Raw genomic sequence first — 70,388 nt, 5'->3', positions numbered from 1 at the left:
TCTTTTAATTATAGTTTTGTCTGGATATATACTCAGGAGTGGAGTTTCTGGGTCATAGGACAACTCTATCTTTAGTTTTTTAAGGAACCTGAATCCTATTCTCCTAGTGGCTGCATCGATTTACATTCCCACCAGCGGTGCAGGAGGGTTCCCCTTTCTTCATATCCTCCCCAACATTTGTTATTTTTAGGCTTTTTATTGATGGTCATTCTGACCAGTGCGAGCTGGTACCTTTTGTGCCACCTGTAAATTTGATTTGCACTTCTCTAGTAATTAGTGACGTTGAGCTTCTTTTCTTGTGCCCATTGGTCATCTGAACGCATACTATTTTATAAGGACATCATACATAATCTAAGAATATCATTTGCCTCTGTTGAATACTATTTTTGTTTTGCTGTTTATTCAATCTTTTAAAAATTAATTGTAGTAGTCTCATATATATATTTTTTGCATGCAAGTGATGTTTCATTTTAGTCAAGAACCTAAGTGATTCCAGACACAGACACCTTAATTGGCCAAAACTGACCATGTAAAATTTTGTCATAGCGGTAACAAAATATTGCTTTTGGACCGAGGATATAAAAATACATAACAGCTATTTCTAGGATCTCTTTCTCCATCTAAAATAATTTTGCTGTAAAATTAAATACTAAATTTAATTCTGCCATATTGGTGCAATGGAAAATTGTAATCATTAATTTGAATTGGCTCTTGCTAGAAACATATTTACCCTGTCAGAAGGACATGACAGCTATTTTTCAAGATCACTGTCCAATAAGCACAGTAAAGCTCCAGATGTTTTTGGTTTTCACATTCAATTTCAGCTTTTATAAATGCAATTTTCTTCATTTGCTATTATTGGACAGGCCAGAATTGCATTTGGCTTCCTGAGTTATAACTTTATTATCAACAAATCTTTTTGTTGCTGTTGTTGTTCTCATCGTTTTAATCAATAATGAAGCTTTCATTTCCTGGAGACTATGAAGTTGCAGGGATTTCATCTTTCCAAATTTGAGTTGGGAGGTTTCTTTGTTCGTTTTCTTTTGATTGTTAATGAGAACTTTATTGAGCAAAACATTTCTAAAATCCTTTTTCTTTATGTGGGTCATGCTCAGCAGAAGTCCGCTCACTTGCATTGTTTCTAGTTTTTAGAAATTTAAGTAGGATGCTTTTTTAAAAATTGAGGTACAGTTAGTTGATTTACAATGTTCTGTTAATTTCCACTGTACAGCAAAGTGATTGTTATACATGCAATATACACACACACACACATATATATTCTTTTCCGTTATGTTTTATCACAGGATATTGAATCCAGTTCCCTGTGCTGTATAGCAGCGTCTTGCTGCTTCTCCATTCTGTACATAATGGTTGGCATCTGCTGGCCTGAAACTCTCCATTCATCCTTCCCTCCTGCCCTCTCCCCTTTGGCAACCACAAGTCTGTTCTCTGAGTAAGCAGACTGCTTTCTACTTCCTTCCCCTGCAGCTTTTTTCTTCTCTGAGCTCCACTTTTCTTTTGGCGGCACCGTGTGGCATGGGGGATCTTAGTTCCCCATCCAGGCATCCAAGCCGTGGCCCCTGCCGTGGAAGCGCAGAGTCTTAACCCCTGGACTTGCAGCGAAGTCCCTGAGCTCCACCTTTGCATTTTACATCTCTATGAAGATCTTGTGCTCATTTTCAAAATTATTTAAATAAAACTAAAATGTATATCTAAATTTTTGAAAATTTTCCATTTTATTCAAATGTTAATGAAAACATCATTTTGGCATTTGGTTGCATCTAGTTGCCACTGTACTTGTTCACCTGGTTGCCAATTCCTGTTTCCTGAATGTTGCACCTGAGCCTGCATATGTACAAATTTAAGAGTAATATGAATTATTTAATGATATAAAATATCCTTTAGCGTTCACTTGCAGCAGTTGCAAATATCAGAACCAGGCACCTCTGGGGAAATGATACCTTGTTATGCAGGAATCTATGCATTCAAGCTAGCTGAGAGGAAGGATTTGACAAGTTAATCGATCTGTCTTTTTTCCTTAGTGCTTCCTCCACCTTGCACTTGGAGGCAGGGTCTAGCTCTACGTTAGTGGGAGCACAACTGGCACATCTACACGACACTTGGTCTCAGTCCCTTTGTGTTTCAAGGACAAAGGGTCAGAAGTGTAAGGAAGTAACCTCTTGGGATCTGAACAGTGTGCGTCCTGAGAACAAACGTTTAGGGTTTATGAACCCTGCTGCGGCAGCACTGACTGCCAAACTCCAAATGACGGGCATGCTCACGCTCCGTAATACACCTATCGGTTGAGTTTGTGATTTGTAGGGTCCTCTAAAGTTCATGGCTTGGGTCCCTTTTGCCTAGGTTAAGGGCTATGGTGACCCCTTTGGATGTCGTCTTTGGAAGAGTGAGAATCGATAGAGGGTGGGATCCCTGGCAGACCAGCTACTAGGAGAAAGGAGCCTCATCAGATGAGATTTGGGAGAAAGAGAAGCGGCAGATTACCACGAGGCTGCTGCTGCTGCTGCTGCTGCTGCTGCTAAGTCGCTTCAGTCGTGTCCGACTCTGTGCAACCCCATAGACGGCAGCCCACCAGGCTTCCCCGTCCCTGGGATTCTCCAGGCAAGAACACTGGAGTGGGTTGCCATTTCCTTCTCCAATGCATGAAAGTGAAAAGTGAAAGTGAAGTCACTCAGTCGTATCCGACTCCCAGTGACCCCATGGACTGCAGCCCACCAGGCTCCTCTGTCCATGGGATTTTCCAGGCAAGAGTACTGGAGTGGGGTGCCATTGCCTTCTCTGTGCCATGAGGCTAAATGAGGCTAAAGCTTCGGGTCTTTCACTTGCACAGACTTTTCCAAGACCCATACCTATTTTTGTGTTCTTTTTCTTAGCAGTGGCCTCCAGCCTATAAAACATAAGGTAGGTTTAACAGGATTCAAGCCAGGCAGGTTCAGGGCAGTTCAGGATTGGTCCTCCTTCTGGCAGTGACCTGGAGTACTCAGCAGAGATACTGTTGATGCCTGGAGTACTCAGAGGCATTTGAGCTGAAGCAGAGCCCTGGGCCAACCCAGTCCAGTTTCACAGTAACATCAGAAACCCCAGTAGTGAGATTCATCCGAATCCAAAGAACGGAGCTAATCAAGAGAAATATAATGCAAATAACAGGTGCAACTTTGAGTTTTCTAGTTGTTAAATTTAAACAAGTAAAAAAAGAATCAGATGAAAGTAATTCTAATAACATATTTTATTTAATCCACTGTATCTAAAACATAATCACGTACAGATATGAGAACTGGACCATAATGAAGGCTGAACATCAAAGAACTGATGTTTTTGAATTGTGGTGCTGGAGAAGACTCTTGAGAGTCCCGTGAACTGCAAGGAGATCAAACCAGCCAATCCTGAAGGAAATCAACCCTGAATATTCATTGGAAGGACTGATGCTGAAGCTGAAGCTCCACCTGATGGGAGGAGTCGACTCATTGGTAAAGACCCTGATGCTGGGAAAGATTGAAGGCAAAAGGAGAAGGAGGCTACAGAGGATGAGATGGTAAGACAGCATCACCAACTCAACAGACATGAATTTGAGCAAACTCCAGGAGACAGTGGAGGACAGAGGAGCCTGGTGAGCTATAGTTCATGGGGTCACAAAGAGTTGGACATAACTTAGTGACTGAACAACAAGAAAAATGCAAAACATTAATGAAGTCCCTAAAATCTGGTGTGTATTTTATACTTGCCACACATTTAACTCAGACCACCCACATTTCAACTGCTCAATAGCTACGTGTGGCTATGGCTACCATATTGGGCAGCATGGCTCTAGATAAGCCCACTGTCTCTACCTTCTCGTCAATGCTAGCTGGGGCACTGTATTAGTTTCCTATTGCTGCAGTAAGAAGTCATCCCAAACTGAGTGGCATAAGACAACACGAATTTATTCTCTTACAGTTCTGGAAATCAGAAGTTTAAAATGGATCTTATGGAGAAAGTGATGGCACCCCACTCCAGTACTCTTGCCTGGAAAATCCCATAGACAGAGGAGCCTGGTGGGCTGCAGTCCCTGGGGTCGCAAAGAGTCGGACACGACTGAGCGACTTCCCTTTCACTTTTCACTTTCATGCATTGGAGAAGAAAATGGCAACCCACTCCAGTGTTCTTGCCTGGAGAATCCCAGGGACGGGGGAGCCTCATGGGCTGCCGTCTATTGGGTCACACAGAGTCGAACATGACTGAAGTGACTTAGCAGCAGCAGCAGTCTAAGATATTGGTCAGGTTGCCTTCTTTCTGGAGACACTGTTCCCTTGCCTTTTCCAGCTTCTAGAGGCTGTCCACATTCCTTGGCTCCTAGCCCCACATCACTTCAACCTCTGCTTCCATAGTCATAGCTCCTCCTCTAGCTCTAACCCTCTTATAGCTCTGCACCCCTCTTATACAATCCGTGTGATCATGTTGGGTCCACACGGATAATCCAAGATAATCTCCTGATCTCAAGATCCTGCACTTAATGATATCTGCCAAGTCCCCTTTACCATGCAAGATAGCATATTACATGTTTGGGGATTAAGATGTGGACATCCTTGGGAGGTGCTTAGGAGAGGCCAAGGCTTCAGGGAAAAGATGCTAGGGCCTCTAGCCAAAGCAGGGTCAGGGAAAAAAAAAAAAAGAATGGCTCTATTTTGTCCAGAGAAAGAACAAGAATGAGCTGAAAGTCTATGGGAGGAAAACTAAGGGAAGCTGAAGGTCTTGAACCTGTGAAGGAACCTGGCTCAGGATCACCCCAACCAGCAGGCTCCCAACTTTTTCAGTTATTTGGGAAACTTGTCACAGTTATTTGTCCTAGAACAGAACCTCTTCTCCATGGATCATATCCATTCCACACCCCCACCCCACCCCCTCCATCACTATCAGCTACACACACACACACACACAGACACACACACACTCAGCACGAAAATCAGAGGCGGACTGCTCCTAAAGTGCTTGGTAGTAGAATGGATCATTTGAAAATGAACAAATTAATTGAAAAAATAAATATGTACTTTATTTCTTCATAAAGTGAAGTGAAGTCACTCAGTCGTGTCCGACTCTTTGCGACCCCCTGGACTGTAGCTGGAATTTTTCAGGCAAGAATACTGGAGCGGGTTGCCATTTCCTTCTCCAGGGGATCTTCCTGATCTAGGGATCGAACCCAGGCCTCCCGCATTGCAGGCAGACTCTTAACCGTCTGAGCCACCAGGGAAGCCCATTTCTTCATCGGAATACTATTAAAATGGAACAGTGGGCTCCTAACCAAGGACTCAGCACTAAATAAGTCAGGGATATGGTCAAAAATACTTCCTGGAAGAAAAGATTATAAAAATCTGTAATCACCTAGAACAATAAAACTGTGCTGCTCCAACTTCTATAAAACAGACTTAAATATAGCTACAATGATTACACAAGAGCCCAGCGAGCTGTAAGTGCATAAAAGTGCCTTTGGATCATATGTTTGAACTAGAACCCAATCTGACAGCTATAAAGTGGTCAATGAGAATCTTGCTCAACCCGTTGGAGTTTAGATGGCTCCTTAGAGGTGATTTAATGATCTAAGCTCTCTTGCTGCTAAGTCGCTTCAGGCGTGTCCGACTCTGTGCGACCCTATAGACGGCAGCCCACCAGGCTTCCCTGTCCCTGAGGTTCTCCAGGCAAGAACACTGGAGTGGGTTGCCATTTCCTTCTCCAATGCATGAAAGTGAAAAGTGAAAGTGAAGTCACTCAGTCGTGTCTGACTCCCAGCGACCCCAGGGACTGCAGCCTTCCAGGCTCCTCCATCCATGGAATTTTCCAGGCAGGAGTACTGGAGTGGGGTGCCATTGCCTTCTCCAAGATGGCTCCTTAGAGGTGATTTAACGTTCTAAGCTCTCTTAGGGATTCCTTTATTTTCTCTTGATATGCTTCACTGGGGCCAACAGAGGTGTTTAAAGCTCTTTCCATGAGTCATTGTATCAGTATTCAATGCATTATTGGGAATGGCAGCCACCCCAGCCAATCTGGTCCAGAGCTTTGAAGAAACAAGCGCCCTGGAAGGGGCAGGGCCTGGCCCTGACACACCCACCCAGGATACGCTCTGGGAAGGCAGCCCACAGGTGGCGGGTGCGGGGAGGCTCTCGGGTTTGGCAGGTAGAACACGGAATCTGGGGAACAGGGCAATCAATAATAAGCAGGTTCTGCGTAAAATAGGAGGCATCAGGGCCATCTGCTACAAGAGGCAGATAGAGGTAGCAACAGAGGGAGCAATAAATTAACACCCCTGGCGTTCTTGGATGTCACAGTTACCACTTAAAATACATTTGAGTGACCTCAAAGATCCATGACATGCAGCCATTTGTCATTTCGCCAGGACAAGCATCTTAAACACCTTGAGCACGTGGAAACTAATTGAATGAAAACCAGCCTTCCATCTCACCATGACATTGTGGTTCTTTGCTTAGAGTGGAGCATATGGAAACTTTCTTTAGGTAACTGAAAAATAACAATAACCACGATGGTTTTTCCTTTGGAAGAGAAAGTTAGCTGCTGATGCTGTTATTAAACTGAAGAGAAATTTAGATGGAAGAATGAAACATAATTGTCAAAGTCAGCTGCGCTGGGCTGGAAACGATGAATAGGTCCACTTGTATTCTATAAAAAGATTTTGAAGAAGTTCTTTGAGTATGGCACAAAAACTGGTCATCACAGGAGAATTAAATTTTAGGGAATGTTGAAAGGAAGGTGAGTATGTGATAAGAGACCACGCACAACAAACAGGTGACCCTTTGATTCTGGAGAACAAGAGTCACTTGTACAATGCAGGGGTTCAGAATGGCTTGGAAGAATATTGCTCAAGCATGTCATGGGCTTGCTGCAATCGAAAACCAAACTTGCAGGAGCTGGTTTGGGGAAAGTATGTTTGCAGATATCAGCCATTGTTCCCAGCTGGAGTTCAAGGGCAGGTTTTGGGTGGAGCCCAAAGCAGGGCAGGGACTTAGTCCTGGAAGGACCAGGACTAAGTAGATAATCAAAAGAGCCTTGTTGGCCCCAGGGGTAAGGCAGAAATCAGCCAACAGGACCTAGGACAGAGCAAGAAGTCAAAGCTGATCTCAGAGCAAACTTAACTTTGTGTTGTATCCCCAAGGGTTAGACTAAATATCCTTAATCTTCTTTTTCTAAAGTTAGAACTCGGGGACTTCCCTGGTGGTATACAGTCGCTAAGACTCCGAGCTCCCAACGCAGGGAGCCTGGGTTCAATCCCTGGTCAGGGAACTAGATCCCACATGCCACAACTAAGTGTTCACATTCCGCAACTAAAGATTCCACATGCAGCAATTAAAAGGAAAAAAAAGTGATCTTACATACCCAAACTAAAAGCGTTTGCATGCTGCAACTAAAACAAGATCGAAGACCCCGTGTGTCACAGTGAAGACCTGGCATAACCAAATAACTAAATATTTTAAATAATAATATAAAGTTAGAATTGGTCCTAGAAATTGTGACAAGGCTGAGCCTACAGATTTGGGAGAAGGATCAAGGGCTATTAGGTGTGAGAGGAGAGGGCTGCAGAGCTGGGAACCTGGAAAGGGGTGAGAAAAATTGCCCACTGAGAAGTAACTGGAGGGTCAGACTGTTGGAGAGCCAACTAACAGCTAAATCAGGTGTTATAGCATCTGGCTGTCCTCACTGGAGAAACTTTATAGGAAGTTCTTTATCTCTCTGGATAAAGGATAGAATTTGTACTGTGTCTATTTGACTAAGCTGGGGTGTGCAGTTCCCAAGATCCCTTTCTCTGTATGATTCCAGGTAGGAGCTGGCCAAAAGAGGAAATTGCACGAGATTTGGAAGATGGAGGAGAAGCAGCAGCCATCCCCCTCCTTCATTTATCTCTACTGTACCCCATCTGCTGCTGCTGCTGCTAAGTCACTTCAGTCATGTCCCACTCTGTGCGACCCCGTACCCCATCTAGTAAGTTAAATTGGCAATTTTGAACATAAGAAAAGTTCTTTCTAGCTGAGGTATCCAAAGAGATATCTAGTGGTTGGAAGACACAAATAAATTGCCTAGGCCTCTTATAGAATCTGATATTAAATGAATATGCTTTAAGACCTTGTGAATTACATTAGAAACTTTAAAAACAATCACCAGGATACTACTGAGCATCTTTAACTTTTTTTAAAAAAACTTATTTGGCTGTTCTGGGTCTTAGTTGCTGCATGCAGGATCTAGTTTCCTGACCAGGGATTGAACCCTAGGCCCCCTGCATTGGGAGCGTGGAGTCTTAGCTCCTGGACCACCAGAGAAGTCCTCACACTGGGCATCCTTAGATGGAGCCCTGAAACATTTCACTAGAGGCTTGCTAAGATAGGCAGAAGACAGTCTGGCAATGAAAGAGTTGTTACCTTCTTTATTTTTGGACATTATAGAAAACAAGAAAATGAGAGAATGAGAAGCATAAGTCTTCATTTGGGAGCAAAGGAAATGAAAGATGGAGACTATTACAACATATCTTTACCACACTGAGTTTCTCCAGCCACAGACATGGTGTCATCTCTCTGTTTGTTTAGGAATCCTTTTAGGTCTTTGCTGCTCTAAGTCACTTCAGTCGTGTCCGACTCTGTGCGACCCCATAGACGGCAGCCCACCAGGCTCCCCCGTCCCTGGGATTCTCCAGGCAAGAACACTGGAGTGGGTTGCCATTTCCTTCTCCAATGCATGAAAGTGAAAAGTGAAAGTGAAGTCGCTCAGTCGTGTCCGACCCTCAGCGACCCCATGGACTGCAGCCTTCCAGGCTCCTCCGTCCATGGGATTTTCCAGGCAAGAGTACTGGAGTGGGGTGCCATTAAGACTTTAAATTTTTTCATAGACATTTGACCATATATATGAATTAAGACTTATTCCTACATAGCTTTGTAGATTTTGATCCTATTATGAATGGTATTTTTTAAAATCTAATTTTCTAATTGTTTCCTTTCTCTTTTTTTTCAAGTTTGTTTTGTCTGGAAATGGTAGTCAACTTTTTCACCAGTTCTGAGGATTTGTCTGGAGTGGTTCTTGATCAGAAATTTTATCTCTTAATTTTGACACACAAGTTAGTTTTCCTTCTGTAAAACATGCAAATTCCACAATGTAAACCTAGGATTGTGGTACCGTGTATTGACTTAACAATTAACATTTATTTAATTCTTACTGGAAGCCATATGGTCTATGGAAGTGTTTTGCAAAGCATGTCTCATTGACTAAGAGGAGGTTTTCATATTTCATACTATACTTATTTCTCAGAGATTCACAAAGGCCCTGAGAAGTCCTGCAAAGAACCCCCTCTACCTCACTTAAATCCTGCATTCCAAATTTATTTCATCACAGAACTCCTTTTCAGGCAATACCTTTCAGCCTTCTGAGGAACTGTTTTTAACAAAGAGCTCCCTTTGGGAAATGATGGTCTCAGGGAATAGTTATTGTGAAAACTGGTTAACTCCAGGATTGTCGTAAAGAATCTATTGTCTCTGTCACTACATTCTGTGAAAGCTAACCTGGGTAGAACAAGGCTCTATTTGGCATTTTCTGATCCTACTTTTGTATTTAACAATAACACCCTATGGGTTAATGCTATCATGATAAAAAGAAAGAAAAATATGCATATTGGTCTTCATGAGCCTACTTATTACCTCTGTTCCCTGGGAAAGGACCACAGCTGGTCACAGTGGGAGAACGTCCTTGAAATTCTATTGCTATCTTTTGCCTGTTATGGAGATGACATTTTTTCCTGCTGCTATTACTCTTCCTGTTAAACCCCAGGCCCTCAGCTCTTCTGTAATGTTTTTTCCTTACATTGTACAGAACCACATATGTTTACTGAAAGCAGTCCTTTCTGTGTTCTGGATTATGTACAAAGGCTACAGTTTATCAGAGTATAACTAAATAACTGGAAATGGAAAAGGCCCACAAGTAGGAACAACTTTTATCAGGGAAAAAGGGTTCTAGTTATTAATATATAAGTTTTCCTTGTATTGCTATTTCTTATCAGTGTTTATTAGAGCATTTGAAAGGATAATGATGAAGTTCATCCTCGTGTACATTAAAATCATTTGTGAGCTCTGAGAAAATATGTATAAAAAACCGGTCCCTATCTGGGACTTTCTGAATTGGAATCTCCAGGGAGCAGCTTAAGCATTTGCTTTTTTAAAAGCTCTGCAATTTACACCCTGGCTTTTATGATGTGGACTTTCTTTTTTCATAAACCACTTTCCCATATGGCTCTGCCTATGTTCTTCTTCTGATTTTGATGTAAAACAATAAAGAATATTTTTAAAGAAAATAAATCAATTTCAAAATCAGTTCCAACACCCTAACACATTTTTTTTTCCTTGTCTGGCCCTAGTTGCTGTTTATGTAGAGAAATTTTTGAGTTCCAAATTTGTCACTTAGCATTTTGTTTAAAAATGTTTCCAGGCTTTCATATAGTAATAATAATTGTCACTTTAGGAATCATAATATTCCAACAAGTACTTATTTGTGTTGTAATTTAGCTAACCGTTTCCTTACTACTGGACATTTAAGCTGTTTATTTTTAGCTGCTCTAGACAAAATGGCAATGAAGAACTTGGCGTGTATGCATTTTGCTTTTCTTTTGAATCAGTTCCCTTGGGATAATTTTCTTGAAATCTGGTTATTGGGTCAAAGGATATGAACGTTTTTTTATGACTTTTGTTAATGATTACTAAATTGCTTTCCAAAAGGTTGAAGAAATTCATAAAGTCATGCCTCAACTCCACAGCTTAATGGCTGAGGTTTTCAGGGAGTGGCAAGCAGTACTCGAAGTCTGTTGGGTGTTCCCATGACAGGTAGAAGAAATTGTTCTGTTAGCAGTCCTGTTACCCCACTTCTCCCTTCTCCAGCAGATCTTCTCAACCCCGGAATCAAACTGGGGTCTCCTGCACTGCAGATGGACTCTGCCAGCTGAGCTATCAGGGAGTGGGTAAACGCATCTACAGTTCTCTGCCTCTTCCCCCGCCCAGAGGTGGAACCTACTGACACTTCCCTTGGACCCTGGAACCCAGGCTGTCATGTTAACTTCTTTTGACCAATAGAATACAGCACAGTGACGCTGCCTAGGTCTGGACGTTGGTCTTAAGATGCCTGGCAGGTTCAGCTTTCATCCTCTCGGAACCCCAAGCCACTATACAGAGAGGCCCAGCTTCGTTGCTGGAGAGTACATGGAGGGAGAGGGAAATCCCTGGCCAGTCCAGCTGTCCCAGCCATAGCAGTTGAGGCACCAGACAAAGGTGACTCCATCTTGAATTCTTCAACCTCAGTCAAGTCACCCAGCCAACATCTGGAGGAAAAACAAACCTTCCTGATGAGCTGATAATCAAGGGTTGTTTTAAGCCATTTGTTCGGGGGTGAACTGAAGTAATGCATTTTATTTTGCTGAATGTCAAGTGCAGAGGCATACCAGTGATACATTCAAGCTTCCTTAACCCTGTTTCAAGCAGAATGAAACTCACTGACATTCACCACCTCTCATCCCACCTCTGTACTGACCTCTGTCACAGAACTGACCCTGCTGTGCCATCTTCATGTCCATTTGCATCTGCTTTCCCTACCACATTGTGGGTATTCACCTTGGTAACCACAACACTTTTCAGTAGGCCTGGCACAAAACAGTTGTTAACGGGGACTTCCCTGGTGGTCTAGTGGTCTTGAGAATCCACCTTGCAAGATAGTGGGGCCCAGGTTCAATCCCTGGTTGGGGAACTAAAATCCCATATGCCATGGGGCAACTAAGCCTGGGCTCTGCAACCATTGAGCCCTGGCACTCTGGACCCTGTGCACCACACCTAGAAAGCCCCCACACCACAACGAAAGCCCCCACGTAACACAACGAAACTCCTGAGTGCCACAACTAAGACATAATGTAGCCAGATAAACACATACTAAAAAGCAGTTGTTAGAACTTATTTGCTGAGTGAATCTTGACTTGCTCTTGATTAAGTGATAAAAGCACTTGAAACGCAGTGATAGTTTTTATTCCTGGGCTCAGCACTGTGCAAAGTATTTTATGCTGAATACCTCATTCAGCTGTCACAACAATCCCATGAAGCAGGTTTTATTATCTTCATTTTGCACGCGAGGAAACAGAGGCTAGGCAAAGTTACTTGAGGCAACAAGTGGACTTGTGCTGATCAAGGCAATGCTTTAGGCTTTGGCAGCAATAAGATGAAAAGTCACTTCAGTTAGGCGGCCAAAACCTACTGACATCTGGTTAGATGACTGTGTCATAGTGGACAGCACTCTCTCTGAGAGGGCTGCCTTCCAACTGCAGGAATGTCATGGAGGCTTGTGCAGGGCAAGTTCTGCACAAGGGTATCCAGCCCAAGGTCAGGTAGGGGCTAAAATCCAGGCTGTGCTCACCATGGTGCCTGGCATAGAGCTGTCTCTGGGGGAAGGGACACTTGTTGCTTAATCTGTACCGTGTCACTGGGTGGATTAGTGGCAGTCCTGGGTAAAATGTGCTAGTCTATGGGAAACTGAAATGCCTGATTAAACAGAAGACAGAGATGACTAAGAAACATGCCAGGTTTTAGAACGGATAGAGCAAGGAGACGGTTCCAGAGAAATAGCAGAGTAGGTGGAACCTGGGGGCAATGGAAAATCTAGGTGTGGTATCTGAGTGCTGTTCACCATCCTAGAGGTGGGTCACTTTGGCTAAATGTCTCATCCCTGGGAAATTCCTGTCTCTCTGCCATTGTTTGAGATTTCCAGACCTTGCTGTTTCAGTCTATCCCGGCTGCAATGGTGCACAGTAAGTTATGCAAACTAGCGAAAATATTTCATAAAGATTATAAACTTTGCCAGAGAGGGCTTACCGCAATTTTTCTTAGAGAGTCCAAGCAATTCAATGTCCAAACAGCACCCAGCATGTGGGGCCTTATGGATCCCGACAGTTAACCCAAAAGAGATGCCTCTCATGGAATAAAATGAGATAGGTAACAGTCTCTGATTGCTTTTCTATACGCATGAGCGGAGCTAGAGCTGAAGGACCGAAGCTGGTTTGGAGTAGAACTTCACCCTGTCCGAAGTAGCTTGCAGAGTTCCTCACACTCCACGTCAAAACTGGGAAAAACTGGGAAGAGTGGAGAGGGCTCTGGGAAATGGTAACCATACTCCTGTCAGACACCCACTGAACAGAACCAGAATTAAGATCTTCAAAATGTAGCTGGAAAAATTGCCAAGAACGATGTGGCAGTGATGGTGTCTGAGTCTGGCTAGTACTTATCTGAGGCCCTTTCATCATAGCCACTTGGACGAGGCTCTGCCTGGTGAACACATGGCACATGCGTCCAGGCAGGCGGAAGGGGACAGCCCTCTTTTATCACCTGCTGAATGACATCACATTCTCTTGTACCACCTGGCATCTATGGGTTCAAGAAAGAAAGGCACTATTTCAGTTTCCTAAGGCTGCTGTAACAAAGTACCACCAACTGGGCAGCTTAAAAGAATGGAAATGTATTGTCTCACAGTCCAGGGGGGATTAAGTCCCAAATCAAGATGGTAGCAAGGCTCTGTTCCTCTGAAGCCTGCAAGGGAATCCTGCTCCTGGTGGTTTGTGGGCAGTCTTTGGCATTCGCTGGCTTGCAGATGCATAAATCCAATCCACTGTCTTCCCAGGATATTCTCTGTTCCCGTCTTCACAAGGCCATCTTCTTATAAGGACACCAATCATTTTGCGTTAGGGGTCCAATCTACTCCAATACCACCTCAGCACAACTGATTACATCTGCAACAGCTCTATTTCCAAGTGAAGTCACACTCGGAGGTACTGGGGGTTAGGACTTCATCGCTGGGGAGGGGACAGGGTCACACTTCAGTCCATAGCAGACACGCTCCTGTATAAAACTACTTTCTGGACTCCTAGATCTGCCTCTAGTATAGTGAACTGGTTAATCCATGGGTTCTGAGTCAGATTTCTCAAGTTAAAAATTTGGTCTGTCATACAGATGGCCAATAAACACATGAAAAAAATGCTCAACATCACTCATTATTAGAGAAATGGAAATCAAAACTACAATGAGGTATCACCTTACTCTGGTCAGAATGGCCATCCTCAAAAGATCTACAAACAATAAATGCTGGAGAGGATGTGGAGGAAAGGGGACCCTCTTGCACTGTTGGTGGGAATGTAGATGAAGACAGCCACTATAGAAGACAGTATGGAGATTCCTTAAAAAACTAGGAATAAAACTACCATCAGTTCAGTTCAGTTCAGTTCAGTCGCTCAGTCGTATCCGACTCTTTTCGACCCCATGAATCGCAGCACTCCAGGCCTACCTGTCCATCACCAACTGCCGGAGTTCACTCAGACTCACGTCCATCAAGTCGGTGATGCCATCCAGCCATCTTATACTCTGTCATCCCCTTTTCCTCCTGCCCCCAATCCCTCCCAGCATCAGAGTCTTTTCCAATGAGTCAACTCTTCGCATGAGGTGGCCAAAGTACTGGAGTTTCAGCTTTAGCATCATTCCTTCCAAAGAACACCCAGGGCTGATCTCCTTCAGAATGGACTGGTTGGATATCCTTGCAGTCCAAGGGACTCTCAAGAGTCTTCTCCAACACCACAGTTCAAAAGCATCAATTCTTCCGCGGTCAGCTTTCTTACCCAACAATCCAACTACTGGGCAATCCCACTACTACCCTGAGAAAATCATAATTCAAAAAGACACAGTTGCCCCAAAGTTCACTGAAGCACTATTTACAATATCCAGGTCATGGAAGCAACCTAGATGTCCATCAACAGATGAATGGATAAAGAAGTTGTGGTGCATATATACAGTGAAATATCATTCAGCCATAAAAAAGAATGAATTTGAGCCAGTTCTAGTAATGTAGATGAACCTAGAGGTGGTTATATAGAATGAAGTAAGACAAAAAAAGAAAAACACATATCATATATTAACACACATATATATAGAACCTAGAAAAATGGTACTGATGAGCCTGTTTGGAGGGCAGGGATACAGATGCAGACCTAGAGGACAGACTTGGGCACTTAGCAGGGGCAGGAGCGGGCGGGATGAATTGAGTGGGTTGCACTGAAACAAATATATTACCATATGTAAAACAGATAGCGAGTGGAAAGCTGCTGTGTGACACAGGAAGCTGAACCCAGTGCTCTGGGTCAACCTAGAGGGGTGAGAAGGGGTGGGGGGTGGGAGGAAGTTTCCAGAGAGAGGGGACACAGGTATATACTTCTGATTGATTCACTGTTGTTGTATGGCAGAAACCAACACAACATTGTAGAGAAATGACCCTCCAGTTTAAAAAAAAAAAACTACTGTCTCTACTTCTGTGTGAATGAGGGTGGGGGAGGTTAGAATAAGGTGAAGTGCACAGCACTGGGTATTAAGTGCTCATTTAAGTACCAGCCGTCAGTGTTTTTACCTGTCACATCTTTCCACTGACTTCTCCGGAAGGAAATAATTTATTCTTTCCTGCAGACACACACGGTCCAGGGCAGAATCAAATGCTCTGCAGTTACGTGAACAGGGAGCAGAATGGAGAGTCGGAGAGGTTAGTTTCACTTGTTCATTCAGTTAGACTGAAGGAGGAAAGCCACTCCTTCACTGTATTACCCGTAAAGGAGACAGTTCATATTTGTTAGCACTGAAAAAGTTCTCTCTGTAGACGCTTCCAGTAGGAAAGGCAGGCATTTCTCAAACACATGCCCTTGACGTTGGAGAGGTTGCTGGGAGAAGACAACTGACTCATGCTTAAAGAGAGCCTCACAAGATGATGTTTTTGGTTTTTGGTTGTTTGTTTGGCAGAGCTGAGCTGCATATGGGATCTTTTTTTTTTTTTTTGACGAGGGTCAGACTTTATTGTGAGCAGGATGGTAGGGAGTGGGGCTCAGGTGCATGTGGGATCTTAAGTTCCCAACCAGAGACTGAACGCATGTCCCCTGCATTGGAAGTGCGGAGTCTTAAACAAGTCTTAGACCCTGGACTGCTTTTGATGAAAGCACGTTTGAGGATGTTTTGATGAAATTCCCTGTGGTCAGGTATCAAGCCCTCACTCAGTTTTAAGACAGGCTCAGAAACTTCACAACAAAGACCCAGAACTGAAAGCTGAGTCAAACAAAAAACATTCATAAAAATGTACGAGATGTCGAAAACCAGAGGGCCACTTTTATAATTTGCAGTGACAAAAATCTACATCTGTTGGACCAGAACTTTCCATCGGTCCAACCAATGGAAAGTCTAAGTCTAAGTCTCTCCTTAGACTTAATGGGCCCAAAAGGAAACGAATGATTCTCTGCCCCCATCTGGGTCAGTTGCACCCACTTCACACCCATAATCCAGGCCAGAGGAAGCCCGGTTCCCTCTTCTTTACTGTCCATGACATGAGCCAGCCTTGTCGCTACTACTTCTAAAACCTACCTTGAGTCCAAAGCGTCTCTCTTCTGGTTCACTGCCATGGCTCTTGCCTCAGGCCACATAATTTTTCATCTGAACCTCTGTACCGGCCTCCCAACTGGTCTCATTTTTTCTGTGCCAGTCTTCCTCTAGTCCATCGGTCCCCAACTTTTTTGGCACCCAGGGCTGTTTTCATGGAAGAGTGCTTTTCCACAAATCGGTGGGGGTGGGGGGCCATGGGTCCAGGATGATTCAAATGCATTACATTTATTGTGCACTTTATTTCTAATCTAATGCCACCGCTGATCCGAAAGGAGGTACCTCTGTAGCCTGGAGGTTGGGGACACCCTGCTCTAGCCTGTCCTTTCTGCAACAGTTACAGCTCCCATTTCAAAGCAGAAATTACAGTGTCACTCTCTACTTCATCCTCTTTATGGCCTCCCATTCATTCACTAAACATTTTTACTGAGTGCCCTCTCTGTGCTCTACCCTCAACAATGCCTCCATTCAGGAAAAGAAATAGTATGTAGATTGCGGTAAATGCCGTGAAGAAAAATTAAGAAGGTGTGAAGGGGCAGGGAATTGTGTGTGTGTGTGTGTTTACAGTTATTAAACAGGGTCTCTGAGGAAGGTTTCACTGAGACTGAGTAGGAGGTGAAAGAGGTGAGAGAGTTGAATTCTGCAGAATATTCCAGTGGGAGGGAGTAACTAGTGCAAAGGCCCTGGGGTAGAACAGAAGCATGCCCGGGAGCTGAACAGAGTAAAACAAAATCAAAGCTTCACTATGGTTTATAAACTGACCCAGTTCCCTCACCCTCCAAAAAAACCCTTCCCTTGACAGTCCTCCAACCTTCTCCAGCACTCTCCTCACCTCACTGCAGTCCATTCACACTAATCTAGTTCATCAGACGCTGTTTGCTGAAACACAGGCAATGTAGCTGCCTCTGCAGGAATACTTCCCAATCCAACTCTTAAGTACAATTTGCTAGATGGGCTCCTTCTCATCAGGCAGGTTTCAGTTTAAATTTCACCTCAGGCCTTTTTGAACCACAGAAATTAAAATAGGTCTCTTCTTATTACCTCTTTCCTAATTGTTTCCCTCCTGTCCCTAATAACATCATACAATTGGGATTCATATTTACATATATATATATATGAATTTATACTTACAACTCAATAGGCAAATGTTATATCATCATTTAAATTTGTATTTGAAAACTAGGGAGGATTAAGCATGTTCATAAGTAATATGAACTTATATGAACTTTTTTCATTTCCTGTCCCCACTTCCCTGTCCAGCTGGAACCCTACCCTGTCCAGCTGGAACCCTACCCTGTCCACCTGTACCGGGGGTTGGGGGGGCGCAATTTATTTTCCTAAGTTTCCTCTTGGCAAGAATTATTCCAAATCCCAACCGTCTTTAGAGCAAAGTGTGTCACTTCGAAAAGGGGCAAGAGTGACATTTGAGTTGTGACGGGCACTCCCATTATGCAGTTGCTGCTAAGTCACTTCAGTCGTGTCCGACTCTGTGCGACCCCAGAGACGGCAGCCCACCAGGCTCTGCCGTCCCTGGGATTCTCCAGGCAAGAACACTGGAGTGGGTTGCCATTTCCTTCTCCAATGCATGAAAGTGAAAAGTTCAAGTGAAGTCGCTCAGTCGTGTCGACTCTTAGCGACCCCATGGACTGCAGCCTACCAGGCTCCTCCGTCCGTGGGATTTCCCAGGCAAGAGTACTGGAGTGGGGTGCCATTGCCTTCTCCCATTATGCAGTTATTATCGTGCAATTATTAAATATCACCAAATCACGTACAATGCAATGATGAATCACACTGAATATATCTATTTAAGTGAAGGCGAGGGAGGCGCTGCCCACCAGCGGCCCCTCTGCCTGTTTCAGGGGCCTCCCGAGGCAGGCAGACGGTCTCACTAGCCCCGGAGACCGTCCGCGGCCGAGGCGGGCGAAGCGGCACAGAGCTCGGAGCTTCACCGACGGAAACGCGCGAGAAGCGTCCCAGAGCATCCAGCGCGGCCTGTCTCCCGAGCCCCACCGAGACGACACCTCATCTCGCGAGAGCACGGGCAGCGCCCGGCGGCGGCGGCGGGCGGTGGCGAGCGGCGGGCGGCGGCGAAACGCACTAGACCGCGCCCCCTCTGGCGCGGCCGGGAGCGGCGCGCACGCGCAGGGGTGGCGGGCCGGCGTGGGGGCACGAGGGCGGGGGGCGGGGCCTGCGTCGCGCCGCGGGCACGTCGCCGCGCGTCCTCGGTATTTAATGTGTCTGTGTTCCCCTGGCCCGGCCGAGCACGTGGGGGAGCGGTCAGAACGCTGCGCTGAGGGGCCGCGCGGTAGAGGCGGGGGCCGGGGGGCCGGGGGGCGGCGGCGGCGGCGGCGGCGGCGCGAGGACTCTGCACCCTGACGGGGGCCGAGCAGCGGTGAGTGGGAGCCGCCGGTGAAACGGGGAGCACCTGCGGGGGCCCCGGGGGCGGCGCCGTCGGGGCGGTGCTGAGGCGGCCGGGCCGTCGCCGCCTGTCAAGCAGGCCCTCTCCCTCCCGCCGCCCGCGAGCTCCGCCGGGCCCCGCCTGACGCGTCTCTGGTGACCGGCCGCGGCCGCCCTCGGCAGCCTCGCGGGCCCCCGCGCGCGTCCTCGTCCCCGGGGGGCGGGAATCGCGGGCGCGGCGCTCCGTACGCCTCTCCGCGGCTTAACTTTCCGCGAGCTGCGGCTCACACCCTCCCGGGGCGCGGACGCCAATGCGTCCCACCCAAGGTCGCCCGGCCTCGCGCGCGTTTCCCTTTCAAAGGTCGCGTGCGCCCGGCCTGCGCCGGGAGAGGCGGCGGCGGCGGGCAGGGCCAGGTGCTCACAAGGGCGCGGGAGTGTCCGAAGGCCCGCGGGCGCCCTTCCCCCGCCCCCTCCGGGGTTGGAGCTGAGCTGGTCACTTCAGAGAGCTCCCCCCAACTTCTGGGCTCTCCCGTCGTGCCCCGGGTTTCGCCGCACCGAGGCTCGGCGGTGGCACACCCGAGCGGGCAGCCCAGCCCCTGGGAGCGGCACGCGGCGAACTCAGGGCACGGGGTCTCGGTCTGCGGGACCGCGAGGCTGAGCTCGGAGATCGGCTGTGCTTGGAACCCTGTTGCGGGAGGAGGGAGGTTTAGGGTCCTGGTATCGAAGGCTTGGTGTCTCTCGAGGACAAGCTCTCCCAGCCCCTTTACAGGGAGTCCGGGGAGACGGAGGCGTGCCGCCCCGGGCGCCGGCTGACCTGGCTCCCCGGGGTGGCCCGGGGGGAGCACGCTGGTTTCGGGGTCACAGGTCCCAGTGTGCGTGGGCAGGCTTTGGTCTGGATGCCTCGGGGGCGAGCTTTCACCAGCTCTCCTGTATTATGCCACTTTGGGTACGGTCGCTCCTATTTCCCACCCCTGGAGGAGGCCCAGAGAAGGACCGGAGCTGAGGGTGGCAGGTGGTGCCCAGTCGACTGGCTGGGAAAACTGCGCGTTTCGCGGTCCCCCTTTCCCGCGGAGATGACGAGGTTGGCGGGCGCCTTCTTGCCCCCTCGTCCTCCGCTAACACCAGCCGGGTGTACAGAACTCCAGGTGTCAGAGGAGGCCTCTCAAGCCGTGTCGGGTGTATGGGCAGAGCCCTGAGGTTGAACTAGCTGTCTTTCCCCTGGGGAAGTACAGGCTGTCTGGTGTTTAAATGTATCTCCTATAGGTTAATCTGGGTTGCTGGACACTAGGTACAGTCATATCTTGTTGGTTGGTTTGTTCTCCAATACCCCCACCTCCTTTGTCGACATTATTGATAAAGAAATCCCATTCACAAAAAGCTGTCAATTCTGGGAATTAGTAACCTTACTTTGCTGCCACATTCTTGGAACTAAGTCCTTCCAAATAATTTTCTTTTAAATTCTAATTAGAAGTTTGAGCTCTTAGCACTGCCCATCCCCTTTGCTCTTAAAGGTACAGAGCACCTTTGAAGTGAAGAGAGGGGAGCATGACGTGCCCGTCTGTCAAATTCCTCTGTTCTTGAAGTTCAGGGGATCCCCCTGCTGATGATTTAAGACATTCTTAGCACTGGAGACAAGTGAAGTAGTCTTGGGGGAGCTTTTTTTGACTTGTGTTGAACCTTTCCTCTAACTTCTGAACTTGTTTTATGGGTTCTGGGAAGTAATTCCTGGGTGTGCATTTAGATGAAGAATGGCCTTGGGCTATAGTAGGTTCTTTGGATCCTACAGGTATGCAAATCATTGAAGCCTTGGTGCCTATCTGAATTAAATAGGCTCTATTGTCACACATATTCTCAGGCGAAGGCCCCTGAAGTCGCAGATAACTGATCCCCTCCCAGCCTGTGAGTGAGACTGGTCTACTGTCTAGCTCTTGGATTATCTGTGCTTCCGCCCAGCAGTTTCTAGGAAGTACTTGGCCACTGTAGGGTGTCGGTGAGGATGTTTGTTGAAGTGGCAGCTCAGGTGCCAAGGAGATATGTCTCCAGAATAAGGTTGCTCAGCGTAAATATTTTAAAGTAATTTATTCTACCTAGTAATGCAGATTATTCTTGGGTGTTGAACCCAGGCCAGGTCAAAATCACCGTTTGTGGGTGTAGGCTAGTTTTAAGCTTTTCAGTCTTCTTTCATCCTCAAGACAAATTGAGATAATATTTGTGGGGCGCGGCGCTGTGCCTGGCACATGTTGGGTACTCACACATTATTTTTTTTTTCCCTCCTTCTCATGAGTCTCTCAGACAGACTCTGTTTCTCTTGAATCTGTTAAGTGACTTGAATATTAATAAAAGGACTCGATTCCCCAACCTCTCACCTGGAAACTTGGTTGGAAGGAGGAAAAATTGGCTTCCTACACATTGCCAGCCAGCCTCCTGGCTCAAGCCACGTGCCTGGTGAGCTGGTGCTTTCCAGCCCATTCTCCCCAAGTGCTTCCTTCCTAATCTTCCTTGTGAGTCTTGAATGAGGGGTCTTCTCTGCAGTGTGGACTGTTGTGCTATGGTGGGGATGTTTGGGTGTGAGTTAATGCCTTCACCCTGCTATCTAGGGAGTTTATCCCCTCTGGGGAGGAGGTTGGTCCTTATGGGCCTCTTAGCCCGTTAAAATCATCTGATACTATTTGAGTTGCTAATCTGTGTGGGATATATTTTAATCCCAGACCTTCATTCCTAGGGCATGTGTTTTCATCTACATCCCTTTCTGATGTAATGCCTCACACAGATTTCACCTTTGATTATTAACATCAAGTACCGATTGTGTGTGGCATTCTCACTGAGCAAACCTCCTGGCCCTCATGCCTAATTTTAAACTTGGGCAATGCAGAACAAGGACAGTGCTCTGGGTAGGACAGAGTGGCTGGAGAAGTCACTTGTGGAGACAGAAGCTAAAATTTAGGGGACGCCTTTTCCTTGATAGAGTTACAAGCAGGCACCTCCCTGATCCTTTAATCCTCACACTTTTGAGTACAGTTGAGGAGAGTGAAGCTGGAGGCCATTCGGGATTGTTTCAGTGGCAAATGAAAATACAAATTGAAGGATAGAGAAACTGACTAAATTTGGGTTTGAACTTACACTCAGTCCTCTGGAGGGCTTTTGTGAGAAGAACAAGGAGTCGTCAAGTCTATGGGGTTTTCACCTTTTCTGTCTACTGCTTCCTAAGCAGATTGTTGCAGTAAAAGGAGTGTGTGTTGCCGTTCAGCATTCTGAGGACTGGCTTTCAGTCTTATGGACCTTTCAAGGTGTCCTCTTCCTCTCCTGTATGGTTCTGCTAAGTGGTCTTTGTTCTGTTCAGTTCTTGCCATCTGAATGTTTCCACAGCTCAGTTGAGTAAGTTTGCAGAAGTTGATACTAAACTTGCTGTCCCCATCTGGCAGTGCTGGTCCTCACTGAGGCCCATGCACTTGGGAACAGAGCAGGGCCCCAGGAAAGTTCTGGAAGTAAAGCTGAGCAGTGCTGAGGGCTTGTTTCATCCCTGAGGGGTTAGCTAACAGGAGTCTTGATTAGGGGTGGCAGGGTGGGGTGGAGGTTGAGGTCTCTACAGCTTTCAAGACTGAAACCTGGCTGGAGTTCTGGGCAGGTCTCAGTTTCTGCAGCTGGGGAAATAAAGTTAGTCAGCATGAAATGCATGCAGATTGTGCTTCTGGGAGCCCTGGAGTTAGTCTCCCCCTTACAGCTGCTGGGAGGTGGAGTTGCCTGCAGGGTGGGGTATGTTTGGGCCAGGGATGCCAGGATAGTACTGCTGCTGCTGCTGCTAAGTCACATCAGTCGTGTCCAACTCTGTGCGACCCCATAGACGGCAGCCCACCAGGCTCCCCCGTCCCTGGGATTCTCCAGGCAAGAACACTGGAGTGGGTTGCCATTTCCTTCTCCAGTGCATGAAAGTGAAAAGTGAAAGTGAAGTCGCTCAGTCCTGTCCAACTCTTAGCGACCCCATGGACTGCAGCCCACAAGGCTCCTCCATCCATGGGATTTTCCAGGCAAGAGTACTGGAGTGGGGTGCCATTGCCTTCTCTGAGGATAGTACTAGCCAAAGACTAAAAAAAAAAAAAAAAAAAAGTCAATCCACTGTTTTAAGTGCATTTGAAGTTCACTTAGCTCTCAGGTGCTACTGTATTAAATGTTTTTATTTCTTACTATATCTTTATTTTCCTGAATCCATCCTTAGGGGTGAGGGTGTAGAGCTGCCTGTCCTATAGATAGCTACTAGTTATGGGTGGCTAGTTAAATTTAAGCTTTTTAAAGCATTAAGGAAATTTTAAGAATTAGCTCCTTGGTGACATTAGTCACATTTCACATGCTCACATAGCTTCATGTGGCCCAAGGCTGCGGTACTGGACAGTGCAGATCAGGAACGTTTTCATCATCACAGAAGGCTCTGTTGGACAGCACTGGTCTTAGTTCTTTGCCCAACTCTAAGAGCTTCATTGTCTCGCCTTGTAAAGTATCACGTGTTTGGCCTTAGTCTTCTATATTCCACAAACCGAACATCTTTGGTGACAAGTTATTTATCAACTCTCTCCATGGCATGTTCAGAAGCAAGTTCTGGTCTGCCAGTTTGGAGGTCATTGATCAATTATGAAACAGTTTGAGAGAGGCGTGTAGCAAGGGGTCTGGGGATGGGAGAGAGAAGCGAAGGGCCGGATGCTAAGCCTTTGGAAAGCCATCTTGGCTCGAGAGACTGTTCATCATCGTAAAGGTCCTCGCTAGTTCTCCAAGGCCTGTGCTCATTGGCCTTGGTCATCATGTCAGCAGACTTGCTGTTTGGTCCTTCAGTGGCCTGGTGACTTTTGCAGGATCCCAGCGTGGGCCTTTCTAAGCCAGGTTGCGCGCACCTTACAGACGAGTATCATTTTCATTCTGTCCCGGCAGGCCGTCTGAGCGGTAGGAAGCCTGTCTTTACCGAAGGCTTTGGGGAGAGTTGGTTTCCAGTGGGGATCCCCAAGTCTTGGTGTGGGTCTGGCTCTGGGGAGCAGGCTTTATTTCCATATGCCCCTCATCTAGTCCTGGGTGTGCTTGGTTTGAACCCTGCTAGACTGGCCTTCAGCATATACTGTGAACTCTTTTCTTGGAGCCTGACAGAAGATGTATAAGGCATTTATTGAGCATCTGCTGTATACCTGATAACTTAGGAGGGTTTTTGCACATTATCCCTTTTTATTCTCTCTCATCCCTATGAGGTTAAGAATTTCTAGTTTTGTGTATGTGGAAGCCAAGGCTCTGTGAAAAGGAAGCTGATTGCAGGACACAGAGCTGGGCTGGGTCAGGCCCTCTGGGGCTCTTTATTAACTGCCCTGTTACCCCTCCATCCTCATCCAGAAAGTGAAACCAGGCTTTTAAAACGTAAATTTATTTATCCCACAAACTGAGTCAGACTGTTAGATCATTCCAGCCTCATTCAGCCCTAGGAGGGAGGTATTTGTATCTCATTTCTTTCAATGTTATTTTACGGGAAACGGGAGTTAAGGATCTTTAACGCCCTTATATTTCCAGTGTGTTTATCATCAGAATTATGCAACCGTCCAGTGCCTTCAAGCTGCACAATAATGGCAGTGACTAAGAGCAGACAGCCTCCTAAGTGAGGTAGCCCTGCCTTAGGGCCTGGAAAACTGCTCTGAAGACTCTATGGCTTAGTTCAGTCACCTGGCTGAAAAGGCTGTCGTGAAGCCACTCAGTCCTTGGCTAATAATAGTGTGGCCTGTCAGACCTTGCACAGGGTCACAGGACGGTCCCCTGGCCCTCAAGCAGGCTGCAGCCCAGAGCAGCCTGGTCCCTGTTGGAGGAGGCCGCCCCACTGCCCCCATCACTTCCCTCCAGCCTTGGCTTGGAGGACAGGTTTCCACCCCCATCCCCCGCCCTGTGGATTTCCACCCCACTCACCTCCCCCTTCCTGTCTCTCCAAAGAGAAAGGAGTGGCTTGCCCAGAGCTGCATGGGCTGGGCCTGAGAATAACCTCCTCGCTTTGTCCTTTGACTTTGGTGCGGCCTGCCCGGCCAAGCATGTGCTGTCATGCTATTTTTAGCAGGTGGTTCCTTTAGGAGGGCCAAGTGCGTGCGGCCTCAGTGTGTGGGGCAGGTCCTAGCGCCAAAGCCGCCGCCTCTCTCAATCAGGGAGGAAGAGGGAGAAAGCCCCCTAGAGACCGCCATGGGTGTGGGAGTGGCCACTCATGAGATCCCCGGGGCTGCCACTTCTATCGGGACCTGTGGCAGGGACCCAGCCCTTTCTTCTGGGCAGGCAGACATGTGACCCAGGCAGTCCTCTGAGCGGACACTTGTAGGTCAGGACTGCCATCCTGGGGAAGGACAACCCAGCGGCTGGGTTCTGTTTCCATGGGAAGTCACCCAGCCTGAGGACCGGCCACTGAAGAACCGCAGCCTGGAAACCGGCGTCCTCTGGCTTAAGCCAGAAGAAAACCACGAGGGAAGGGGAGCTCATGCCATTCACGGGGAATTCTTCCTGGGGAGTCACTGAGGCCCAAAAGAGACGAAAAAGGGGGCTGACGGATACGTTTTGTCCCTCATTGCCCTCCTTCCTCACCCTGCTCCTCCCTCGCTCCTTCTTTCCTCTGACTCGGAGCTGCCGGCTCCAGCCCCTCTCCCTGTTTCTGATTAAGGAAGCTTCGAGCCATATAAGGTCCTCTGTTGCCTATGGTTTATGTTGGCTGGAGACAAGATTGTTTTCGCAAAGTCTGATTGAAAGAAGTGGCAAGGGCTTCTGTGGGGCTGCGTATATGTGTGTGTCTGTCTGTGCCTGTGTCTGTCTGTCCGTTGCTGCCCTCTGTCCCCAACCCCCTTCTGTGGAGGGGGCCTGGGCCCCCTTATTCTGACAGATTCGTTTGAAGGTGTGAAGGGCTGAGGGTAAGAGCTTAGTTCCAGTTCCCCAAGGGTAATAAGGGGTGTGCCCCCGGGGCTTCCTGGCAGATGAATTTGCTGAGGGAACCTCTTGTCACAGCGTCCCTGCTGTGCTACCAGCCGCAGGGGCGCTCTGTCCTGGAATGGATTCTGCAGTCAGCTTCTGTTTATTAAGAACCTGCAGTCCTGTGGCTCTTGGGGCGCCCTCTCTGGAGGGAGTTGGGTGAGCTTTAGCTCGGCGTCTGCCCAGCGGTGCTGGGAATGGCTCCTCGGGCAGCAGCCCTTAGTCCTGCCCTGCCCTCTGCTTCTGGCCGGCTCTTGAGTCAGCCAGGCTTGTGACTGCCGCAGGACTCTGGCCTGGCTTCTCCCTGCTGGAACTTCTCCCCCTCCTTTCCCGTCCTCTTAGGTCTTGGCAGAGCTGCTCCTTGCTGTTCACGCTGCTGCCACCTCTGCAGAGACCTTCACTGACCATGCTGTTTAGAGCTAAAGCTCCCCCTCTCCCGGGCGGGCTTCACCTGGCTTTCCTCGGCCCGGGCTCCTCGTTTAAACTACACAACACTTTCTCAGCTCTCCCAGCTGGTACCATTCAGGATGCCGTTCAGTTCAGTCACTCAGTCATGTCCGACTCTTTGGGACCCCATGGACTGCAGCACGCCAGGCCTCCCTGTCCATCACCAACTCCCTGAGTCCACCCAAACCCATATCCATTGAGTCGGTGATGCCATCCAACCATCTCATCCTCTGTCATCCCCTTCTCCTCCTGCCCTCAATCTGTCCCAGCATTGGGGTCTTTTCCAGTGAGTCAGCTCTTCACATCAGGTGGCCAAAGGATTGCAGTTTCAGCATAGTTCTTCCAATGAATGTTCAGACTGATTTCCTTTAGGATAGACTGGTTGGATCTCCTTGCAGTCCAAGGGACTCTCAAGAGTCTTCTCTGACACCACAGTTCAAAAGCATCAATTCTTTGGCGCTCAGCTTTCTTCACAGTCCAACTCTCACATCCATACATGACCACTGGAAAAACCATAGCCTTGACTAGATGGACCTTTGTTGGCAAAGTAATGTCTCTGCTTTTTAATATGCTGTCTAGGTTGGTCATAACTTTCCTTCCAGGGAGTAAGCGTCTTTTAATTTTGTGGCTGCAGTCACCATCTGCAGTGATTTTGGAGCCCCCAAAATAAAGTCTGACACTGTTTCCACTGTTTCCCGATCCATTCCCCATGAAGTGGTGGGACTGGATGCCATGATCTTCGTTTTCTGAATGTTGAGCTTTAAGCCAACTTTTCCACTCTGCTCTTTCACTTTCATCAAGAGGCTTTTTAGTTCCTCTTCACTTTCTGCCATAAGGGTGGTGTCATCTGCGTATCTTATATTTCTCCCGGCAATCCTGATTCCAGCTTGTGCTTCTTCCAGCCCAGCGTTTCTCATGATGTGCTCTGCGTGTAAGTTACATAAGCAGGGTGACAATAAGGATGCACAGGAGTGTGGTTAATCCATTGCACGGTGGGATGCCCAGGGCTCAGTCCTCTGTTGAGAGGCTGTGGGTTTCTTACAGAGGTTCCCACATCTCTGCAGTGTTATCTTATTACCTGAAATGTGACTCCCTACCCCTCCCTCTATCTTTGCTTCCTGAGGGCTCCCCCATCTGCAGTGGAACCTGGCTCTCTGTGGGTCTTTAGTCTTTATTAAACTGCTGGCTCTGAGGGGTTCTGCTGCCTGAGGCTAGCTTGCCCTCAGTAAGCCTGTTCTCCTTCTGATTGTTGCTGTGTGTCAGGAGGCAGTTGGGGGTTTCTTGAAGCAAGACTGCTATCAGTATTTGAAAATAAAGCAGTGTAAGTTTGTACATAGATGGATTAGCACTGATACATATTAATCATATAGGTAAAAGTTGTATGGTAATAGAACATCCACTGTAGTTAATACTTAGGAGCATGTTAATTTATCATAGGGTTGCTTGTAGAAGGATTTGACTTGACTCTGCTAAGGTTTGAAAGAACAGCCCTTTGCCCAGAGTGTTCGCCCACCTGTCCTGACCCCTTCTGGAGGGGGCTGGCCTCCCTCCCAAGTACTTCTGCAGGGCAGCCTCTGGGTCTCCTGGGGGGTCGGGTCCAGACCTCCGCAGATCGAAACCCGTGCACATTCATGGCCCTGTAGGCTCTGTCCTTGGGTTCTGCGTCCATGGGTAAGGAGGGCCGGATCTGTTTCTAAGCAGTGTACTACTTTATTTTTTTCCTTCCTTCCTTTTAAAAAGTGCTGTCTGTTTTGTTTTTCTATCTGGAAGATACGGACTTGGCCCATTCCTCTCCATTTTCCCCCTCATCGTCTCAGTAGAGGGGCAGCTCAGCATTTGGTCACGTTACAGGGTTGTGGTATTTATATTGCCATGGCTGCAGAGTTCTAGCTTCTCCGAGTTTCCTCTCTGGTCTTCTCCCTTCCTCCTCTTCCCCTAGTTGATTTCCTGTGTTTCTTTAGCTTGGTGTTCTTTGAATCTCTTTCCAGCCTCTGGCTCTCCCCTGGGCCTTGGCCACTGCAGTCCACTGGTGGGAAGCTCCTCTCATGCTCACCGCGTGCTCAGCATCCCCGGGCCCCTGCGTCCTGGAACCTCCTCCTCCCCTTCTCTGGTGTTGTTTCCTTCCTCTCCTTTCTGGTTTTACTCCCTTGTCTTGGTGAGGACGTGTGCAAAGGTGGGCAGCCAACCAGAAGCAAGCTGCTCTGAGCACAAGGACAAGCCCCTTTGAAGGCAGGAGTTGGGGCTGTGTGGCTGAAGGCAAAGGGTTGGTGGAAAGACGGCAGAGAAAGCCAGGCCCTCAGATCCCTTCTATCAATACCACGCCCGCAAAAGACGGCTTTACTCTCGGAGTAGTTGGAATGAGAGCGGATCCAGATTTGGGTACCAGGTAGTGGCGGGAGCGAAAGTCTGCGTGCTGAACGGGCACCCTGCCCCGCTTGACTGGCTCAGTGCTGCTGTTCATGCTCCTGTCTTCTCTTACCCTGGGACAGTCCAATTTGGGACATCTGGTGGCCAGATCCCCCCCCCCACCACAACCAGAACCCTTGATTCCCTCTCGGGCTGAACCTGTCACTTGGTCAGTGGCAGTACCGGGCCAACTGAGGAAGAGGTCACTGGGGGATTTTCCCCCAAAGAAACCGACAGGCTTGGAAGAAGGCCGTGTTTCTGTCTGGTTCGTGTCTGTGCCCCGCTGAACTTTGTACCTTGTTGGCACCAATGAATTTTTTGTTGAGTAGAAATTAGCTTATGCGTTAGGTCATTTCTGAGTTAGTCCTGTTGCACTGGCTGCCACTGGGGAAGTCGTGTCGTATTCCCTCTTTGCGTCTTTTGCCTCTCCTCAGCATCTTTTCTGACTCCTTTTGAAGGCATGTGCCGTCCTTAACAGCTTTCAGGTGAGCTTGCTGTCCAAGCACACCTTCATATCTTTGGGGCAGTCTTGTGTTCTCTGGTCGTGGGTGGGAACTCCGTGTGCCTGGGAGCACTACCCTGGCACCTGATCTGTCACCGTTCTGAGAGACCTGTCAGAATTCACTGGTAAAGCAAGAAGGTTGCCAGAAGCCAGGGATCAGGGGCAGGATGGATGTGACATCGTCGTTCAGGGATGCAGTGGGAAGGTTTTTGTAGGAGATGCTGATTTTATCACCTGAAGTTGAGTGAGGCTAGATGGTTGTGGGTTTAGTCGGAGGAGTCGGGATTTGGGGCGTTCCTTGCACGGGTTTATGGTTTCTGAAGTTTTGCAAACTGGAAGTTTAATTTTGAATTGAGCTGGAGGAGGAGGAGGAGGTCTTGATTTGAGACCATGTCCAGATGGGATGTTTTGCTTCTGACTTCTTACCTGGAGCTCTGGTACTGGACCCCAAGTTTCTGCTTCAGCAGGAGAAGCCTTCCCTGAGCAGATCTCTCACCCAGACATTACTGGGAGAAGGCTCCAGTCTCCTGGAGGGCAGCCGGGAAGCGCCCTGTGACTTGTGGGACCGCGGGTCCCACCAGGGTGGGCAGTGTGGCGGGGCTGGCTGCGCTGGCTGCCCTGCTGCTGCGCTGGGCCGTCACAATGGAGGGTGTGGAGGCAGCCCTCTCTGTGAGCTAGTGTGGAATCTCTAGGGTGCTCACACGAGTCACAGCCCAGCCAGGCCCCCTAAGGATGAAGGTAACAACCCTGTGAACACGGGCTGGGTGAGACCAACCGCCTGAGGATGGCCGCGGCAGTCTAATTCCGGGGCCTCAGTCATGCTGCTGAGGGTCTGCGGCCCAGCGCACCATCGTCCCCCACCCTCAGGGGCAGGACCACACTCTGCCCGGCAAGGTAGGCACTGGCCATCGCGCCATTGATCCGGCTCTTGTGTCTCCTTCGGGCGCTTGAGGATGCCCTCTAGCACCGCGTCTGTGCTCGGGACGCTAGGCTGCCACTTGCTGCACGTGGCTGTTTGGGTTTAAGCTGATATTAGATTTAAGGTTCAGTTCCTCTGTCGCCCCGGTCCCGTTTCCAGTGCTCAGGAGCCCCTTGTGACTAAGTGGCCTCCAGTCCTAGCCTTCGGTCGCCCCTCGGGGATGGCCCAGGCCTTTGCATCTTGCGACCTGCTCTGCTTTGGCTGAATCTCAGCTGCCACAACTTCTCCCTGCCGTCCTCGTCCTCACGGCAGAGGTCACACTCCTTTGTCCTCCCCCACCAGCTTTTTGGCTCTGGCTCCCAACTCTTTCTTCCCCTCTCTGCTGCCCCCTTCACTCCCCAGTGTGTCTTGGTTTAGAAGCTCAGTTTCTGTTGTTAGCCCCATTACAACCTAAGGAGATCCTGGCCTTCTTTGAGACAGCCTCCTGGGGTGAGTTCTCTTTGCCACATCTGAAGGTGGGCTCAGCTTGGTGCAGTTCTGTGTGTGAGAGACACCCAGAGTCTTCCATTGGCATTGTGAGCTTCTGGTGACAGGAAGTTTTTATTTGCATGGTTTAAATGTATGTGCATAACCTCAGCCTGGTGAGGAATTGGGTAAATGCGTCCTGTACAGATCCAGAGACACCCTGGTAGTCCTATACACACACCTCTGTGTGTGACCTTCCTCCGGGGTGGAGGGTGGTGAGGGGGGCGGGCCAGTGGGGGTGATGTTGGCCCAGCCAGAAGCCTGCTGTTCTCTGAAGGCGGTGGCATCAAGTGCTGGGTCATGTAGCTATTTCCTGTCCTTGGAAGGGACCCCTTAAGAGGAGAAGCTCCTTAGCAAGAGTTTGATGTGCTGGACACGCAGAGATGGGGTGTCTTGCGCCCCCTGTTGGTGAACACCCCGGGACCGTAACACATCATGCTGGAATAATGGAAGAAACATTCCAATTTCCACTTGGAGAGTGTATGACAGTCCATTCAGAACACAGGAGTGGATCCAGGCCCAAGCCCACACTGGACTTGAGAGTCTCTTGGTGTTCCCTCGGCTCTTGTGTTATGATCAGTTCCCCCGCCCACCCCGTCATAAATCACATGCCACTCTTTTTCTAACAATAACCGCAGCCAAATTGACTTAGTTACTGGGACCAACACTTGTTTTCTTGTTTAATAAATCTCCTGGAAATTTGCTTTCTTAATTAGCAGAAGGCTCTAGACTGCAGTGACTGAACTGGTCATCAGGCTTGGGGGTGAGACCAGTATTTCTCCAGGGGTAAGCTCTTCTGTGGAGAAGGAAATGGCAACCCACTCCAGTATTCTTGTCTAGAGAATCCTGTGGGCGGAGGAGTCTGGTGGGCTGCTGTCCATAAGGTCGCACAGAGTCAGACACGACTGAAGAGACTTAGCATGCATGCATGCATTGGAGAAGGAAATGACAACCCACTCCGGTATCCTTGCCTGGAGAATCCCAGGGACAGAGGAGCCTGGTGGGCTGCCGTCGCACGGGGTCGGACACCACTGAAGCGACTTAGCAGCAGCAGCAAGCTCTTCTGAGAAGCTGCAGGTACCTCTGGGAGAAGGAAGAACTCTCTTTAAATCCTGGGGCTGCTGCTGCTAAGTCTCTTCAGTCGTGTCTGACTCGGCGCGACCCCATAGACGTCAGCCCACCAGGCTCCGCCTTCCCTGGGATTCTCCAGGCAAGAACACTGGAGTGGGTTGCCATTTCCTTCTCCAACGCATGAAAGTGAAAAGTGAAAGTGAAGGTGCTCAGTTGTGTCCGACCCCATGGACCGCAGCCTACCAGGCTCCTCCATCCACAGGATTGTCCAGGCAAGAGTACTGGAGTGGGGTGCCATTGCCTTCTCCGTAGATCCTGGGGAGTCCAGGTGAATGCTGCAGTCTTGTGGGGCTGTGGCACGTGCCAGCCTTGGGCTCTGTGTGACCGCTGGGAAGCCAGCCAGCCTGCATCTATTCCCCAGCAAATGGACCTGCTAAAAATAAACAGGCAGCTATTCAGTTCCACCAGATTCAAAATAGCCAGGCCGTCCTACCCCCCAGTGTTAAGGTCCCTTCTGCATTCTTCTGCGAGAACGGGAGGCAGTGTCCTTGGCCTCCCGGGTAGTAGGCCCTAGGGGAGGAACCTGCCTTCCCAGCGAGTGAGTGTGAAGGCTGCTAGACCTACAGTGCTAAATGCCACTTGTATCTTCAAAGGTTCAGGTTAAAACAACAAGTCACACATGCACAGAACCAGGGCCAAGAGAGCAACTCGTGATTCTGTGCCCAGAGAAGGAAGGTAGCAGTGGGCCGCCGGAGGCTGCAGAGTGTGTGTGTGTGTGTGTGTCTGTCTGTGTGTGTGTCTGTGTGTCTGTGGTCAGTGTTCAGGAGAGGCGGGTGCTTCCTACACCACCTGTCCAGGTCTGTCAGACCTTGTGAAGCAGGGAAAATCGGCACCTCACTGATTCACAAGTCTATCCAAGTGACATTAGCTCAGGTAGGGCCCTTCCAGACTGAAGAGCCAAGGAAGTGAGGGGCAGTTCTTGACTGGTGGGAAGTGGGGCTCCCTATGAGGTGCTCCCAGGCCGCCGTGCCCTTGGTGAAACCCACTCGCCTCCTGAACGCGCTGCCTTTGGGTGGAGTGGCTGCTGGTCCAGGGGCTTCTGGCCCTGGTCCCAGTGCCCTTGCTGCTCTGCGCCCACTCCCGTCCGGGGATCCGCTCGCTCTGAACTCGGGAGCCGGGAGCGGCTCCTGCAGGAGGCGGGGCAGTGCAGGGCCAGGCGCTGCTGCTCACACGTAAGCGGTGGCTCCTCGGCGCGAGGCCCGGGTGAGTGGTGGCGCTGGGGCTCCGCTGGGACAGCCCGGGGCCTGTGGGCAGGTGACGTTGCCTCACGGGAGCAGCGCTTCCCGCCTTCTCTGAGGCCCTTTTGGGTATTTGTCCGGCTTGGCAATGTAGGAAGTGTTTCCTGAGCTGTCATTAACCGAGTGGCCTTTTGGGCTGGGTGAGGCTATATAGGTGGTGACTCCTGCTGGGAGTTGGGCCTCAGTGTGTGCGGACCGAGCTGGGCTGGAGGGTGAGGTGGGCAGGTGGCAGGCGTCGTGGCCCCAGTCTGCACTAGGAAGGGAGCAGAACGGGGAGGCGGCAGGGGAGGCCTGGCAGGGGGCAGGTTGCGGTGTGCGTGTCCTGGGTGCAGGACCGAAGCTCGACAGGGGTCTGTGTCTGACCTCTGCCTCATGGTAGCACAGATCTGATCCGGGAGTGGGGCAGGGCCTGCGGGAGAACAGACCCCTGCCATCAGCCTTAGTTCCAAGGGAGTGGGGAGCGGGTTCTCCCAGCTGTTTTGAGAAGCAGTTTGTATCTTGGATAGCAGCTCCCCACTTACACCCTGATTTTTAAGACTGTAAAAGTTGGGCCCCTGGTATGTAACGTGAGGAGACTGCCCACTCTGGGTTGTTAAGATGTAGGATTCTTTTTCTTCCTCTCCGTCCCATTCCATTTAATCTCATACCTGAGAGTAGAGAATGGCTAGAATACGATGGGAATCACAGCTATAAACTCTGGGATTGCTGAATTAATGAAGAAGTAGAATAGGAATTTGCTGATGAGAAGAAAACCTGGGTCCATACCCCAGCCCCACTTCCTGTTGCGTGTGATCTCTTGGGTGGAACTTGATCTGATACCAGGCCAGGGACGGACTGCCTTATCCTGAGTGCCCCCTTCCCCCCAACCTGTTTTCCTTCTCAAATTTCATATTTAAAATTTTTTATGTGAAAGACATTGAACACAAAGCAATTCTCCTTAATCTCACCTTTTCTGGGGTGTGCGCAGGTTGTTACGGAACAGTGATTCCCCAACTTGACTGCACTTTGAAATCATCTGGGTTGATTTCAGGTGAAATCAAAACCTGACGCCCAAGTCTCAGCCTGAGATTCTGATTTAATTGATCTGGGTGCCACCTTGGGGTTTTAAAGGTTCCCAAATGGTACCGACAGGCAGCCAAGGTGGAGAATCTCTGTTTAAGAAATTTAAAATTCTCTTCCTGAAAGAAAGAAGACTATCTCTATTTACAGATAAGGATAAATAAATAGACAGGTCTGGGAAGATTTGCAAGATCGATGTACAAACCTCTCCCCTTCCACAACCAAGAGTCCTGATGCGGATCTTTCCCAGTTTTTCCTTGAGATTATGTGAACGTAATCACAGATGCACACTGGTCTACAGCTTTTGTTTTCTGTATCACGGCAGTTTTCCCATGTCAGTACATGAGATCAGCTTCCTTCTCCAAAACTGGTATATGCATAGGTTCTGCAATACATTTAGCAGTCATTCCTCTGAGTTTTGCTTCAAATGATACCCCAGTGAATGTTCTTTTTTATAACTTTTTATTTTATATTGGAGTATAGATGATTAACAAGCAGTGTAATAGTTTCAGTTGAACAACTGTGAGGAGTCTCCACCATTCATATACATGTATCCTTTCTCTCCCAAACGCCCCTCCCATCCAGGCTGCCATATAACATTGAGCAGAATTCCATGTGCTATACAGTAGGGCCTTGTTGGTTATCCGTTTAAAGTGGAGCAGTGTGTATATGTCGATCCCAAACTCCGTAACTATCCCTTCCTCCCACCCTTCCCCCCCAACAACCCTGAGTTCCCAGTGAACATTCTTAATACATATAGACGTCTGCCTGTGTTTTTTTTTAAAGGAAAGATTCTGGGTGTGGGATTTGGGCATCATAGGATAGGATCATTAAGTTTTAAGAGAAGTACAAACTTCTTTCCTTGCTCTGTACAATGCCTTGTTTGCACACACCCTTGGGTTCTGGATTTAATGTGGAGTAGACTCAGGTTCTTTTCCATGGGGATGGTTTTGATTCCTGTCTCCTGTACAATGTCACGAACCTCAGTCCATAGTTCATCAGGCACTCTATCTATCAGATCTAGTCCCTTAAATCTATTTCTCACTTCCACTGTATAATCATAAGGGACTTGATTTAGGTTATACCTGAATGGTCTAGTGGTTTTCCCTACTTTCTTCAATTTAAGTCTGAATTTGGCAATAAGGAGCTCATGATCTGAGCCACAGTCAGCTCCCAGTCTTGTTTTTGTTGATTGTATAGAGCGTCTCCATCTTTGGCTGCAAAGAATATAATCAATCTGATTTCAGTGTTGACCATCTGGTGATGTCCATGTGTAGAATCTTCTCTTGTGTTGTTGGAAGAGGGTGTTTGCTATGACCAGTGCGATCTCTTGGCAAAACTCTATTAGCCTTTGCCCTGCTTCATTCCGTATTCCAAGGCCAAGTTTGCCTGTTACTCCAGGTATTTCTTGACTTCCTACTTTTGCATTCCAGTCTCCTACAATGAAAAGGACATCTTTTTTGGGTGTTAGTTCCAAAAGATCTTGTAGGTCTTCATAGAACCGTTCAACTTCAGCTTCTTCAGTGTTACTGGTTGGGGCATAGACTTGGATTACTGTAATATTGAATGGTTTGCCTTGGAAACAAACAGAGATCATTCTGTCATTTTTGAGATTGCATCCAAGTACTGCATTTCGGACTCTTTTGTTGACCATGATGGCTACTCCATTTCTTCTAAGGAATTCCTGCCCGCAGTAGTAGATATAATGGTCATCTGAGTTAAATTCATTTTAGTTTGCTGATTCCTAGAATGTCGATGTTCACTCTTGCCATCTCCTGTTTGACCACTTCCAATTTGCCTTGATTCATGGACCTGACATTCCAGGTTCCTATGCAATATTGCTCTTTACAGCATCAGACTTTGCTTCTATCACCAGTCACATCCACAACTGGGTATTGTTTTTCTTTGGCTCCATCCTTTCATTCTTTCTGGAGTTATTTCTCCATTGATCTCTAGTAGCATATTGGGCATCTACTGACTTGGGGAGTTCCTCTTTCAGTATCCTATCATTTTGCCTTTTCATACTGTTCATGGGGTTCTCAAGGCAAGAATACTGAAGTAGTTTGCCATTGCCTTCTCCAGTGGACCACATTCTGTCAGATGTTCAAGCTGGTTTTAGAAAAGGCAGAGGAACCAGAGATCAAATTGCCAACATCTGCTGGATCATGGAAAAAGCAGGAGAGTTCCAGAAAAACATCTATTTCTGCTTTATTGACTATGCCAAAGCCTTTGACTGTGTGGATCACAATAAACTGTGGAAAATTCTGAAAGAGATGGGAATACCAGACCACCTGATCTGCCTCTTGAGAAATCTGTATGCAGGTCAGGAAGCAACAGTTAGAACTGGACATGGAACAACAGACTGGTTCCAAATAGGAAAAGGAGTACGTCAAGGCTGTGTATTGTCACCCTGCTTATTTAACTTATGTGCCGAGTACATCATGAGAAATGCTGGACTGGAAGAAGCACAAGCTAGAATCAAGATTGCCGGGAGAAATATCAATAACCTCAGATATGCAGATGATACCACCCTTAGAAGTGAAGAAGAACTCAAAAGCCTCTTGATGAAAGTGAAAGAGGAGAGTGAAAAAGTTGGCTTAAAGCCCAGCATTCAGAAAACGAAGATCATGGCATCCGGTCCCATCACTTCATGGGAAATAGATGGGGAAACAATGGAAACAGTGTCAGACTTTATTTTTCTGGGCTCCAAAATCACTGCAGATGGTGACTGCAGCCATGAAATTAAAAGACGCTTGGAGGGAAACTTATGACCAGCCTAGATAGCGTATTGAAAAGCAGAGACATTACTTTGCCAGTGAAGGTCCATCGAGTCAAGGCTATTGTTTTTCCAGTGGTCATGTATGGATGTGAAAGTTGGACTGTGAAGAAAGCTGAGCGCCGAAGAGTTGATCCTTTTGAATTGTGGTGTTGGAGAAAACTCTTGAGAGTCTCTTGGACTGCAAGGAGATCCAACCAGTCCATTCTAAAGGAGATCAGCCCTGGGTGTTTTTTGGAAGAAATGATGCTAAAGCTGAAACTCCAGTACTTTGGCCACCTCATGTGAAGAGTTGACTCATTGGAAAAGACTCTGATGCTGGGAGGGATTGGGGGCAGGAGGAGAAGGGGACGACAGAGGATGAGATGGCTGGATGGCATCACCGACTCGATGGACGTGAGTCTGAGTGAACTCTGGGAGTTGGTGATGGACAGGGAGGCCTGGCGTGCTGCGATTCATGGGGTCGCAAAGAGTCGGACATGACTGAGAGACTGAACCGAACTGAAGTGAGACCCAAGTTCAGCCCCTTGAGGTATTTTAACCTTTAGGATGGTAATAGGTATTACAAACCAGGTAGTTGAGGATTAAGCAATGCAAGGGAAAGCATCTAGTGAGGTTGTGTTTGAATCTGAAGCTCCAGGGTAGCATCTTTGAAGCTTTCTGCCTGAAGGGATTAATACAGTCTTCTGAGCCCCGGCCATTGCTTAGCTTTGCTTTTGTATTTTCCAGTCCCATTGCTTCATCTTTGAATATTAGCAAGAAGGTTTCTCTTTACAAACAAGGGAGTTTCTGGAAATGACTGCTCCCCAACCCCTTCACTTTGGAGCAGAACACTCTTTCCTGGACCCCTTCCCCAGCTGCCATGTGCTGGGGGAACCTTGGTGGTCCTGTTAAATGGCAGTGTGCGATTCATTGGCCCCGGGGTGGGCAGCAGGTTCTCAGGTGACGCTCAGTGCTTCTGGTCCATAGACTACGCTTCGAGAAGCAAAGTTTCCAGGCCTGTTTTTGCAGTGGTTGAACTTTCTTTTGCCTTGGCTGAACATTAAAACCACCTAGGAAACAAGAGTGCACTCTGGTATTTCCCGAGTGCGCTGATGTAAATAAATTCAACTAGTTGTTGTTTAGTCACTAAGTTGTGTCTGTCTCTTTGTAACCCCGTGGACTGTAGCCCGCCAGGCTCCTTTGTCCTTGGGATTTCCCACGCAAGAACACTGGAGTGCGTTGCCATTTCCTTCTCTAGGCCATCTTCCTGTCCCAAGGATTGTGAACCCACATCTCCTGGTTTTCAGGTGGATTCTTAACTGCTGAGTCACAGGGGAAGCCCAAATTAAACTAGTGCAAATTTAACAGTTAAAGAATTGTTAAAGCATTCACTTATATCCACAACAAAGCACGAACCACATTAAGGAATAATTCACCGTAACAGTGGAGGATTTTTCGTTTTAAGGATTCTTGTCATTTTTGCAGACAAAATAAATTTTGCTGGTAGGGAGGCAGTGCATGCAAGTGTGTGTTCTAGAACACGTCTGTCACATGCCTCTCGTGAGAGCTAACCCTGCTTTACCAGCACTTCATGTATGTCTCAGCTGACCTTAGCCAGCCATTCCTTACAGTGTGTGCCCGCCTCACAGGTGGAGAAAGCCGTTTCCATCTCTTGTCTACTGCCTCTTCTGGGCTCTTACTCCTCTTTGCCTGGATCTGACGGACCAGGTACTCAGCTTCCTTTCATTTGACGTGCTCCTGTAATAAGCTAGCAGCACAGTTTGGGAGTGTGTGTTCCTTGCAAACCAAAGCTGGTTCTCTGTTGACTGCAGAAAAAAGCGCAGCTTCTGCAGTGGGTGCAAGAGCCTCACTGAACCCGCTGAACAGCTTGACTCTCAAACCACTCGATTTCCACAGCCCTGTGTGTGTTGCTGGCCCCTTGCCTTGGGGCACCCCCCATCCCTTGAAAAATCTCACTTGTCCTTTGTTCTGACTTAATTGTGGCATAACTACTGTTTCCTTGGCTGATGATTTGGGGGATGATTTTGAGGGGACGTGTCCACATGGATTTCCATGGGTATTGAAAAGTGCTGCAATATCACCTGAATAGAAGTGTTCTGGGAGTTTAGAGAATGAAAACACTAAACACAGCTAGTCCCTTGTCCGTGAACCTAGGGAGAATTGGGCATCAAGAAGTGACGCAGGAAAGGACTTGGTTTCGGGAGTGGGCTCAGTGTGTTTCAGGGGAGTGTGCCTGGATGAGCGGGCAGCAGGCCGGGGGCAGTGCGCGCCTCCCCAACCCCACCGCGTGGGTCACTGGCCGGCGTGTGCCCAGAGGGAGGGCTGCACCTTCCAGGGGCCAGGGGCGCGGCTGGCCTTCCTGGGCCATCAGGAGCCCTCGCCGGCTCTCACGGCTCCCCCTTGCTCTCCTCTTCCCGCAGGTGTAATTACTCCACGCCTCCAGGATGACGATCCAGTTCCGTTCACTCTTCCCCCTGGCCCTGCCTGGAGTGCTGGCGCTCCTCGGCTGGTGGTGGTTTTTCTCCCGTAAGAAAGAGCCCCTCGACAGCCACGACAGAGCAGCGGAGGCCGGTGCGGTGGCGCTGCGGGCCGGCCCTGCGGCCCAGGAGGCGCTCCCAGCGGAAGACTCGCGGCCTGGAGCAGCCAGCCCGCCGCCTGAGAGGGAGCTGTGCGGTGGCGGCAGGCCCTCGCCGGAGCCGCCGGCCCTGTTGCGGGCACACCCAGCCTGCCGGAGGTCCGAGTCCTCGGGCGGCCTTCCGAACCCCGCAGACACGAGACTCCGCCCGGGATCGCGCAAGGAGGTGGAGCTCGCCCTCGCGGGCGATGAAGCCAAGGTTGTCCCTCTAGAGTGTCCCCTGCCAGCCCCCAAGGGCCTTCCGTTCCCCCACGAGGCAGTCGAGGTGTGTAAGCGAGAGGCCGTGCTGGGCCGGCCGGAGGGACGGGGCCGCCGGGGTCAGCCTGCAGCCCCCGCGGAAAAGCCGGCCCCTGAAGAGAAGGCCCGGGAGACAGGGGGCGCCGAAGGCACGGGGGACGCGGTGCTGGGAGAGAACGTGCTGGAGGAAGGGCCGGCAGCCTGGGAGCCAGCCCCCGAGTTAGAGTTACAGAGCGGCCGGGCGGCCGGAGCGGGAGAGAAGGGCCCGGGCCGCCCGCTGGACGAGGCCGTGGTGGAGGCGGCGCCCGAGGAGACGCTGGCGCCGCGGGGCCTGGCGGGCCAAGCCTGGGATGGAGCCTTTCCCCAGGAGCAAGGCGGGGAGGAGACCTGGGACAGAAGCGAGGAGACCTGGGACAGAAGCGAGAAGATCGAGCAGGCTGCCTTCCAGATCATCTCCAAAGTGATCCTGGAGGCCACCGAGGAGGTGCTGGCCACCACCATGGGCAGGATCGCGGGCCGGGTGTATCAGGCCTCAGCCACCCAGCCCCAAGGGCTGAAGAAGGAGAGCTGTGCCCCCGCCAGCCAGAAAACCCCTCTGGGCCTGGAGGCCTCGGAGCCTACCCTGGCTGCGGTGGAGGCGGCAGGGGGTCTGGGGGACACAGCCCTCCCCTCCGCAGAGCCTCCAGAAGGGGACCTGCCAGCGCCAAAGACCTACGTGAGCTGCCTGAGCAGTCCTCTGTCCAGCCCCACCAAGGACAGGAAGCCAAAGAACTCTGCACACCACATCTCCCTGGCCCCCTGCCCTCTGCCGGCTGCCCCCCTCCGCGAGTTGCTGGACGAGGCAAGCGGCCCTGGGGAAGAGGCCACCCGTGTCCCCTGCGTGTCTGACTGCGGCCAGGCTGTCCCCTGTGGGGCGGCCTCTGGGCAGTGCTCAGATTCCGCCAGCACCTCGGGGCTTGAAGACTGTTGTCCGGAGACCGCCCCCAGCCCCAGGGGCGAGGCCGACACCCCACTGCTGCCCGAAAGTACTGTGCCCGTCAGCAATGGGGTGCTGAAGGGGGAGCTGTCAGACTTGGGGACTGAGGACGGATGGACCGTGGACGTGGAAGCAGACCATTCGGGAGGTAGGCGGGCCTGGGGTGTCCCCGAAAGGAGCGGGGTGTCTCCCCTCATTCAGCTGGGAAAGGTGGCTGGCCTGCCTCTGCTGCTTCTGTAGTCACGATGCTCTTCTACACTGTGTCCCAGCGGCTTGCAGAAATCGGGGTACAGGAGAGAGCTGGGGGGCAACTGAGAAGTGAACGCTGCCCTGAACCCCAAAGCCATGGGAGCTGTAACTTGGTTCTGCAGCCGGGGACCCTCCTCAGCCCTTCTGAAGGAACCAGCTCAAAGTTGGGTTCACCCAGTAACTTAAGTGTACACACTAACTTCCTAATAGCTTTTGTAAAGACGGAGAGGCCCCTTTAGCTTTAATCCGCTTGAGTACCAAGAATGGGTGAGCTTTTTCAATGGTTTATTTCCTTTTAATAATGTGCTTGTTCCCATGTCTTCACCTGCTTTCCTTCTCCAGAAGCTCTTTCGGGGTAAGTGCCCAGAGAATGGCCACAGCCTCGAATCCTTGCGGGAGGCTCGCGCCTCCTGCCCGTTGCTGTCACCTGTTCCTTCGCAGAGAACCTCAGCCATTTCCTTTCTGTGCAGCTGCAGTTCCACCCCCGGGAAAGGGGCACTTTGGTAATGAAGTGTCCAATGGGTTTTTCGAGTGCTGACCCCAGCGTAGACAGTTCAGACCGCTCACTTACAGGTCAGCAGCTCCTGACCCTGGTTTTGCAGCTTCCCTGGGGTATTTGCACTTATCTCACGGAAAGAGGCTGCGGATTCCTCTGCGGGTCTGCAGCCTGCTTGTCCTGGAGATGTTCCCTGTCATTTCAGCCCCAGGAAGGTCAGGGCTCTTCTGGGGAACGTTACTGCTCTCAGCAGCATCTTGTGGCACCCCGTGTTGTCACCTGTAAGATGCTGTTAGTGACTAAGACGCTGCTGTTTTGTGTGTACCTGTGATAGAAAAAAAAGTGCTGCCAGTCACCAGTGTAGAAAAGTCAGAGGCCAGAAGACGCACCCGACTTCAGGGATGTTAAATTACTTTTTTAAAGTTATTTTAAAACATCTTAAAATGGACGGAAGTCTTCTGGAAGTAGAGGAGCCCCTCAGCCTCGTCATGCGGACCCCAGTTTGGCAGTGGCGGCTGCTGGGATGAGTCTTGGGCACAGCAGGTGGGGGCTGGTGGAGTTGCGGTGTGGTCTGAGCCCCCTCTAAGCGTCATCAGGGTGGAGGCCCATCCTGCTTGGTCGGGCAGCAGCTGGGGGCCGGGTACGAGCCGAGCCCGCATCGGCCAGGTTGGCTAAGCAGACTTCTCTCCAGAAGGGTGCTTTTCCCAGCATGAAGCCCCTAGTGTCGAGGGAGGCACCTCGTCGTAGCTGGGAGGAGTGCCTGCCTCCTCTGTCTAGGCAGGGCTGGGATCGCTCGGTAGGGGATTATGTCCAGGGCTTAGAGAAACCATGTGGAAAATAACCTAGTTAGTAGCCTCTCAGGAGTGATCTATTTCTGGCAGTCGAATCTTCCATATTTCAGCCAGAGCCACTTTCTGAAGCCGTCTGACCCCTGTGTCTGGGCTGTGGGCCCCTTGGCAGACCCTGAATGGGGGTGTCCTCTTGGGACTGAAGACCCATTGGGAGCGCTGAGAGCCTTCAGCGGTGTGCGAGTCAGGCCTCAGCAGAGGGAGGGGCCTCCTCCCGTTGCCCACTCTTCCCGGCCCTGACCGGGATAAGGGCAAGTGGGGACTCTGTAGTTCTGATTGGCTGAAGGCCCCTGCGTGAGTGCCCCGGCCTGGGGCCTTGGGGCCCAGGGACCCTTCATCGGAGGGGCCGCTTGGTTGTGTGTAGACCAGCTGTGACCAGTTGGGCTCCACTGAGACCTACACCAGGCGCAGGCCGCCAAGACCTTGGGGACCGGCTGGCCTGTCCCCTCCCCCGCCCCATGGACTCCCCTTGCTGAGCCAACATCAGTTTCTTCCCAGTTCACCACTTGTCTCTGCTCCAGCAGCTGTGCTGGGCGCGGCTGCCAGTTCAGCAAGTGGGGCTGTAAGTGACAGGCTAAAATTAGGTGTGTCTACACCCCCAGTCCGCCTTTCATTGGGGCTGTTCTGAGCCTTCTAGACTGCGAGTTGACAGTCACCTGCCAAGCCTGAGGAGGGGGCGTGGGGCGGGGGCCTCCTGGGAGTGCCAGTTTGGAAGTTGTACGTTATTAACTGCTCTGGGCCCGTGTCTGTGCGTGCTGCTTCCTCCCCTGCAGGTTCAGACGGGAACAGCATGGACTCGGTGGACAGCTGCTGTGGCCTCAGGAAGCCTGATGGTTTCCAGAATGCCCAGGCAGGCTCCAATCCCAAGAAGGTCGACCTGATCATCTGGGAGATCGAGGTGCCAAAGGTAAGGGCTGCGAGTGCTAAGAGACCCCAGGTCCCGGGTCAGCGGGCTTGGGAGAGGGGGCCAAGGTGGGGACCTAAACCAGGAGAAGCCCCCTGGGAGCTGGAGGCTGAAGGGATGGGAATGCTCCGCTTTGCCTGGAGTCTGGAGAGCTCCGGCAGCACGGAGTCCCTCCAGCTGCCCTTGGGGGTGGCGTTCTCACACTCCCCGGCTCCTCCCTTCCTCAGGGCTCTTCTTGGCGTGCAGGGCTCAGATCAGTTTGGAGATGCTAGCAAAGCGAGGCTGAGGACAGGGGCTGGCCAGGAGTCCCCTCAGCACGCTTTCCTCACGCTCTCCAATGCAGACTGTATTTTATAATTGAGCACAGCATAAATCCATATTTTAGAGAGCTTGAGGAATATAGCAGTGTAGGAAGAAAATAAAAATCAGCTTATTCCTACCCCCGAGAGTGACTAGGAAGACTTTTATTTCCTTCTCATCTTGCACCCTGTGGTTTTTAAACAAAACTAAGATTATGTTGCTTTAATTAATGCTTTTAAATATTTAACAACTTAATTTTCCTGTGTTATTCTTTGAAAATGGAGTTTTAACTGCATGATTCACTGTGTGAATGTCAGTTTACTTCACCAGTCCCCCAACTCCAGGGTGCGTAAGTGATTCTAGCTTCTTGCTTTTCTAACTTACATCTTATTAACTTGATCTTGACGTTTGTCTCAGGGGTTCAGAAATAATTGGCCAACTGCATTCTTCTGGGCGCTTAGCCTCCTGCCGAGGTGGAGACTTGGCCTGGTGTGACCTCGAGGTCAGGTGGGCCGCTCTGACCCACATGGCTGGCTCCCTTGTTATGTCTTTACCCCAGTGACCCTGAAGGCAGAGCTGCCCTCTTTTCTCTCCTTCAGTGGTTGCATAGGGCACACCCAGGCAGCTTTGGGTGCAGGGTGACTGTCCCTAGCAGCTCCGCCGGGTGGGGTCATTGGGGATTGCTTCAGGGTTTGTCTTATATTGGGCTGAGTTTGGCTTCTCTTGCCCACAGGGGATGTGTGCTCTGGAGTTGGCAGCCCAAGGGTTCTTTCTTAGACCTTTGTTTTCAAACTGAGGCCATTCTTTGGACCTGAGCAGACTTGGAGAGGTAGAGGACTCAAAAATCCAACCTTGTGCTTAGAAACATCCCAGTGTCTAGGAGGAGAAAATGCTGCCTTTGCAGCCTCTGAATGTGAGCCCCGTTGTTGGGGAGGAAATGGAAACTGCCGCGTCCTGGAGCTATTGCCTGGTGCAGCTGCTGAGTAGCTGTGTGCAAGGGAAAGGCGCTCAGTTGAGTCCGACTCTCTGCAACCCCATGGACTGTATCTCCATGGATTATACAGTCCATGCGATTCTCCAGGCCAGAATACTGGAATGGGTAGCCTTTCCCTTCTCCTGGGGATCTTCTAACCCAGGGATCGAACCCAGGGCTCCCACTTTGCAGGTAGATTCTTTACCAGCTGAGCTATCAGGGAAGCCAGTAGCTGTGTGAGCCTGGCCAAATTAGCTTAACCTCTCTGGGTTTGTTCCATCAACTGTAAAATGGTGATAAACAGATGCTGTTTGTTTTGCACTCAGAACCATGCCTGGTGAGTGAGTGCCGAGAATACGTGTGAGCCTGACCTGGTGTGAAGCAGAGATGGGTCTTGGGGATGCTCGAGCTTGGCTTCTTGTTAACCCTCTCACCTCTCTCTCTCCCCCAAAGCACCTGGTTGGTCGGCTGATTGGCAAGCAGGGACGCTACGTGAGTTTTCTCAAGCAGACATCTGGTGCCAAGATCTACATCTCCACCCTGCCTTACACCCAGAACATCCAGGTCTGCCACATCGAAGGTCAGTGGCAGCCGCTGCCTGGGTTTTATGACAGTTTTCTTACCTGGAACGTAAGTGACTTGAAGCATTTGAGTCCCACTTGCTCCCTTTTGGAATCTAAGTCTCTGAATAGAAAGCCCTGCTGCTCACCCCTTGTGAAGGGAGTGGGCAAGTCTTCCCTTTAGCCTCATCTTCACTTGCGGTACTTGAAGGAGACTCGGGGTCCCCTAGATCTTCTGGCGGGAAAGGGGTGGGCACTCGGGGACTGGCCAGGGGTCCTGGACTGATGGTGGACAAAGGCCGGGCCTCCCCGTCGGCTAAGCTCCCGTTGCATTAGTGCAGGCATAACCAATAGAGGCCAAGTGTGAAAGGGCGACAGGCTTCCAGCTTTAGATGCGCTTAACCCTAAGGCGAGGCTTGGCATTTTGGCACCTTAAAGGTGCACCTGAACTCGGGGGAAAGTCAGTGCGGGGCGGGGCGGGCCTGAATTCCGTTTTGCTCTCTGTCTGAGCCCTGTGACTGTGGTCTGGCCCCACATTCAGGCTCTCAGCATCATGTGGACAAGGCGCTGAACTTGATTGGCAAGAAGTTCAAAGAACTGAACCTCACCAACATTTACGCTCCCCCGCTGCCTTCGCTGGCACTGCCTTCTCTTCCAATGACTTCCTGGGTGAGCATGCCCCTTCCTCCCGGCCGGCCCCAGATGGAAGCTCCCAAGGCCGTGGGCAAGGAAGGCCCGGGGCACACTGAGGCCTGCCCCCTCACCTCCGGCCGGCGGCCAGCTCTGCTTTTAGTTCTCTGGGTTGGGCTGGGGACCAGGGTGCTATAGGAAGCCGGAAGCCTCTCAGTCCCTGCTTGGAAGGACCGCTGTCCCCGCCTCTGCCACCTGGGCAGTCTGTTCTCCAGGCAGTTGCCTGGAAAGGACTACTCCCTCCTGACTGGCCGTGTGCAGGCTGGCTCGGGACGCCTTCGAGCTGTGCCTTGTCCTGATCACCCTGAGACCTGGTTCGGGGACCCCCCCGGTGGAGTCGGGTCCAGCGGTGGCCCTGGTGAAGGAGGCCCTTCCCCTTAAATCCTCACGAGGGTACCTGTGTCATAAAGGGAAAGAACCCCTGCTCCACCTCCACCCCTGGGAGCCCTAGCAGAGGAGCTGGTGTTTTGGGGCCTGTGTGCTGGGGCTGTGGGGTCTCTGGGGCCTGTCACCCCTTGCTGCTGTGTGCCTCCAGCCCTGTGAGCCTCGTCTCACTGGGAGCAGAACTGTAGGTTTCTGGAGGCTGAGAGCACTGTGTGTCACACGTAGGCTGGGTGTGCACTCCAGGAGAACGTTCAGGACGCTGGCCTTTTCATCCTGTGTCTCCTCCCTCCCGGTACCCTTGTGCTTCGGGGGAAGGGTGGGTGTCCCTTCCTTTCTTGTGGATATCCGGGAGTGGGCTGACCCCCACTCCACGCTTCACTTCTGAATCATCGGGGTTTCCCGTGAGGCTTGGCCCAAACCCACTCTCTCTTTTTCAAGTAGTTGGGCGGTTGGTGAGGCCTCCTCTCCTTGGGCTCTGAGTGGCTGGAGCCATGGCTGTCAGCCTGCAGGGCCGGGGGTCGGCGCGGAGCTCTCGCCCGAAGCTCTTTCTGTGGCCTGGCTGGAGGTGGCGTGGATGCCCTTCTGTGTCCACAGTGCCTCGGTGTTGCCTTAGCTTGGAGGGATGCCAACGGTCACGCTGGAGCTCCTGGAGTCAGCTGCCGTTCCAAGGAGCTGGCAGAGCGGCCCTCAGGCTTGACCATCTCTTACTGTTTTTCTCAGTGGCCACCCCATTCCTGTTTGCCTTCCCTGGGTCTTACAGAGTCTGGAGAAGAGGTGGACTGGGCAGAAGCTGTGCCCAGCCCCGTGGGCAGCCAGACGCTCCATCCACCGCGGACGCCTGGGGGCCTCCTTGCCCAGCTGAACTGAGGCCACCTCTCGTGGTTACTTGGGGCATTGCAGGGCCAGGGCCACAGGGGAGCCAAACACTTTGAACGGCTTAAGAGAATTTTCCTTGCACCTCTGCTGTCTAGGAGCCATGTCGCTTTGGTTTGCTGTGCCTTTTTCGAAGATGTGTCGATGTGGAGTCTTGCCCTGGGGCCTCAGAGTTTACCCCAGGTGTGTGAAGGGTCGCTGAACGCACTGCCCCTCCCCTGTCTGCAGCTCATGCTCCCGGACGGCGTCACCGTGGAGGTGATCGTGGTCAACCAGGTCAATGCCGGGCACCTGTTCGTGCAGCAGCACACACACCCCACCTTCCACGCGCTGCGCAGCCTGGACCAGCAGATGTACCTCTGCTACTCTCAGCCTGGCATCCCCACCTTGCCCACCCCGGTGGAGAGTAAGCGCTGCCCTCGGGGCCAGAGAGGGGCGCCTGCGCTCTGGCGAGGCTCGGGGAGAAGTTTTGGGGGGGGGTCTTCTCTTGTTCTGCCCATGGTTTTAACCAGCAGGAGGCTGTTCTGGGGCTCTTCATGGGAATAGCATCCCTGAGTTCTTGGTGTTGGCTTGGGGAGCGCTGGGCTCCATTTCCTAGCTAGCTCAAACTGGTGTTTCCATAGGCTGACGGAAAGAAGGGGTCAGAATACAGAGTTGGCGCGAGGGTTCAGATCTCAGCTCTGCTGCTCGCCTGTTGAGGGCTGGGGTGGCTACTGTGTGTGTCAGACATGCACAGTACCTGCTGCAGACGCCACTCCCATAGACCGTCGCAGAGTCTGGTGACGGTGGGTTGGGGCATCTCCAGTCAGCGGGTGAGAAAACGAAGACTCTGAAGTCAGTGACTTGCCCAGGTGGCCCCTACCCCGGAGCTCTGTTACCTTGATCACCCTCATTAGCAGAGATCTAATGTCTCTAACCTAGCTTGACTCCTAACCTGAAGCCCCCAGTGGGCGTTAAGACATAAGGAAAACTTGAAATTTGGGGGGCATTTTATATTAAGCTTTTCCTTTTGGAGGAATATTGTCAGGTTCTCTGATGTTGCTTCAACCCAGAAGTGAAGACAGAACTGGAGGCCAGGAGGTGACTGGACTGTACTGGGGCCTGCCCTTCAGGGTCAGGACACAGTGTGGCCAGCCATGTCACAGCCCCCGCCCTTGCTGCCCCAGGCTGGGGTTGGTGGCGCTCAGGGGCACTTGCGCTCTGGCCTGGTTGACTGCCCCGAGCATTCCTGCTCTCAGCACCGTCCTGAAGCAAAGGCCAGAAGTGGGCTTCCGGCTTGGGAGCCCTCGGTCTGGTCTGCGGTGGGCCAGAGCAGGCCCTGGCAGCCAACCAGAGATCTGCTGCACTTGAGGCTCTGGGTTCTTTCTGAGACATTCCCTTCAGAGTATAAGGCAGGTGCTGGTCCATTCCATGAATTCTGGAATTTACCTGGCTTATATCAGGTAATCTGTGTCTATTTTTGGCCTCAGAGAACGTCTCAGAGAAAGAGGTGCGGGTGGGTACTTTCTGGTCTGGGGGGCGTTGGGGGCAGCAGAGATGCACGGCTGGCAGGCCTTGCCCTTGGTCCGTGCTGGGCCCAGGATGGCCTGTGGCCGCCCGCCCTGCGCCGGCTCTGGGCACACGCTCTCGTCTGCCTGCAGTAACAGTCATCTGCGCTGCCCCTGGCGTGGACGGGGCCTGGTGGCGAGCCCAGGTGGTGGCCGCCTACGAGGACACCAACGAGGTCGAGATTCGCTACGTCGACTACGGTGGCTACAAGAGGGTGAAGGTAGACGTGCTGCGGCAGATCCGGTGAGTCGAGTCGGCCACGATGTCTGCCGAGCGGGCGCCTGGGACGAGGGTGGGTTCTTCCTGCTGCTGCCCACTCTGTTTGGGAGAGGATGAAGCAAACGAATCCCGTCCTTGCCTCAGCAGAGAGGCCGGTCCGGTGGAAGAAGTCCAGGTGTCGCTGGGCCCAGGGAGGCGGCGTCCCTTGGGTGCTCGATGGAAGCAGCGCCGCCAGGGCCGGGCCTGCGCAGGCGAGCGGCAGCAGTGGCCTGTGCCTGTCGCGTGCGCCTCTGTGTGGCTTCACTGGGTTTCGGGGTCACGGCACTGAGCGGGAGGGGAGTGTCAGCCTGGCGTGAGGCAGTGTGGCGTCCGGGTTCAGCTCGGGCCTTGCTTGTCTTTCAGGTCTGACTTTGTGACCCTGCCGTTCCAGGGAGCGGAGGTGCTTCTGGACAGCGTGATGCCCCTGTCAGGTAACAGGTGGGGCTGCGGGCCGGGGCGCAGCAAGTGTTGAGAGGGGGTCTTCTCTGTGAGACCCTTGTTCTCAGCTTCCAGGCTTAAGCAGCACAGGTTGCGGCCACTCTGTTTCCAATGGACTGGTCTGGGTGGAGGCCCGAGAACTTGCGTTTCTAACAAGTTCTCTCGTGGTGCTGGTCCCTGGACCCCCGCTTTCAGGCCCACTGCCCTGGTCTCCACCCGGGCCTCTGGCTTTGAGTGGCTTCCTGCAGAGACACTGCTCCGTCCCTAGATGCTCCCAGACCTTAGCCCTGTGCTCCCGTCCTCCCTGCCTCTCACCCTGGGCGTGTCCTTGTTCGGGAGTCGCTGCGCAGAGTGGACTGTGTGGCCACCTGCCTGGTCTGAGTCGCACCTGCATCGCTGTGGGAGCGGGCTGACCGTCAGCCACTGACCCGTGTCTCACGTGTTCTCACGTGTAACATGTGTTCCTGAGTCCGTGAGATAACAGTCCATTCAGCCCCCATCAGTGTCGGTGGCAGCGATACTTCCACTGGAGGCAGTGTCTGTCCCTGAGCCCCTCTGTCCCCCGGAGGTGGCATGCAGCAGGCACCCCGAGTGTACCCAGGGAGGCCTGGGCTCTGTCCCAGGAGGTCCTGCTCCGTGGCAGCGCGTGACGTCTGCTTGGAGAACACCTGCGAGCTGTGTGACGAGTGTCGGCCTCCGAGTCGAACGCTGCTTTTCCCTCTCCTCAGACGATGACCACTTCTCCCCCGAGGCGGACGCGGCTATGAGCGAGATGACGGGGAACACAGCGCTGCTGGCTCAGGTGTGTGGTGCGGGCGGGCTGGTGGGTCTGTCTCGGGAGCCCCCGCCTGGCGCCTCCAGCCTCTCTGAGCTCTCCCGGCTTCTTGGGAGCGGACCTACAGCGCCTGCCTTCCCATGGCCCACGCCCTGGGTCGACCAGCAATCTTGAAGGAGAGGGGCCTGGGGTAGCTTATTAACACTATGGGGGTTTTTCTCTCAGGTGACGAGTTACAGCCCAACCGGCCTTCCTCTGATTCAACTGTGGAGCGTGGTTGGAGATGAAGTAAGTTCTGGCCTCCTCTCCCCCGTCACGCCCAGAGACGCTCTTGGTGGCCGCAGTTGGGGTGGGGATGCCGCGGTCATCTAGGGGGTGGCGGCTGGAGGTGCAGCTGACGATCCCCGCGGAGCTGTGGCGGCCCGTGGCAGGACGTCCCTGGGCTCTCTTGGCCCTGTGCCTTGGGGTTCCCCTCCGTCCCCTGGTACTAGAGGTGGGCAGCCCGCTCGCCCGCTGGTCGCCGCTGGTGGGCTCTTGGCTGAGGGGGACCCGGAAGGTGGGCCTGGTGCCGTGGCCGCGCTCCAGCACCTTTCTCTCCTAGGTGGTGTTGATAAACCGGTCGCTGGTGGAGCGAGGACTCGCTCAGTGGGTGGACAGCTGCTACTCAAGCCTCTGACCCGCTCCACACCGCCTCTGGAGTCTGTTTTGCACTGTTGAAATTGGGCTTGGCACTCAAGGCAAAGACTTTACAGCAGAATTACAAACACTTGTCTCCAGAGACTCCTTTCGTTCCGTACTGTAGTCATGTTGAGCTGTTTCCGTCTCTGAGATGAGGGAATTGTGGGTTCTTTTCAAAGCCATCAGATGGCGTGTATCAAGCCAGTAGGCTTAACCTGGTTCCAAGCTGTTTATAAAACAAACAAAAACAATGAAAGGAAAACTGCCTCAGCTCGGTTGTCCTGCCCTTCCCCCCATTCCCTTCCTCCCTTCTTCCTGCCTCTATATTTCCTCCCAAACCCAAACCCCTGTAAGCAGACAGGCCAAGGGATGTGTTGTTGCTTTTGGGGAAGGGATTCTTTTACCTTCGGGTCTTTCTTCAGGGAGCAAGACATGAACTGACTGATGGGCGTCAATCGCTTGTATAGCTTACAAATGAATTTATGATTGTTTAACCATTTTTTATGAACTCCATCTAGGTCTCTTAAGAAGACAGACTTTTTAATGCATCTGTAAATACAGAGCAATCGTACCTCCGGCCTCAGTCAGTGATAGAGGAGGGGGGGAACTTATCTTGCCAAGCCTGGTTGTAATTTGTAACCATTTTCTATTTGTGCAAACTCTGTAAATATGTTTAAAAAAAATGTAATTATTTTGTACAAGATACACTGGAGAACAAAGGGAACTCAAGGTTTTTCCATATCCCGTGTCATCTATGACACTGCCTGTCCCAGCTCCCATCGCTTCCTGCATAACCGGACAGGGTGAGCGTATGGTATAGGGTGTGACCCGGGGATTTTTTTTTTTTCTGTACAAATTTGTTTAAAAAACAAACAAGCAAAAAAAAAACCTCATTGGATTACCTTGCAGTGGCGTGTGTTGATTCTTTTTTAGACTGATTTCATGCAGCATTGTGCAATTTAAGTAACTTAAACATACAAACATATAAATCTCAAATTGTGTACACTGTAGCTTCTGTTTTTTCCCGTGGTGAACACAGCTGGGGAGTCGTGGGGTGGTTGTGAGTGTGGCGGGCTCTAGGGCGCCACTTAAACTAGGAGACTCATGGCTCTCTGAAGACAGTTTAGCCAGAAATTTCCATCTGGTCTTTTCCTCCCCTTTGCTCCACAAGGTGGCTGCCAGCCTTCCCCTGGCTTCTTCCTGTGATGTTCTCAGACAGCCAGGCTTGAGGAGCAAGCACTGGTTGCCCAAATTCTTTGTGCACTCTTAATAAATCTGCGAAGTGATTTAAGAGCAGAACCAAGTCTTGATCAAAAGGCCTCTCCTCTCGAACATAGGCTCCGGGCCTTGAGCTGTGGCCTCTGGGCCTGCCCACCCCTCCAGGGTCCCTGGAGTGCTAATAGAGCCCCAGGGCACAGAAGGCATTCTCCCCAGAGCTGCAGTCTCTCTCCCTGGCTTTGGGTACCAAGTGGGTAAAATACAGGCTTCAGTTTCCATGATCAGATAATGGTGGTGGTGGATGTTCAGTGGCTCAGTCATGTCCGACTCTGACCCCATGGACTGCAGCACACCAGGCTTCCCTGTTTCACTCTCTCCTGGAGTTTGTTCTAACTCTTGTCCATTGAGTTGGTGATGCCATCCAACCATCTCATCCTCTGTTGGCCCTTTCTCCTCCTGCCCTCAATCTTTCCCAGCATCAGGGTCTTTCCCATGAGTTGGCTTTTTGCATCAGGTGGCCAAGGTATTGGAGCTTCAGCATCAGTCCTTCCAATGAATATTCAGGGTTGATCTCCTTTAGGATGGACAGGTTCGATCTCCTTGCAGTCCAAAGGACTCTCAAGAGTCTTCTCCAGCACCACAGTTCCAAAGCAGCAATTCTTTGGCGCTCAGCCTTCTTTATGGTCCAACTCGTGTCTGCACACTACTGGGAAAATCATAGCTTTGACGATATGCACATTTGTCGGCAAAGTGATGTCTATGCTGTTGAATTCGCTATCTAGGTTTGTTGTAGCTTTTCTTCCAAGGAGCAAGTGTCTTTTAGTTTCATGGCTGCAGTCACCATCCACAGTGATTTTGGAGCCCAAGAAAAAATCTGCCACTGTTTGGTATCAGCCTCATAAGGCAATGAAATGGAAATATCCCTGCTGGAATGGAGCTTGGCCCTCAGCGAGCTCTTGTGTGGTCTTAACTGCCAACAGCCCTCAGTCCCAGCCATAAGTGGGTTGTGACTTTGGTCAAGTTGGGTTATACGCGGGGCTAAGATTTTTCTTTACAGCTTGCATCACTGGAACGGGAAGTGGTGTGTGGCAACCTTTAGGCTAGTCTGAAGAGGGCTGTCACCGCCGGGGGTGCAGGCGTGGCTTCTCTCTTGGGAAGCAGTGGAGGGCTTTTGACGGCCAGAACCCATGATTCTGTGCAGGGCGGAGGGCAGGGGAGGTGACAGAGTGAAGGCCAAACCAGAGCGGTCTGGTCAAGACAGGCTTCCTCTGGGAAGGCTCTTGGGCTGACAAGTGATGGGGTCAGGACCAAGGGCCCAGGCTCATGGCAGGGATGTTGTGCTTGGTGTCTCAGGGCTTAGCTCTCAGGGCTGGGGTATTGGAGAAAACGTAAGAAGTTACTGAGGAGCCTGTACGCTTTGGATAGATGCTATTTAGGTTGCCGTGGGCCTTGGATTAATTTCCAGAGTTCCGAAAAAGTTCATTTTGACCATTTTGCTGGTACTTGTGTTGCTTTTACTGAGGAGTGGATTTCCAGGTTCGTGGAGGTCCTTATTCTGCCAGGCCAGATGGCGTCCCTCTGCTTGTTGGTGTGTTCTTGGAATTACCCGGGGGAGCCTGGTGGGCTGCCGTCTATGGGGTCGCACAGAGTTGGACACGACTGAAGCGACTTAGCAGCAACAGCTTAAGTGTAAGCTTGAACTCTTAAATTGGAGAAGCTGGGGCTGGAGAGGGCAGGGATGATCTCCCCCGGGTGTGAGGGAGAGTGGATGGCTGAGCACAGGAGCCCGAGAGCCAGCCTGTTCTCACTGCAGGTGCTTGTGTGGGCTGTAGCCCCTCTCAGGTCCTTGGGGCACTGCTGCGGGAGAAAGGACCTAGAAGGGTGTCGATGTCTGTTCCGGGGTTAAGATCAAGGTTGAGCGGGAGTTGTGGAGAACTTACTGTCAGGTGCTGTGCTGCTTTACAGTAATCCTTGGTCCTCAAAAGGCTCAGTGGTAAAGAATCTGCCTGCCAATGCAGGAGACACAGGTTCCATCTCTGTCATGGAAAGATTCCCTGGAGGAGAAAATGGCAACCCACTCCAGTGTTCTTACCTAGAGAATCCCACGGACAGAGGAGCCTGGTGGGCTACAGTCCATGGGGTCTCAAAGAAGCTGGACATGACTTTGCGGCTAAACATCACTTGGTCCTCATGACCACCTCTGGGGTGAGCCAGGGCTGACCCCAGAGATAGACGGTGGGGACGGCGGTTTGCAGGTGGAGCGGATGTGAGGCTGAAAGCCAGATTCTCGACCACAGCTCCTCTGTGGCAGTGTGAGAATGATCGTTTCCCCTCCTGTGTCCCCAGACACCTCAGTGTCTCACTGACCAGCCTCTTAGGAGAGTTTCAGAACTGAGAATTGGGAAAACACAGATGGGAGAGAGCCATCATTTCACCTCTTAGAAACATTAAAATTTATGTCAACAAACCCAGGAGAAACTCATGGCACCTAGGCCAGACAGGAAGCATTTTAAATCTGATCTAAAAGGAAAACAGTCTCCGTGGGCGTCAAAGAATGTGGACAGAACATTGAAAACCCAGACCCGTTTCTAGACCAGCTCTGTCCAGCGACATGGAGTGTGAGACACGTGTATAGTTTGAAATTTTCTAGGAGTCTCAATAAGAAGGAAAGAGCAGATGAAATGAATAATGGTTCATTTAATCTATTTCAACATGTAATGGGTGTTAGAAATACTGAGATATTTGGGTGTTTTTATATTAAGTCTTTGGAATCCCATCTGTGTATTTGCAGTCACGGCAGCTCAGGTGCTCCACAGTCACGGGGGCTGGAGGCTGCTGGTCTGGGCAGCTCAGGACTGGACTGTTGCCTTCTCACCATCGCTCCGGTACTGACAGCCTCGTGGGTATATTCTTACTCAGAAAATTCTGGGTTCTTTGGTGCATTTATTTCTCCAGGTAAACTCTAGAATGATTTTTTTGCGGGGGGAAGGGGATTGTGGAAAATGTTCTGCCACACCTGAAAATAATGCATTATTGTTGGTTTGGTATAAAATTTTATGTGATCTATTAAATTCAGCTTGTAAATTAAATCTGTTTTCCTTTTTTGCTGTCTCCCTCCACCCCCTCCCCCAATTTTTTTCTTTTTTGCCTGTACTATCCATTTCTAAGAGAAGTACATTAAAGGATTTTGTATGTATTGGCATCATGTTTTCCTGTCTCCTTGACAACTTTTTGGTGAAATCTGGAAAGTCAGTAGGTGAATTTCACTTGTTCATTGTGATCACTTGTTGTAATATTATTTGGTGTTTAGTTCATTTTCCTGTTGCTTTCTGATTGGCTCTTTTTTTTTTTTTTTTGCTTTCATCATTATTTGCTTGGTCAAAAATTTTCCCTGTAGTAAATTTAACAACATTCAACAAGTATTAATTAACAACATTAAGTTATTAATGTTATTAAGTATTAATTAACAACATTTAACAAGTATTCAACATCTTGATTCTGTGTTATCAGTGAGTTTTAAGTTACCCACTTTTCTCCCTGAACAAGAAGAAACTCAGCAGAATGTCAGATTTCTGCCCTTCCTACAAGTATGTGTACACACACACACACACACATACACACACAGGTTCTGTGTCCCCTGAATTGTGTTGAAATATCTAGAATACAGTTCAGAATTATAAACTTCTCACATATGCCTCTATCTCAAGAATGTTTTAATGGTGACATTGAACTTCAGTCATGTTGTCAACGATTTTTGCCCAACTCACTGTTAGGAGCTTTATTGCTCATCTATTTCTTTTTTTTTTAATTTTATTACCCAAAATGAAAAATTTGTTATCAGTTGAAGGATGATTTCAATATTGTGTTCTGATCCACGCCAACACGAATCAGCCATGAGTGTGCATACGTCCCCTCGCTCTTGAGCCTCCCTCTCACCCGTCTAGGTTGTCTCAGCCCGTTTGGGTTCCGAGTCACAGCAAGTTCCCGCTGGCTGGCTGGCTTACACGTTAGGGTGTGTGTTTCTAGGCTCCGCTCATCCCACCCTCTATTTTACCCTTCCCCCCATTGCAGCCTGTATGTAGGTTCATCAGTACCATCTTTCTAGATTGCATATGTATGGGTTAATACACAACATTTGTTTTTCACTTTCTGACTTCACTCTGTATAATAGGCTGTAGGTTCATCCACCCCACTGGTACACACACATGGGCACCTTAGCATTGACAAAGGAGGCAAGAGTATTCGGTGGGGCAAAGATAGTCTCTTCATTAAGTGGTGCTGGGAAAACTGGACAGCTACCTCTAAAAGACTGAAATTAGAACACTTCCTAACACCACACACAAAGAGAAAATGGATTAAAGACCTAAATGTAGGATCAGAAATAATCAAACTCAGAGGAAAACAGGCAGAACACTATTTCTTATATACCTGTTCCTGAGTTATTTTGATTCACTTTTAACGTTATTTTGGGTTGGGCTGGCTCCTCGCTGTGGTGAGTGGGCTCTCTAGTTGCAGAGTGGGGCTCGCCTTCTTTGCGGTGCCCAGGCTCCAGGGTGCGCGGGCCTCAGCAGTTGCAGCACAGGTGCTGGCCCCAGGCCTGTGGGATCCTCCCAAACCAGGCGTGGAACCCGTGTGCCCTGCATTGGCAGATGGGTTCTTATCCACTGGGCCACCAGGGGACTGCTTTTGATTCACTTCTGTTTGTTGTATTTCTTCTGACTTTTCTGTGTTCTCAAAACACGTATGAATCGTTGGTCATCGGAACCTGTCTTTTTGTCCTGAGGTCAGCCTTGGTGTCTCTACTGGAGCAGACGCCTGCCAAAAAAACTGCCCTCCCTCCCCCTCCGCGCAGTAGGATCACACATTCTGACACCAGGCGCCGTTAGCGAAGGGCGGGTCGAGGTGCCCTCGGTCCCAAGGCTGAGGTTTCAGGAGGCAGCATGTGCCCCGCTGGCCCAGCATCCGCTGAGTTCCGGGTGGAGACTAGCCTGCGTGCCCGGGTGCCCACAGGGAGATGGTGAGGAACGGAGCTGCAGTCACCCGCAGAGGGGGTGTGGGGTATCCCAAGCGGGTCTGTCGTGAGTCGTGAGGTCTGGGGGCTACGTGTGGCTTATCAATGGTGTCGTTCTGGCCCCAGACTTTTCTCTGAGGGCATAGCTCTGGCCGTGGCCTTGGGGGCAAGTTCCTAACTCCCCAAACCCTGTCTGTGAAAGAGTGAATTAGGTGCGTACAGAGGTGTCTGCTAGGTTTGACTTTACACTGATCTCTAAGGGCCGTCCTGGCGATTCCTCTTAGGGGGCTAACTTATTTTGTATTTTTACAAAGCACATTATCTAGGAGAGATCTTGGGTGTTTGTCGCTTGCAATAGGCCCAGCTAACAGGGTGGGGACAGACGGCCCCTCCTATCTCGACCTGGGGTGGCTGTCTGGTCTCCCAGCCCCTGGCTCAGTGATGGACAAAAGCTCTGCCTGCTCCCACTGGTCTCTTCTCTCCATTGAGCGCCTGCTGTATGCCAAGCATCCTGCTGTGCTGTGCTTAGTCTGTCAGTTGTGTCTGACTCTTTGTGAGCCTTCCAGGCTACTCTGCCCTTGGGGATTCTCCAGGCAAGAATACAGGAGTGGGTTGCTATGCCTTCCTCCACAGGATCTTCTCACCCCAGGGATTGAAGCCACGTCTCCCGCATTGTAGGCAGATTCTTTACCTGCTGAATCACAAGGGAAACCCAAGAATACTGGAGTGGGTAGCCTATCCCTTCTCCAAGGGATCTTCCTGACCCAGGCATTGAACCGGGGTCTCTTGAGTTGCAGGCAGATTCTTTACCAGCTGAGCTGCCACATAAGCCCAAGTATCCTGCCAGGAGACTGCAAAGATGGGGCACATTCTTGCCCTTTGGAGGCATCTCTACCTGGGGAGGCGGGCTTGGCGAGTCTGCACAGCTGGTGCTTCACCGTGGAGCCGCCCTCCCGCACTTCCTATGGGATCCTGGCAACTGCTGGTGAGGTGGGCACCGGGGGCTGAGAATCAGCAGAGCTGGACTGGAACCCAGGCCTTCCGGACTCCAGGCTGAGCTTTTCTCTGCATGTGGTGCCTCAGCTTCCCTTTATGAAGCCAACTTGCCTGTCCTCAGCAGGAGGCGTGGAAAATCCCATGGACGGAGGAGCCTGGAGGGCTGCAATCCATGGGGTCGCTGAGGGTCGGACACGACTGAGCTACTTCACTTTCACTTTTCACTTCCCTGCATTGGAGAAGGAAATGGCAACCCACTCCAGTGTTCTTGCCTGGAGAATCCCATGGACGGAGGGGCCTGGTGGGCTGCAGTCCATGTCGCTAGGAGTCGGACATGACTGAGCAACTTCACTTTCACTTTTCACTTTCATGCATTGGAGAAGGAAATGGCAACCCACTCCAGCGTTCTTGCCTGGAGAATTCCAGGGATGGGGGAGCCTGGTGGGCTGCCGTCTATGGTGTCACACAGAGTCGGACATGACTGAAGTGACTTAGCAGCAGTAGCAGGAGGCGGCCTCCACCGGGCTCCGCTGAAGGAAGGGGAGGCCGAGGGAGGTTGGCAGCGGGTGGTGGGGGAGAAGCGGGGCGTGCTGCTGAGACGGAGTTGGCCTGCGGGTCTGGCTCCCTGGCACTAGGAACAGAGCTGGTAAAAGTGAGGGCAGAGGAGGCCTCACAGTAGGCAGTCTGCAAGTAGGTCCTATGTGCAAGTCTTGTCTGTTTTTTGGTCTTTAATAGGTGATGAAAATAACACAATACATGATTCCAAAGGAAAACGAAGAGAAGAGGGCACAGCCACCTCCTTTCCTGTCCCCCAGACACACGTCTCCTCTTCGGGGGACTGTTATGAGGTTCCCCTGTTCCTGCTCAGCACATGTGAGCGATGCTGCTGCTGCTGCTAAGTCGCCTCAGTCGTGTCCGACTCTGTGCGACCCCATTGATGGCAGCCCACTAGGCTCCCCCGTCCCTGGGATTCTCCAGGCAAGAACACTGGAGTGGCTTGCCATTTCCTTCTCCAATGCATGAAAGTGAAAAGTGAAAGTGAAGTCGCTCAGTCATGTCCGACTCTTCGCGACCCCATGGACTGCAGCCCCCCAGGCTCCTCCGTCCATGGGACTTTCCAGGCAAGAGTACTGGAGTGGGTGCCATTGCCTTCTCCAATGTGAGCGATAGGGCGATGCAGACCATGGTCACAGGGCAAGGCCTGAGTCTGTAACGGTGTTGGCTGCACAGAGCAGCAGCTGTGTGTATACTGTCCAGGGCTGCGTTTCTGCTGCAGCCACGCAGTTGAGCACCTTGGATAGAGGCCACCCCGCAAAGCCCCCAAACCCAGTCCTTTATAGAAAGTTGGCTGACCGCCCCTGGCTGTAAACATTTGAAAGTCAGTATGTCCTGCCTCTTTCAACCAGAAGTTCCTTTGTTGAGAATTCCAGAGCCTCAGGTTCCTTGGGAGGGTGTCTGGTCCGCAGCCCCCTGCTGGAGGTCTTGTTCCTGAGCAGGTGAGCAGGCCAGAGCCTGGGGTGGAGCAGGCAGCAAAGAGTGGGCCACCGCCCAGTGCACTGGCAGCACCTGAGTGGACGCTCAGGCCCCCCACTGACCCACGTCTTCCTCTTAATAAGACTCCTGGCGATTTGTGTGTACAGCAGGATCTGAGAAACACTGATCCAGGGGTTGTCAGTCATGTCCGACCTTGGCTGTGTATTTGGAATCGCCTCAAAAACCACATATGCCTGGGACCCATTCTCAGAGATGCAGATTTTTAAAAATTATTTATTTGGTTGCGCTGGGTCTTAGCTGCGTCACGCAGAATTTTTCCACCGGGCGCATGGAGACTCTGCGGTTGTGGCTTGTGGGTTTAGTTGCTCTGCAACATATTAGAACTTTGTTCCTTGACCAGGGATCGAACCCTCATCCCCTGCATTGCAAGGTGGATTCTCAACCACTGGACCACCAGGGCAGTCCCCAGAGATGCAGATTTAATTGATCTCAACAGCCTGGGCATTTATTTTATATATATTTAATATTAAATATATATATATATTTAATAATGAGAAAACAGAAAGAGAAATTAAGGAAACAATTCCATTCACCATTGCAACGGAAAGAATAAAATACTTAGGAATATATCTACCTAAAGAATCTAAAGACCTATATATAGAAAACTATAAAACACTGGTGAAAGAAATCAAAGAGGACCCTAACAGATGGAGAAATATACCATGTTCATGGATTGGAAGAATCAATATAGTGAAAATGAGTATACTACCCAAAGCAATCTATAGATTCAATGCAATCCCTATCAAGCTACCAACAGCATTCTTCACAGAGCTAGAACAAATAATTTCACAATTTGTATGGAAAAACAAAAAACCTTGAATAGCCAAAGCGATCTTGAGAAAGAAGAATGGAACTGGAGGAATCAACCTACCTGACTTCAGGCTCTACTACAAAGCCACAGTTATCAAGACAGTATGGTACTGGCACAAAGACAGAAATATAGATCAATGGAACAAAATAGAAAGCCCAGAGATAAATCCACGCACATATGGACACCTTATCTTTGACAAAGGAGGCAAGAATATACAATGGATTAAAGACAATCTCTTTAACAAGTGGTGCTGGGAACTCTGGTCAACCACTTGTAAAAGAATGAAACTAGAACACTTTCTAACACCATACACAAAAATAAACTCAAAATGGATTAAAGATCTAAACGTAAGACCAGAAACTATAAAACTCCTAGAGGAGAACATAGGCAAAACACTCTCTGACATACATCACAGCAGGATCCTCTATGACCCACTTCCCAGATTATTGGAAATAAAAGCAAAAATAAACAAATGGGACCTAATTAACCTTAAAAGCTTCTGCACATCAAAGGAAACTATTAGCAAGGTGAAAAGACAGCCTTCAGAATGGGAGAAGATAATAGCAAATGAAGCAACTGACAAACAACTAATCTCGAGAATATACAAGCAACTCCTACAGCTCAACTCCAGAAAAATAAATGACCCAATCAAAAAATGGGCCAAAGAACTAAATAGACATTTCTCCAAAGAAGACATACAGATGGCTAACAAACACATGAAAAGATGCACATTATCAGAGAAATGCAAATCAAAACCACTATGAGATACCATTTCACACCAGTCAGAATGGCTGCGATCCAAAAGTCTACAAGTAATAAATGCTGGAGAGGGTGTGGAGAAAAGGGAACCCTCTTACACTGTTGGTGGGAATGCAAACTAGTACAGCCACTATGGAGAACAGTGTGGAGATTCCTTAAAAAACTGGAAATAGACCTGCCTTATGATCCAGCAATCCCACTGCTGGGCAAACACACTGAGGAAACCAGAAGGGAAAGAGACACGTGTACCCCAATGTTCATCGCAGCACTGTTTATAATAGCCAGGACATGGAAGCAACCTAGATGTCCATCAGCAGATGAATGGATAAGAAAGCTGTGGTACATATACACAATGGAGTATTATTCAGCCATTAAAAAGAATACATTTGAATCAGTTCTAATGAGGTGGATGAAACTGGAGCCTATTATACAGAGTGAAGTAAGCCAGAAAGAAAAACACCAATACAGTATACTAATGCATATATATGGAATTTAGAAAGATGGTAACAATAACCCTGTGTACGAGACAGCAAAAGAGACACTGATGTATAGAACAGTCTTATGGACTCTGTGAGAGAGGGAGAGGGTGTGAAGATGTGGGAGAATGGCATTGAAACATGTAAAATATCATGTATGAAACAAGTTGCCAGTCCAGGTTCGATGCACGATACTGGATGCTTGGGGCTGGTGCACTGGGAAGACCCAGAGGGATGGAATGGGGAGGGAGGAGGGAGGAGGGAGGAGGGTTCAGGATGGGGAACACATGTATACCTGTGGCGGATTCATTTTGATATTTGGCAAAACTAATACAGTTATGTAAAGTTTAAAAATAAAATAAAATTAAAAAAAATATATATATATTCTTTCCTAGTGGCTCAGCTGGTAAAGAATCTGCCTGCAATGCAGGAGACACATGTTCAATCCCTGCGTCAGCAAGATTCCCTGGAGACGGGAATGGTAATCCACTCCAGTATTCTTGCCTGGAAGATCCCTTGGACAAAGGAGCCTGGCAGGCCACAGTCCATGGGGTTGCAAAGAGCCGGACATGACTGAGCGACTAACACTTTCACAACTTTCACTTTTCATACTAATATATATAATATACAAACACACATATATAAATGATTACCTTTGGAGTATAACGTATACTCTCTATTTGTGTATAGAGTGCACAGATCTTGAGTAGAGAATGTACACATTTTTTTGTATAATTACACCTAGGGTAGCCATTATCCAGTGAAGAAAGAGGAACGTTTCCCGGGTTTCTCTCACGACGTTTTCTGGTTGGGACCCCCTTCCAAGGAATCATCATTCTTGTGTCACCCTAGGGTTAGCTTCACCTGTTGTGGAGGGATCACCCAGAGGTGCGTGAGGTCACGGTGCTGTGTGAGAGGCGCCGTGCCTCGGTGGTGCCTTGCTGTGCGAGCTCCTCCTCGTGAACACGCCACAGCTCTCTGATCCAGCCTTTGGACGACTGTCATTTCAGTTTCCACATTCAGGCTGCAATGAATTAAAGTGCTGTGATTTCTTCTTGTGTTTTTAGTGGCTGCTGCTGCTAAGTTGCTTCAGTCGTGTCTGATTCTGTGCAACCCCATAGACTGCAGCCCACGAGGCTCCCCCGTCCCTGGGATTCTCCAGGCAAGAACACTGGAGTGGGTTTTAGTGGCCACGTGTATCCATTTTTCTTGAGCCCGCACCTGGGCGGGTGCTTGCTGGGCCATGGGGGAGGACTAGGTTTAACTTGAGTAGTCACTTGGGTACTGGGACTTTAAAATGCTCAGCAGGTGACTCTGATGGCTTGCTGTTGATTTCTTCCAGCTGCTGTTCTGTCAGTTTCCCCAGTCACCTTCCAGTAAATTCCTTACCCACCTCTTTCTTGCCACCCGTAAGCCCTGTTTACCAGACTCTGGGCAGTTCCCACCCCACCCCTGAATCCCCTTCAGTGTTTAAATCCCTCCCCATCACCCCTATCGACGGGATTCTGTCCAGCCTCACTCCAGCAGCCTAGCTCAGACTCTCGACCCAGTTCTTCCTCCTGGGCCCTCTAGGCATGGACACGGTAGCAATCGACCACAGGGATGTGGTATCTGTCGATTCCCAGCACCCTCCCTGTTGAGAGGCCTAACACTGGGTTAACAAGAGGGTGAGCAGGCATAAAGCCTATAAAGCACTTGGCATAGGCACTGTGGTCAGTACTCAATAAATGACGCCCAAATGCAGATAAAAGAACATTTCCGAACTCACTCCAAGTTTTAATGGACAGTATGGCATCGAGAGCTGCGTTGTCTGATGGGGCAGCCTCTGACCACAGGCAAAGAGTGCCGGGGTCCAGCCCCGGCTGATCCAGGGTATTCGAAGCGGGGACGGCATCGGCGACCTATTTAATTATTTATTCATCAAAGATATAAAGAGTAATAGAATGAGGATAGCTCAGTAGGAAAATTCAGTGGAGAAAAGAGGCTGAGTAGCTTGGTTTACGCGGGAGACCAATAAAACTTCAAGACAAGAAGTTTGCACCACTTACGTAGGTCGCAGGCGTCCTTCCGTTCTCCCGAAGGAGAGGAGACACTGAGGCCTCCCCGGTCGGATCTTAGAAGCCCAGGCATAATTAGCAAGCATGGCGGGTTCCGCGCTCCAGATGGAGACTCAGCCAGAAGTTGAAAGAGAGAGCGACATGGGGAGACCAAGTTTTGGTGAACAAGGCCCGCACTTTATTTTCCAAAGTAGTTTTTATACCTTAAGTTATGCATAGAGGATAATGGGGGAAGGGGTGGAGTCATGTAAGGACAGCAGTTCCTGGTTCTAATCTAAGCCAGGCTTTCAAACTTATCATATGCAAAAGTTCAGGTGATTGACATCATCTTCTGGCCCGGAGGCCTGTTAACATTTTAAGAAACTTATTTTTCTCTAAAGGTGATTATTCCAAAGTCAGGCACCAGCCTTCCAAAAAGCATTGGACAAAGCTGCATTTTACATTTCTATACACCCATTATATCGATCAATACACTGCCAAGGACACAGTAGGTAAGGAGTATGGAGACTTAGCAGCAAACATTGGCCCAACAAGTGAAAAACCCTTCACCAATACAATTTCTAATCAATCTTTTAACTACTCAAAGGAATCTGTGTTTAGGCAGTTTAGAACATCTCCTGCCTCTCACAGTTGGGAGGCTCTGAACAATCACATGTGGCCGGAAAAACCCATTCAGGCAGGCTAGAGGATTTCCAAAGGAGTTTGTAGGTTAAACACTGTCACACCCAGGAATTATTAACTGGAGCTGTAAGCTAACTCTTTTTTCAGAGAGAGGTAGTGGGAGACAGCCCCCCGTAAAGTCAGAGGTGTAGGTGAAAGCACAAAGCAGAAAGTAGGCAGACTCTGGTTTTGGGGGTAGATGCTCGAGAATTTCCAGGGGGACTCCTGAGGCTCGATCCCGCCTTTGCGTATGCCGAGCCTCCTTCCTCATGACCTTTGTCATGGACGGAGTGCCTCACGCTGGCTCCCGGCAGTGATAGAATTCCAGTTGAGCTATTCCGGATCCTCACTCAATATGCAATATGCCGGCTCCCGGCAAAAGAGCTCTTGAAAAGTGACTTGTCCAAACTGAGGTGTGTTGTAAAATATATACTTTGTGAGAAAAATGATTGCATATTGAAATAATATTCCGGATGTAGGGGGTTAAAGAAAATACACACCCTGTACTTTTTTTTCTTAAAAAAACTGTATTTTTTGGTTTTTCTTTTTAAGCTGGATAATTGCTTGATTTATTCTTTCTAAACATGTTTATTTTCTTTATTTTTGGCTGCACTGGGTCTCTGCTGCTGCGTGCAGGCTCTCTCGTTGTGGCGAGCAGGGGCTGCTCTTTGGTTTCTCGCTGCGGTGGCTATTCGTGTTGTGGAGCCCGGGCTCCAGGGTGCGCAGGCTCGGTAGCCGTGGCGAATGGGTTTCGTTGCTCCACAGCATGTACAATCTTCCCAGACCAGGGATCGAATCCACATTCCTTGCATCTCAAGGCAGCTTCTTAACCACTGGACCACCGTGGAAGTCCTGGTGTTTTTCAATTTTTAATTAATTTTTTTTCTTTTTGTCTTTCTCTTTCTTTCTTTGTGTTTTTAAATGGCTGATGGGCATGTGAAGATGGCTCACGTGGATCACAGGTTCCTGTTGGACTGCGCTGGGGAGAAGCACGTTGTTACAGGAGGTCACTTTTTCATAGAGTGTTTCTCAAATTAGGGGCTCATGTCTTTTGCTTCAGCGTTTATCTGGAGTGACTCTTAAAAATGCAATATGCGGGGCCCTAACCAGAAACTCTTATTAAGAGTGAGACTGGGAATCTGCATTTTCAACAACCTCCTCAGCTAACTCCTGCCCTCTTAAATATGAGATCTACTTCTCCTAGAACTTGGGGTATTCAATATTCCTCTTTAACAGGTATGCTCCCGTGCTTCAGATTGTGAAAAGATGGAACTCTTATTTCCTACTTTGACTTGGCTGCCAGGAAGTGCTGAGGACTGCTTTGGGTTAAATTAAATCAGCAATTAATTCCTGTGTAACCCGTGTGGCTATCTTGCTGTCTGCCAGTATGTTGGGATTGTCATGCCTTAGGTTGGAAGCATCTGGGGGACACACACCAAAGTTTGTATTGTTGAGTTTCTGGCTTCAAAAGACTTGTCTTCCCGTTGCATTTCTGCCTGTGGTTGTTCGGAGGATGAAAAGAATCATTTAACTTCAATAGGAAGTTTACCTAAAGAAAAAAAAAGGAAGAAAGAAAGAAGAGTTAACCAAGGGAAATGCACTCCACACAAGTCAACAATTTCTTGAGTCATTTACAAGGGTCTGCAATTCATCCTGCACAGATTGCTGCCACTGTGGTCTTAGACCACTAGATGGCACCATAGCACCAGTTTCTGGAAGTGTTACCTCCCTCCAACTTCTCTCCCAACTGATTGAACAGTGGTTCTTCAAGTAAAGTCTCAATCTCAGAATTTATTAGAGATGCAAACTCTCAGGTTCTATCCCAGATCCACTGAGTCAGAATCTGCTTTAACGTACCATCCAGGTAGCTCTGCTGCGCGCTAAAGTTTGAGAATCACTGTCCTAGAATCCACCTTGGGGTTCAGTTCAATTCAGTTCAGTTTAGTTGCTCAGTTGTGTCCAGCTCTTTGCAACCCCATGGAGTGTAGCACACCAGGCCTCCCTGTCCATCACCAACTCCCGGAGTTTACTCAAACTCATGTCCATTGAGTCGTTGATGCCATCCAACCATCTCATCCTCTGTTGTCCCCTTCTCCTCCTACCTTCAATCTTTCCCAGCATCAGGGTCTTTTCCAATGAGTCAGTTCTTCGCATAAGGTGGCCAGAGTATTGCAGTTTCAGCTTCAGCATCAGTCCTTTGAATGAATATTCAGGACTGATTTCCTTTAGGATGGACCGGTTGGATCTCCTTGCAGTCCAAGGGACTCTCAAGAGTCTTCTCCAACACCACAGTTCAAAAGTATCAATTCTTTGGCACTCAGCTTTCTTTATGCTCCAACTCTCATATCCATACGTGACTACTGAAAAAACCATAGCTTTGACTAGACGGACCTCTGTCAGCAAGGTAATGTCTCTGCTTTTTAATATGCTGTCTAGGTTGGTCATAACTTTTCTTCCAAGGAGCAAGCGTCTTTTAATTTCATGGCTGCAGTCACCATCTACAGTGATTTCCGAGCCCCCAAAATAAAGTCTCTCACTGTTTCTACTGTTTCCCCATCTATTTGCCATGGAGTGATGGGACCAAATGCCATGCTCTTAGTTTTCTGAATGTTGAGCTTTAAGCCAACTTTTACACTCTCCTCTTTCACTTTCATCAAGAGGCTTTTTAGTTCCTCTTCACTTTCTGCCATAAGGGTGGTGTCATCTGCATATCTAAGGTTACTGATATGTCTCCCAGCAATCTTGATTCCAGCTTGTGCTTCCTCCAGCCCAGCATTTCTCATGATGTACTCTGCATAGAAGTTAAATAAGCAGGGTGACAATATACAGCCTTGACATACTCCTTTTCCTATTTGGAACCAGTCTGTTGTTCTATGTCCAGTTCTAACTGTTGCTTCTTGACCTGCATACAGATTTCTCAGGAGATAGGTCAGATGGTCTGGTATTCCCATCTCTTTAAGAATGTTCCACAGTTTGTTGTGATCCACACAAAGGCTTGGGCGTAGTCAATAAAGCAGAAGTTTTTCTGGAATTTTCTTGCTTGTTCGATGATCCAATGGATGTTGGTAATTTGATCTCTGGTTCCTCTGCCTTTATTAAATCCAGCTTGAACATCTGGAAGTTCATGGTTCATGTACTGTTGAAGCCTGGCTTGGAGAATTTTGACCATTACTTTGCTAGCATGTGAGATGAGTGCAATTGTGTGGTAGTTTGAACATTCTTTGGCATTGCCTTTCTTTGGGATTGGAATGAAAAATGGACCTTTTCCAGTCCTGTGACCACTGCTGAGTTTTCCAAATTTGCTGGCATATTGAGTGAAGCACTTTCACAGCATCATCTTTCAGGATTTGAAATAGCTCAACTGGAATTCAATTCCCTCCACTAGCTTTGTTCAAAGTGATGCTTTCTAAGGCCCACTTGACTTCACATTCCAGAATGTCTGTCTCTAGGTGGGTGATCACACCATCGTCGTTATCTGGGACATGAAGATCTTTTTTGTACAGTTCTTCTGTGTATTCTTGCCACCTCTTCTTAATATTTTCTGCTTCTGTTAGGTCCATACATTTTCTGTCCACTGTTGTGCCCATCTTTGCATGAAATATTCCCTTGGTATCTCTAATTTTCTTAAAGAGATCTCTAGTTTTTCCCATTCTATTGTTTTCCTCTATTTCTTTACATTGATTGCTGAGGAAGCCTTTCTTATCTCTCCTTGCAATTCTTTGGAACACTGCATTCAAATGAGTATATCTTTCCTTTTCTCCTTTGCCTTTTGCATCTCTTCTTTTCTCAGCTATTTGTAAGGCCTCCTCAGACACCCATTTTTCCTTTTTGCATTTCTTTTTCTTGGGGATGGTCTTGATCACTGCCTCCTGTACTATGTCACAAACCTCCATCCATAGTTCTTCAGGCACTCTGTCTATCAGATATAATCCCTTGAATCTATTTGTCGCTTCTACTGTATATTTGCAAGGGATTTGACTTAGGTCATATCTGAATGGTCTAGTGGTTTTCCCCACTTTCTTCAATTTAAGTCTGAATTTGGCAATAAGGAGTTCATGATCTGAGCCACAGTCAGCTCCCAGTCATGCTGAAGAAGCTGAAGTTGAACGGTTCTATGAAGACCTACAAGACCTTCTAGAACTAACACCCAAACAAGATGTCCTTTTCATCATAGGGGACTGGAATGCAAAAGTAGGAAGTCAAGAGACACCTAGAGTAACAGGCAAATTTGGCCTTGGAGTACAAAACGAAGCAGGTCAAAGGCTAACAGGGTTTTGCCAAGAGAACGCACCGGTCATAGCAAACACCCTCTTCCAACAACACAAGAGAAGACTCTACACACTAGCAAAGTTATGGTCAAAATTCTCCAAGCCAGGCTTCAACAGTTCGTGAACCTTGGGGTAGCTTGGGTGAATGAAGGTGAGTGGAAGTGGCTAGAGGCCTTGCTGGAGAAGGGTGAGGTGAGTTGGGGGAGTGGGGAGGCTGGGAAGGGAGACAGTGAAGGTCCCAGGTGCAGGGACAGGTCCACACTGTCCGTATTTGGACAGGGCTGGTCCAAACAGGGCAGCAGTTAAGGAAAAGGGAATGGGTGGAGATTTTATATCTTTCTTTTTAGGTTAGGCATGTCAAATGGTATCAGCTGGAAGGGGGTCACTAGGGAACCCCCACCTTAGATGAAAGGTCCTGAACTGGGAAAAGAAACGCAGGCTGCTCAGCCTAGGTCTCCATTATGGATGGCTATCTGTTTCTGCCCATTCTGAAATTTCACCAAAGCAGCCACTGTTAATGAACAAAAATCTTGCAACCCTCCCGAGATGATCCACGAAGATGGATGCTCAGAAATCAAAAAGAACCTTGAGACTAGGGGGAACTATCTCTAGTGTATTAAAATCGTGTCTCTGTCAAGCCTATCTGTATCCTAAGGGGAGGCCAGTGCCAGAATTAATTCATATCTTCTTTTTCCTTTTGCACACAGACAAAAATTCCTCTCGCAGGTGGTTCCTGTTCTTTCAAAGGAGCAATGCATCATGCAAATACTTTTTTTTTCAGCTGTGACGTGTACAGTTTAGTTTGATTTATTTTTGATGTCAGAAACAAAATGGAAAGTTGGCGCTTTAAAAACGAGAGTGGCTGGCTGAATAAATAAATAATATGCTCTGGGCCAGAACCTGCCAGTGCCTCCTTAATTGCCCATTGATTCTTTAATTCTCTGCACTTTAACATCTGCGGAAATTAAGAGGCCACAAAGCATGGAGATGTCTTTTGTTAAACAAATGAAGGAAGCTGGGTTTTAGAAGGTGTAGTTCTTCCTGGGCTCTGACCTGGTATTTAAAGGCGGGAGGAGGAAAGCCAGGAGCCCTTGGTGGTTTCTTCCGGAGCAAGCGGGCCTCACTTGTTTCCAGCCATGAATATTTATGGTCTGTTCCCAGCCCTGAGAACACGGAGCGACTTAGCACCGGGACATCATGCGTCCCTCCTGGGGTTTCCTGGGTGTAGGGAGGCGGCCTGGCTAGGTCCCTCTCTGGAAGGTCAGGGATTGATGTTCTACCCTCGCCCACTAACCTGAGCGGGCAGGCCACGTGTCCCGGGGAGCCACCTCCATTTCTCACAGGAAGGGAAACCTCCCCGGAAGATTTCTTTACCTCATTTCCAGGCTGGATGGAGGCACCAGCCATTCTCACCACCCAAAAGGGTTCAAGAATCCCGTGGCCTCCAGAGCATCCGAGCTTGCCACCACCCTTAACCTTCATCTGTCATTCCAAACTTTGGAAAGTTCGAGCGCTCTCTGTCCTCCGTGCCTCTGCCAAGATTGTCTCCGCTGCTGCTTGCCTCTTCTTCTAACACATGAGGTTCTCGCTTCTAGGAAAGTACTTCTGAGTTCTTTCCACCCCCCAGACCCCCAGCTTCCTACCCAGATGTGGAATGGTGGCCTTCCCACCCCCGCTGGGCCACTGAGGCACTTGGAACACCCTTCTGCTGAGACATTGCCTCCTACTATTTGTGAGTCCCTAGGGAACGGGGCACGTCTTCTATTTCTGCAACTGGTCTATGAAACAGGCCCCAGAACGTCATCGGCACTCAAAAATGTTTGGTCGAATGAATAAATGATGAAGTGCATCAGACCCCAAGTGGATACTATAGAAACTCGGTTAACAGAGAATGGAACCCTCAAAAGGGAATTCCATGACTGTTTCCTTG

The 70,388-nt window shown here is 49.7% G+C and overlaps 1 protein-coding gene across 2 annotated transcripts; it reads left to right on the top strand.

The window, feature by feature from the left end:
- The first annotated feature begins 18,669 nt into the window (after positions 1–18,669).
- On the top strand, positions 18,670–51,649 carry AKAP1 (A-kinase anchoring protein 1). Of its 2 annotated transcripts, none has more exons than XM_025281259.2 (11): positions 18,670–18,855; positions 39,247–40,822; positions 43,041–43,174; positions 44,898–45,024; positions 45,546–45,673; positions 47,050–47,134; positions 48,592–48,742; positions 49,121–49,188; positions 49,924–49,997; positions 50,196–50,258; positions 50,572–51,649. In XM_025281259.2, the coding sequence occupies exons 2-11, from the start codon at positions 39,271–39,273 to the stop codon at positions 50,644–50,646; spliced, it is 2,457 nt and encodes an 818-aa protein (XP_025137044.2). In that variant the 5' UTR covers positions 18,670–18,855; positions 39,247–39,270; the 3' UTR covers positions 50,647–51,649. The 2 variants fall into 2 exon arrangements, with proteins under 2 accessions (XP_025137044.2, XP_025137043.2); XM_025281258.2 differs by lacking the exon at positions 47,050–47,134 and adding an exon at positions 47,180–47,357 and having other exon boundaries at positions 18,675–18,855.
- The last annotated feature ends 18,739 nt before the right edge of the window (positions 51,650–70,388 follow it).

Source organism: Bubalus bubalis, chromosome 3, assembly GCF_019923935.1.
Source record: "Bubalus bubalis isolate 160015118507 breed Murrah chromosome 3, NDDB_SH_1, whole genome shotgun sequence".
Taxonomy (NCBI): Eukaryota; Metazoa; Chordata; class Mammalia; order Artiodactyla; family Bovidae; genus Bubalus; species Bubalus bubalis.
The sequence above is the reverse complement of the archived record's forward strand: the minus strand, read 5'-3'. Positions and strand labels throughout refer to the sequence as shown.

Excerpts from the sequence above, each read along its gene's own strand:
- AKAP1 (XM_025281258.2), top strand. The coding sequence starts at position 39,271 with ATGACGATCCAGTTCCGTTCACTCTTCCCCCTGGCCCTGCCTGGAGTG. Across the intron at positions 47,358-48,591 it reads CTTGCCCACCCCGGTGGAGA|TAACAGTCATCTGCGCTGCC; the intron begins GTAAGCGCTGCC and ends GTCTGCCTGCAG. Across the intron at positions 49,189-49,923 it reads CAGCGTGATGCCCCTGTCAG|ACGATGACCACTTCTCCCCC; the intron begins GTAACAGGTGGG and ends CCCTCTCCTCAG.